At 39.5% G+C, this 71,612-nt stretch overlaps 3 protein-coding genes, 1 long non-coding RNA gene and 4 other non-coding genes across 13 annotated transcripts; 3 read left to right on the top strand and 5 right to left on the bottom strand.

The window, feature by feature from the left end:
* Positions 1 to 15,777: 15,777 nt before the first annotated feature.
* LOC122969955 lies at positions 15,778 to 18,079 on the bottom strand. The gene is made up of 3 exons (XR_006399122.1): positions 16,572 to 18,079; positions 16,366 to 16,493; positions 15,778 to 15,849 (listed from the first exon to the last, which is right to left on the bottom strand). It is a non-coding gene; the product is annotated as an uncharacterized LOC122969955 (long non-coding RNA).
* A 9,488-nt stretch (positions 18,080 to 27,567) lies between these two features.
* gmeb1 (glucocorticoid modulatory element binding protein 1) lies at positions 27,568 to 39,182 on the bottom strand. Of its 3 annotated transcripts, none has more exons than XM_044335961.1 (10): positions 39,081 to 39,182; positions 37,558 to 37,747; positions 37,308 to 37,360; positions 37,078 to 37,193; positions 36,425 to 36,528; positions 34,319 to 34,467; positions 32,959 to 33,084; positions 32,706 to 32,843; positions 32,267 to 32,404; positions 27,568 to 30,137 (listed from the first exon to the last, which is right to left on the bottom strand). In XM_044335961.1, the coding sequence occupies exons 2-10, from the start codon at positions 37,683 to 37,685 to the stop codon at positions 29,293 to 29,295; spliced, it is 1,797 nt and encodes a 598-aa protein (XP_044191896.1). In that variant the 5' UTR covers positions 37,686 to 37,747; positions 39,081 to 39,182; the 3' UTR covers positions 27,568 to 29,292. The 3 variants fall into 3 exon arrangements, with proteins under 3 accessions (XP_044191896.1, XP_044191898.1, XP_044191897.1); XM_044335963.1 differs by having other exon boundaries at positions 32,267 to 32,389; XM_044335962.1 differs by lacking the exon at positions 39,081 to 39,182 and adding an exon at positions 38,895 to 38,965.
* Positions 39,183 to 39,766: 584 nt separating this feature from the next.
* On the bottom strand, positions 39,767 to 39,900 carry LOC122970586. The gene has a single exon (XR_006399266.1). It is a non-coding gene; the product is annotated as a U11 spliceosomal RNA (small nuclear RNA).
* Positions 39,901 to 41,578: 1,678 nt separating this feature from the next.
* Positions 41,579 to 47,528, bottom strand: rab42a (RAB42, member RAS oncogene family a). Its single transcript, XM_044335699.1, has 2 exons — positions 46,648 to 47,528; positions 41,579 to 44,729 (listed from the first exon to the last, which is right to left on the bottom strand). The coding sequence occupies exons 1-2, from the start codon at positions 46,860 to 46,862 to the stop codon at positions 44,288 to 44,290; spliced, it is 657 nt and encodes a 218-aa protein (XP_044191634.1). The 5' UTR covers positions 46,863 to 47,528; the 3' UTR covers positions 41,579 to 44,287.
* A 1,064-nt stretch (positions 47,529 to 48,592) lies between these two features.
* On the top strand, positions 48,593 to 48,729 carry LOC122970591. The gene has a single exon (XR_006399271.1). It is a non-coding gene; the product is annotated as a small nucleolar RNA SNORA16B/SNORA16A family (small nucleolar RNA).
* Positions 48,730 to 49,138: 409 nt separating this feature from the next.
* LOC122970581 lies at positions 49,139 to 49,268 on the top strand. The gene has a single exon (XR_006399261.1). It is a non-coding gene; the product is annotated as a small nucleolar RNA SNORA44 (small nucleolar RNA).
* A 183-nt stretch (positions 49,269 to 49,451) lies between these two features.
* LOC122970588 lies at positions 49,452 to 49,525 on the top strand. The gene has a single exon (XR_006399268.1). It is a non-coding gene; the product is annotated as a small nucleolar RNA SNORD99 (small nucleolar RNA).
* A 738-nt stretch (positions 49,526 to 50,263) lies between these two features.
* Positions 50,264 to 60,181, bottom strand: ctps1a (CTP synthase 1a). 4 transcript variants are annotated; one of them, XM_044335695.1, is made up of 18 exons: positions 59,843 to 60,181; positions 58,181 to 58,362; positions 57,921 to 58,091; positions 57,721 to 57,821; positions 57,489 to 57,605; positions 56,417 to 56,500; positions 55,516 to 55,596; positions 55,282 to 55,433; positions 55,055 to 55,187; positions 53,511 to 53,599; positions 53,327 to 53,421; positions 53,147 to 53,209; positions 51,982 to 52,025; positions 51,800 to 51,896; positions 51,655 to 51,710; positions 50,741 to 50,837; positions 50,466 to 50,610; positions 50,264 to 50,353 (listed from the first exon to the last, which is right to left on the bottom strand). In XM_044335695.1, exons 2-18 carry the CDS (start codon positions 58,347 to 58,349, stop codon positions 50,272 to 50,274), a joined length of 1,776 nt encoding a protein of 591 aa, XP_044191630.1. In that variant the 5' UTR covers positions 58,350 to 58,362; positions 59,843 to 60,181; the 3' UTR covers positions 50,264 to 50,271. The 4 variants fall into 4 exon arrangements, with proteins under 4 accessions (XP_044191630.1, XP_044191631.1, XP_044191633.1 ...); XM_044335696.1 differs by lacking the exon at positions 59,843 to 60,181 and adding an exon at positions 59,420 to 59,503; XM_044335698.1 differs by lacking the exon at positions 59,843 to 60,181 and adding an exon at positions 59,078 to 59,182.
* Positions 60,182 to 71,612: the final 11,431 nt, after the last annotated feature.

Genomic DNA, 71,612 nt, shown 5'->3' with positions numbered 1-71,612 from the left:
AACTGGACTAGCATCTATAATCACATATGTCTCTGCATCTTGGTTGAAATAAGCCATAGCAAATGAGCTGCCTAACAGTCTCTTTGAGAGCTGTTGAAAGTCAACAGACCCTTTGCCCAGACCCTCAAAACATTCTTTGTATTGCTCTTGCAATGTAGACTTCAATGCACTTGTGTCCTCTGTCTGGATTGTGTGTGCTTTGGGTCCTCTGTGGAGGACCCCAATGTCGTTGCTGTCTTCCTCCCTAGCATACACGTCTGTGCATTCTTCATTACTAGCACCTTGGTTAGAACTGACTCAGGTCCTGCTACTGCTTTGATGTTGGCTGTAAAAAGGCATTCAACTGCAAGCGGTGTCTTAGAACCGTATAGGTACACTCTCTTCTCAGTTTGTTTCAGATCTACATTTATGTCTGATTGAGTTTGTATGCAACTGAAAGTTTCTGTGCCCACAACGTTGCATGTGGCCCCAGAGTCTATTAACATCTTAATTGGCTGGCCATTAATTAGCACAGGGCATTCTCATCATCAGAGTTGTTAGTAACTGAGAAAACATACTCGTAATCATTACTGTCACTTATCTCAGTCTGTATGGCAGCGACTGTGAAAACACCATTGTCATTTTCATTTTGCCTATCTTGCCTGTCAGTCATTGCTGTGGGCTTAGAAGTCACTTGATTCACTTTTAGCATTTTTGTTTTGCTTAATTTAGCAAAATGCCAGGCTTTGTGTCCCTCTCGACCGCACCTGTAGCATTTTGCTGTGTGGTCCTTATTTTCTGACTTCTCTTTGGATGTAGAAAACCTTTGTCTTCCTTTGTCTGTTTTGTTCCTTGTGCCTCTATTTGGTCTGCTATCCACTGCGTTGATTGTCAATTTTTCCATCCTGGCCGCTTATTGATCTGCTGTTTCCATTGCCCTCACAATTTCCTAAAGTCCAACAAGGTTCAGAATCTTATTCCGCAGCAGTCGTCTCTGCAGCGTGTTGGAGTGGCACCTGTCAATCACTTTTCTAAGAATTCACAAGATTTGTTTACTTCCCTGTTAAAAAAGTCCATAAAAAGTGTTTTCCATCTGTCATGCTTGTCGCCAAATGTAGTATTCCTATACCAACGTATTCATAGATAAATCCACTTGGAGTCAGGACCTCATTTCACTCACTTTACTGGTGGCTCAGAACATATACAGTGTACAGAACATCTGGCTCCCTCAACTTCCCGCTCAGTAGGTGGCACTGACACTACAGACCCACAAACAGTGAAGTGCGTGTTTTTATGACCGGTGTGGCTAATTGCTCACCCAAAGTCACATTTGATTGGAGGAACTTTTCATCAAACATTTAACACCATTTTACAGGAAGAGGATGTAAAAATACTCTGATACTGATTTTTTTTTCCATATATTTGGCATATAACAAGAGATAAATGAACAATTAACACAGGGACACGGGATTAAAACTGGGAAAAATGGGCCTTTATGGGGGCATCTTCCCCAACCTTACCCTAGTGTTCTGGTCACATTTTTAATCTGTTCTCGTTACTCATCTTGAAGTATCTTTGAAACACATCCAGCCTATGATAAGCAACATCTAGAAAGCTGGTCTAACATTCAGTTTGAATGTCAATTATGTTACCACTCCATTATTTAGTTAGACATTGCCCTTTTGTAAATGGTTTGTTTTCTGTGGGGGAGTATTTTGATGGACATGTTTGGCAGCTCGGCTCATTTTCAGCTAGCAAGTTCAACAAGTTTACAGAGAACCCCAGTTGAAGTTGTTTATACGAGACAATGTGCATGTTATACAAACTATAATGCATGAAAATATGCCATAATGAAAAACTGAGAAGATCTGATGCAAGAGTTCCTAAAATATGTCTATTGTTTTCCCCTATCAAGACACCTGAGACTGCATACTTAACAAAAAGACAATGGAGGCTGTGATTTTAACACAAGGCAAATTATGAAGGAAATCACAAAAATTCATAGACCTATTTCACAGCAGGCATTTTGATATGTCATAAAATAAGCATAAATGTAGATTCACATTCATAACACTCACATTTATAATGGCTGTATTCCATTTAGGGTTGCAGTTTCAGTGCTGTGCTATCAGGCTACTAACTTGGATGGCTTACTATGTGATGGAACACTGTTAATGTTATTAGTTATACCTGTGCTTTTACTGCCATGACAAAAGTCCAAATATCAGCCATAAGATTTTGCCTACCTGCTCAACCTAGCTAACTACAGGCATGGTAACAAGCTGGTTTGCTTATTTTCAGTTGCTAACGTAGCTAATTCATTAGATACTGTTAGCCGTGCTTCCAAAGTACCTGTAGTAGACTACCTTATTTCTGTGATTCAGTAATCATCAGTGCAAAACTTTCAAATATTAAATTTTATATTAGTGATCATGAGAGAAAAACTGGAGTTAAATAAAGACCAGCATTTTACTTTTTTTATGAGCATTCAGATTCATGACAAATGTCCGAAATTTTCAAACCAAAATCATTTTATAATTTTTATTAAATTGAAAAAATAATCTTAACTCAAGGCACACTTTTTCCAGGACAGTGTAATAATAAGCCATAGGCCAATGGTCTGCGGTCTATAAAACTAAGAACAGTACAGTAACAGACTAGCTTGCTAGTGCTAGCTTAAGCCTAATCCAGGAATGTCATAATATATGTGATACATACAATCATTGTACAGTCACTAAAAATCTGTTTCTCCCTCCAAAGAAATCGCATAAGGCAGAGACAGACTGAATGGTGTGGTAATGAAAAAGCCATCAAGTTTGAGTATCAGGTTACAGCCAGCATACGCTGCACTAAACAATGTTACTTTTTTATGATCCAGTTTGGGCAACACACAAGGTTATAAGACATTTTTTTATAACTGTATTTATGCCTTTTAAAATTATGCTTGTTGATGCTCTTGATGTCTGTCATGACTTGTGTTGTTTTCAGTGCTGTGTAGTGAAGCTAAAAGACAATATCTGCATTAAGGACGATGAAGTTAAAAGGCACAAACAGACTAGAATGAAATATTTTTATTAATTTGTGGATAGAAGTTCCATATTGGAGCTTGCAATACCTTACCAAATGGCCATTTGTGTCCAAAACCTCCAGGTAAGTGGGCTTACATCAAAAGGACACAACTCGAAATAGTCAATGTGTAGGAGTCTGCAATGAAGCTGTAAACTTGTTATATAATACAATGCTATATGCTCAACAATATTCCATTTCAATGAGAACTGACCTAGATTTTTAGTGGATGAACATTGATTGAAAGAGAAGCTTGTGTCCACTTTTTGAAGTGTTATGTAACCAAGGGCAAGACATTTTTCAAAAGAGCAGCAGTGTTCAATAGTTGTTGGTATCAGTTATGACACATACATATCATCAAATTCAAGGGGGAGTGCAACCTATTGATTTAAAATGCCTTGACTTAAATGCAAAATAGTTCAATATGTGAGCATCTCTCCTCACAATCTACCTCAATTGTCAGACTCCATGAAATATGTTGAATATTTCCACTGACAGTAGACAAAATCATATGTGACATTTGGAAATTTTATTTCATCCATTCAATCCATATTAATGTTTTCTCATGTAAAGCGCATACAGCTCCAAACACAACTGACATTTCCAAGCTGACCTTTCACTCACAGTCTCCTGTTAAGATGATGAGTAAGTAAATTGTTATATATAGTTGTTGTTTTTTTTTTTAAAGTTTTCTGACTGAGCAGAGTGACACATGATATAAAGCTTACAGGGATTTGTAGCTCAGTTGGTGTGGCAAAAAGCCCACTCAGTAGTCTGTTGTATTGAACCAACACTGTAATTATGGAGCATTTTGTGTACAATGTTTTCATTCCCACACATCAATTTTCCAATAAACCTGAGTAAGGTTTGTTGCAGCATTTAATCAGTGTCACAAAGGAAAAATAAAACTGGTGTGTTAGGGAAGGAAACATATAGTTAGTAATTAAGTGTTAAGAGACCGTGAGTCTAATAAGTGTATTAATGCTTATAGATCCTGCATTGAGTGGTCCAACATGGAAATGTATATGGTAAATTGTTATTTTACTTTTAAAATAATATTATATTTAAGTCTTTGGAAAAAGAAACAGTATTTTAAAATTACTTATTGACTAGTATTGGTCATGCAACAGAGCATTAAATAGAACAAACAGCTTAGTATCTTGTTTCAAAAAATGTAAGGCTTGTGTGATTTTTGGATTTAAATGTATCAAAAACTAAACAAATGATAATTTCACCGAAACATATAAACAGTCTGCCAACAGTAACTCATGGCAAAAGTGTTGAAATGATCCAGACCAAAAAATACTTTGTAACTGTGTTTGATGACAAGGTTCAGCAGAGTCTCTGCTGCTAACGTACAGTAAATTTAACTCTTTTGGAGGTGATCGAATGAATATTGGAGCCTGTCCTCTCAAGAAAAACAACACTATAGGTTGTAAAATCAGTTGACAAAAAACAACCTATAGTTATGTTTGAGTGACGGTCCGCATCTTGCGGTTACAGTAATTATTACCCGGAGAAGGTATAAGGTAACCTCATCATTAGTAGGAGGCGGGTTGGGGGAATGGCTAGATAATTAATTAGATGGCAAAAAGTGGACTGCAGGAGACCATTGTTCGCTTCCCATTTCCCATTTCCAACCACAAGTGTTTTCAACTGTGACATTACAACTGGACATTTTTTAAAAAACTGTGATTGTTGTGGTGTTTACTGTTGCCATGACAAAGAAGGTTTCAAGTAAACATTTTAACGCAAACCATGATCTTTCCCTAACCCTGAGCAAATAGTTTTTGTGCCTAAACCTAACCAGACCTTAACCACAGCGTTGTTACACCATAAAACGTCATTATTTTTTAACAGTGATTTGTAACAGTTTAGGAAAGCGGCATATTATGCTCTATTGGGTTGTTTTGGAGTGCAGGTAATTTGGAGGACTTGTTTGAATATTAACAAGGAATTATACCTCTTTTATTGAAAATGTTTTGGTGGTTTACATCCTGTTGTCAATAAGACGATGTTCCTTGCATAGCTTAAAGGACAGGTTCAGACTTGCTATAATCATTCTTTCTGTTCATACTGACCATTAGAAGATCCCTTCATAATGCACTTACAATGTAAGTGATGGGGGCCAAAATCCACAGTCCTCCATCTTTGCAAAAATGTATTTAAAAGTATATCTGAAGCTAATATGACGCTTCAGCCATCTAAATTAGTTATCCATAGATATCTCTTGTAGATATCTTTAAACATTACGGTCTTTTTAGTGCCAAAGTCCCTCTTTTTGTTACCATACTTAAGCCCATCTGACGTCACCGCAACCCGCTTGGAGCTGGGTTGGGCACACTTTGACCTGACTTGGCAGATGGTCCATCTCGGGTGAATTTAAACTGGTAATGGAAACACAAATCAATGCAGCATGGTTTGCCTTGGCACAGCCAAAGGTTCCAATGGAAAAAGGCTATACTTCCACCACAGCTCAACAGAGAAACACTGTCTGAGGAAACACAAAGAGGGAATTTGATTTGAACATATGAAATGCAAGACATGAAAAGACAAAAATGTGGCAGATATCCACTTAATATGACTCAGACTGCTGAAGCCTCATATAAGCTTCAGATACACTTTTAAATGTATTTTTGCACAAAATGACTGTAGGGACACACTGTGGATTTTGGTCCTCATCACTTACATTGAAAGCACATTTGAAGGGGATCTTTACATAGCCAGTATCAGCTTGTTTACCACAAAAATATTCTAATGCAAACAGAGAGCATGCATCAGACAGTGTTTCTGGGTCCTCTTTCCCCAAGCCAGTCCTGAAATGTAGTGCACAGGCACCACCTGTGCTTCTGTCTTTTTTCATGTTTTCAGATAGTGCACACTGTTGTACAATTCAAATACATCCTGTTGTTTTGGCTGCATCATTCCGACTGTGTGCACTCTGCTGCATGCATATCCACGTCAAGTACAAGCCAGCCCTTATGATGAATGTTCAGGCACAATGCCCCTGAAGAACACTCCACTTGAAAATATTGGCCACGTCGAGAGCCATTTTTAGTTGGTGTGTAATGGATACAGAGACACAGGCTACTGCCGCCTTATATATATCAAGGTGTTTGTCCTAACGTAGCAATATTACACAGCTACTTATCACTTTTAATGGAGTCTAATGACATTAGGCTTTCTCAGCAGTACATTTTTCTGGTGGCAGTGGAGAAAAGCAGCAACACCTGACTGGGATGCAGATCATGCACTGAACTCTTTACAGAATAAATTTAGTTTTGACAAAACTGTACAGTTATGGTAGAAAATGCAAGCCTGTAAAAGTGATTTGAAACTGATTTAATTAGTATAGACAGCATTATGCCTGTGAGCTGTTTGCAATGTGTCGTACCATCTGACTGTGGCAAATGTACATCAGTCAGTTTCAGTGGTGGAATGTAACTAAGTACCTTTACTCAAGTACTGTACTGTACAAATTCAAGGTACTTGTACTTTACTTGAGTATTTCCATTTTATGCAACTTTATACTCCACTACATTTCAGAGGCAAATATATTGTACATTTTACTCCACTACATTTGTCTGACAGCTGTAGTTACTAGTTACTTTTCAGATTACAATTCTTCATACCCTTCCTGTCCAGTGAAAACCATGTATCTCTAAATTTGGTGACTTTGAATTTGAATGTTTGTGATAAACTGAAGGATTAAGTGTTCCTTTATGGGTTGAGACAATTCTTTTACTTCTTAAGCTAAATAAACTATTTAAAAACCCTTTTGGATTAGCTGGAAAATGCATCGTCACAAAGCTGAAAGCAGGGCTGTTTTTCTGAGCTCATGAAAAGTTGACTTTTTAGAGATACGTGTTTCTCACAGGACAGCGACGCTAGAAACATATGATGATCTTATAAAATATGATGCATTAGTGTAGATTAAACTACCCAGTACTATATAAAGTACTTTAACTCAGCTCAACCTTTAACAACTACAGCAGCTGCAACAAACAACAGATGCAAAATGCAACACACACATTAATTCAGCAGTAATATTAATCCAAAAACATCATATATAATAGTCAGTCACTGATTTTTCTGCAGAATGAGTACTTTTACTTTTGATACTTGAGGTAAATATTGCTGATAATACTTACATATTTTTACTTAAGTAAAGGATCTGAATACTTCTTGCACCACTGCTCAGTTTGTATTTTTCATTTCAATGGAGGGAAATAGTTACACATTTATACTTTAAAACTACCAAAGTTTATTGTGATATTTGATGACTGTGACAGACTCCTCTATTACTGGCCGTGATTAGAATCAGCAGAAGCCAGGAAGTATGCTTAGGCTAGTCTAGTGGGTCACACACCTGATCGGTCAACCTCACCTGAGCTGTATATCATTTTCACCAAATAAGAGTCACAAACATGTAACTTGAAGAAATTGATTTATTTTCTTGAACTATTTTCTGTAATTTAATGTTGTAATAGATTATGTTCTAATTAGTTCTTACTCCTGTAGCATTTTCTGCTCTGGCTAAAAACACCAGAGCAGAGGTAAAGGCTGTCTATTAATGTGCCAGAGTGGGACATCCAACTGCAATTTGACCTAATTAAGAATTTTTTGAAATGTTTTTTTTAAATATGTTTTGCATAAATGTGTTGAATGTGTGAAAGTATTTTCATTATGTGTGCAGGACAGCAGTGGTAATATTATAGTTGTTTCAGTGTTAATTGTTAAGTTTGTTGGTATGATCCAGCTGGAAGAAACAACCCTGAGGAGTAGGAGCTGCTGGTTCAAGAAAATTAACTGAAGAAGGAATAATAATAATAATAATGATAATAATAATAATAATAATAATAATAATAATAATAATAATAATAATAATAATAATAATTTCATTTATGGAGCACTTTTCAAGCAATAAAAACAAAATGTTTTCCAAAGTGAGGAAATTCAAACATAAGCAACATTAGGGACAAGAAGAAAGAAAAAGAAATAAAGAAATATATAGATATACACTCACATACATACAGACACATACATATACACACGCACAAACATATAAACATGAAAAACTCTCAATGAAAGAACAAACAGCTCATGACCAAAGACCTGTAGTTTATCAGTTGTTAAGAAAAGTCGTTCTGTAAAAGTGAATTTAACACAAAATGAAGAAGAAGGTTCAAGAAATTTGACTTAAGAAGTAAGAAGAAGTAAGAAGAAGAAGGATGAGGAGGAAGAAAAAGAGAAACAGAAAGACAACTGACAATAAATAGGAGAAATAACAGAAAGACAACATTTAGGAGTATTGGGAGGGAGTAGGGTTATGGAGGATTTTGGTCTATTCTGCACACACATTTGTTGCATGTCTGTCCTGTCATGTGTGAAAGGTAGTTTTTTTCCTTATTGAAATTGAAGGTCTAAGGACAGAGGATGTTTTATTGCTATATAGACTGTAAAGCCCCCTGAGGCACATTTGTGATTTGTGATATTGAGCTATACAAATAAAATTGACTTGACCTGACTTGAGGATCACCCCATCAACTATCTATTCACTTTAGATGAAATGAAAAGAGCTATATGTAAATCGGGCAGTCTGTCTCCAGGGAAACACCAAATATGTAAGGAAACTTTTGGTTTTTTATAACAGAGTGTGGGAGGAAGGAAGGCTGTCAGATGTTTGGAAGGAGGCTATAATAATTCCTATAAGAAAATCTGGGAGGGATCCATCTAAGCCCTCTAATTATTGACCAATAGCCCTCACATCAAATCTTTGTAAGATGATGGAGAGAATGGTTACTGAACAGTTGACAGATGACCATTAACAGATTGTCAAGGTGGGTTAAGGAAAGGAAGAGGAACTCTGGATCCTATGATTTTTTGTAATTCCATGTTTATTGATTTTCTTGGTCAGTCAGTCATTCATCATAAAACTATTCAAATTGCCCACGAACACCCAGTCCCCCCCCAAGATATCTAATGCAGATGATGGGACAACGTGGAAAAGAAGAGGGAATATTTTGCCCACTGTTGGGAAGATTAGAGAAGCAATCAAAAAGGTTGAACAATGGGCGTGTGATTGGAGATTTAAATGTTCAGTTGAGATAGCAAATGCAGTAGTTTTCACTAGAAAAAGAGTTCACCCTGACCTGGAGGTACTGAGCAGACTGCTGGTAAGAGTAGATTCAGTTTTCTGCTGTCTTGTAAATAACCTTTCAACAAATGAACAAATCACCTTTTCTTTTGGAGCACAGTAAATACACCGTTCCACTAATGTCTCAGTTTGCTATACTTTAAGAAACTGTTTGAACTTTGTCCAGTTAATTTTTGGCTAAACTACCCTCACTCAGTGTGGCAGTGACCTCAGTGACCTCTTGACTTTTATAATGGCACCTCAATCACAGCTGCAGTTATGAAGACCAAACTCCTCCAAGTATTTTAACCACAACAAACCTACACGTAGACATAACTATCTCTGGCCTTAAAAGTAAGCATGTGGCAGAGCAAGCATGGGAAGATGACCAAATACAAAGTATTTTCCCAGAAAATAAGATCAGAAAAGTAAGTTCACACTTGAGACAATTGGCACACTGACTTGTTACTGATTGAAAATAGATGTGATCTAGAAGCAAATTAATTTTTATTACAGTCATGAAGGAAAAATGAGACGGAAGTACCTGCTGGGAAAAGCAAACACATAACTAATTACAAAATAAATCCGATGGCGATTTTAATTAGGATAGTAAACTCATTTTTGATTACACGATGAATACAAATTTGCAAGTCTTAAAAATTGTTGTAAAACGTATTTCATTGGTGAAATGTGCAATTTTTCTTACTCAAGGACGAAAAGTCAAATTATGCGTCTCGCTGCAAAAACGACATTTTTCTGCGGTCGGGGGTTGTGTCCTTTCATTTCTGTCATTCTGTGTGCTGCAATAATATACTAATGATGTGAAGCAAATAACATTGTTGACATAACTGATAACTGAGGCAATGTCTGATATTAACAGCCTATTTTATCACTTGTGTGTGAGGTGGATATTAAAAATAAAACAGAGAGGCAAACTCTGGTGCACAAATGTGAAGTGTGGCTGCTGTAGTTTTTCCATAGAGATTGCATGGCAGCTCACCACGGGACGCACTTGGCTGCTCTTTGGTGTGGTTTCAGTGTTAGACTGGCTGAGGCTGGTAATGGTAGATGAGGTAGATGATGCCAGGGTACCACGCTGATCTAATCACAGCTACATTCACAACACACAGTAAACAGGTGTACACTGTTCCATGTGCTGTTAAAAGCTATAATATGTAATTATTCCACATTAAAATGTCTAAAAACAACTAGACCTATGTTATATATTTTGTGTTGTGTGCTTACATTATCCCAAATGTTTCCAACAATTTTCAAACCAAGAGAAATCTGTAATTTAATCAAAGTTAAGGACCGTTTCATTTAGTCGCATGTCAGTGGCGTCATACCTCCTCTACCAAAGAGTAAACACGCACAAGATGCATGACTCAGCGTTTGCATGAGTCAGTTTTTCTTGCTGTAATCATTCCTCCTTCATACTGACCAGAAGATTTCTTCATACGCGCTGTATTTGTCCACTACAATGGCGTCTACCAAAGAGTAACTTACACACATACAAGATAATACATCGGTGTTGTGGTTGTTCCACACAAACTGTTATGAACTTTTATTAACTTTTATTCAGTTTTAAGCCACATTTTCATGATAAATTTAGGTCGCTTTTAACTATATCTTTTAGCCGGAAGAAAGATTTTAGTCGTTGGACGTTTGGATCTTAAGTTATCAGAGAAATAAACTGGGCAAACGTTAGCAGCAGCTCGGCTAACAGCCCCTCCAGGAGGTCCGGTGGTCACCAAACATCGTCGGAGAAATATTGATCTTTTAGATGAAACAGCTTTAATTAGTAATTTTTTAACGATTTCAATCTGCGTGTACATTTGTTCTTGAAGAGGAGGAGACCTCTGCGGATAATTCGGCTCCCGGGAGAAAACGACCGGACGTAAGCCGAACAAGTGTTAGCAGCAGCTCGGCTAACAGCCCGTACCGGACGTCCGGTCGTCGCTGTACATCGTCGGAGAAACACTGATTTTTTTGGTGGGTAAAACAGCTTTAATTAGTATTTTAACGATTTTAATCTGCGTGTACGTTTGTTTTTGGAGTAGACCTCTACGGATAAACCGGCCGAACGTCTGGATCTAAAGTTAAAAGAGAAATAACCCGAACAAGTGTTAGCAGCAGCTCGGCTAACAGCCCGTACCGGACGTCCGGTCGTCGCCGTACATCGTCGGAGAAACACTGATTTTTTATTTATTTTTTTGTAAAACAGCTTTAATTAGTATTTTAACGCTTTTAATCTGCGTGTACGTTTGTTTTTGGAGTAGACCTAATCTAAAGTTAAAAGAGAAATAACCCGAACAAGTGTTAGCAGCAGCTCGGCTAACAGCTCGCACCGGACGTCCGGTGGTCGCCGTATATCGTGGGAGAAATACTGATTTTTTTTAGGTGAAACAGCTTTATTCAGTGTTTTTACCTGTAATCTCCGGGTCCGTTTGTGCTGGAGAAGAGGGTAATTCGGCTCCTGGTAAAAACATCCCGAATGATTAACACTGGAGTAATCCTGTTCCGGTGAAGCTGGTTATTTAACGACAAAGACAACAACTCCCATGATCCCTCGCTACTTCACACCGTCATCACACTCCGTCTTTTGTTATTGTTTTGATTGAGAGACCCCTAGCGGCTGAAATTACATATTGTGCGTTTAAAGCTGCACAAATTATTATTTTTTTGAACAGTGGGTGAAATTACGTTCAAGCAACTTTATTTGCTGTTTTTACAGTCAAAAACCAAGAAATAAGTAGTTATAATAATAATAATAATAATAATAATAATAATAATAATAATTTTATTTGTATAGCACTTGTCAAACCAGGAGCACAAAGTGCTTTTTATGGACAGCACAAAAGAAGTAATCACAAATATAAAAAGAAAACGCAAGAACAGCAAATTACAAGCACATAATTAACCTTTCAGTGGTGTCCAGGTCAAGTTGACCCATTCCAAATTTTTACATAAAGAAAAATTAAACAAGGATACAGTTTTTCAACCTGAAACTTCTTATTATTTTCTTATTTTCTGTGAAGAACATGTAAAAGAAAAAAAAAAATCATTGAGTACAAATGCTACAATCCCCCATACATTTATGTCCTTCATACAGTGTTCAGGTCAATTTGACCTGCATACACACAGAGACACAGATACACAGAAACGTGCACACACACACTATCTCAGTCACTCACTCACAGACACACACACAGATAGAGAGAGAGATGTACACGCTGCTACACTGTTACAATTCAAGCAGCGAGAAACCGTCTTCTCCTGCTTTCCCGCTCTCTTTACCCTCTGCAGAGCGGGAATCTGCACAGTGTTATTCCAAAACACTAAACTTTCTGGCACTAGGCCCCTCACATCTGCACATCAGGGGAGGGACAAAACAGGTAAATAACTCTACATCAACGTGTATAGGTCACTTCAACCACAATCCCCCACCAGCAATATGAGCAACAGATTCTCTGCTCAGAGGACCTCGGAGCTAATATTCAGAGAGAGTGAGCGACATAGTGAAGAAGAGGATGTTTCAGAATATGAGGATCATGTAGAAATAAGTTTTGAGTATGAAAGTGAGTTTGAAGATGATGTACCAGAAGTCCCACAGCACACATCTGAAGCTAATATGAAGCTTCGTCAAATCAAGTAGATATCTTTCAATGTTACAGTCTTTTTAGTGCCAAAGTTCCTCTTTTTGTCACTATACTTTCACCGCAGCTCAACAGAGAAACACTGAGGAAACACAAAGAGAGATTTTGATGCTAATGCCTCATATGAGCTTCAGATACATTTTTAAATGTATTTTTGCATAGAAGGACTGTGGATTTTGTCCCCCATCACTTACATTGAAAGCACATCTGAAGGGGATCTTTTAATATCCAGTATGAACAGGAGGAATGATTACAGCGAGGAAAACCTCTTTCATTGTTCATATGGACACCTGACAGCTGTTTTAAGACAGACTTGAAAAACTATGAACCTATCCTTTAAGTTTTACCACCGAGTAGCCAAAAAATGTATTGATGCTGCTTCAACCACAGTGTGCAGTATAGAGATCATAAGATGAACAAGTTTCAAATAACTAGCTCACGTTCACTAACGATGAGGAGAAAGAACCACATGGGTTAATGTAAAAAAAAAAACAACTGTTGATTCAAATAAGCAAACAAGAAACTAATGGTAAAGCCAGGTAGCAACAGTAAAAGGACCAAAAGAATAAATAAAATAAGCAAACAAGACAATGAAGGCAACAGAGTGAAGTAAGACATAAAAGCTATAAAGCAGAAGGCAGAGAGGAATAGGCAAAAGTAAAACAATAAAACAAAACACAGCAGGTGGAAGCCTAAAGAAATAGGCTGCTTCTCCACCAACACTGTACATAAAAAATCACCCTATTCTAACTTTATAACCTTAACCAGCCTAAAAAATGTTTGTCTAAAATTGTTTTGGCTCTCCACCCCTGCAGCTCAAAAACAATGACTGCTGTTACCCTACTCTGCAGGGGGAAGACAAAAAAAAAAGAAGTCACATGAAAGTGCCATAATGCAGACTGAATAAACCTGCGCAGGAAGGAGAGATATTTTTCCCACAGCAAAAGAAGCAGTCATCACAAACTAAATTTGGGTCAGATAGTCTAATATCAGTCAGCCAGAGGCAGAGAGGTGCTCCCTCACTGTACCTGCTGCCGTTGCCAACCACCTGTAATGTGCCCAAAATATTCCTGCTGTCATTTTAGACTCTTAGTTTTAAATAGATTTTTTGTGCCACAGGTAGAAAGGTTATTTTTATTTAAATTGTCTGCACTGTAGGACCACCACAGGACATTGTTTACCGAGTTTCTTCATCATTACTAGCTATTTATCACTTGCTAGAAACGGGCAGGAAATGTAGCAGAATTGGTGTTGGCGGCTTATGAATTAGTTGTATAATAGGTTTTGTTTGCAGGGAATTTCTCAATATAAGCACAGGTCAACTTATTAAATTTTCAGGGCGCATGGACAAAAGCAGCTTGCAGCGGGCCACTTCAATATTCAGCAACACTCGAATGCTGAGAGTCACAGGGAAAAACATTCACAAAGACAGCCTCAAAGCAAAAGCTGTGGATGTCAGAAGAAAAGTGCAAAGACGGTCCAAAACAAAGACAGGCTGAAGTTTTACAGGGAGGCAAAGCGACAGCAAGGGCAGCATCAGCACTTGTCACAGTGGAATACTGATAGGGGACATGTTGCCATGGCTGTGAGCCTCAGCTGCCCCGATCTCAGCTCCAGCTACAGCCGCCATCCACCTCCCCCACCCTGCAGCAACCGGGGAGGGGTGGGGGGCACAGAGGCTGGATTGGAGGGCTGAGGCGAAGGGCTGCGTCATGCATCTCAATGCAAACCAGGCGCGTCGGCCTGTCAGCCCAAAGAGTCGTCTCTCTTCCCCGGCTGACACCTGCGCACCCCAGCCAGTTCAACACTCGTCAGCATTTATTTTCATAAGCACAGGAGCAGCAAGCTGTCATAGTCTGGGCAAGAGAACCGCTCAGATTTCCCCTTTTGTGTGTCCAACTCATACACACACACACACACACAGGACGTTCCTCTGAAAGTTTACCACCTTTATTGTCTTGGCAAAGCTACATTGCTACAGAACACACACACGTACACACACAGCCGTAAGCTTTGGAAACTTTAACATAAAAGGCTTCAAATGTCAGACGTTCACCTCAATCATCCACAGACTGAGGATTAACAGCTTTAAAAGTCTTTATCCCCAAGGAGATGGCTGACTTTTAGTCCTCTATCAGCCCCGACTCAGTTCAGCAGGAGGAGTTAAGGCCGAACTCTTTCACCTGCCACGCCACACCGGGTAGTTTCTTCATTTTTCCCTGTTTTTTTTCCCCTGAACCTCGATGGGTGTGATTGCGGTATGAGATGGTACTTTGAGCTGGGGCTGTTCTCATCAGCAGCGAGCAACTAGAGGTGCTGATAAAAACACACGCTGAGAATGAACTCTGCAGTGCCAGGTGATGGCTGGGAGGCTACAGCAGGCACATATTAAATAGAAGCGGGCCACAGCGCAGTGGAGATGAATACAGATCATTCCCATACAGGCACACGTAGCCCAGACAGACTCTAGCAAGCAGACAGCTCCCAGGTTCCAGGCTGTGACACTGGGCTTTGTCAGTCCGCTGACCTGTGAAAGGAACCAGCCTCCATCTCCCTCACCTCATTATAGTGGCCAGCCAGGTTGATCGAATAGCATGACTAAAAATATCAGTCCCCTGTGGTTGTGTGTGTGTGAGTGTGTGTTGGGGTGTTTGCTTTTCATTTGCGCTAATCACTTGAAGCCACAGGTTTCACTATCAGCTTATTCTACATTTTTTCATCAAATTAGGCTTACAGCATCAACAGTGATCATGTAAGCCAGTGTAGAGGACCAGTGTTGGGAAAACTACTTGAAAAATGTAATCACACAGCAAAATTAATTAGTTACATTACTCGTTACTTTACTTTTGTCACTCACCAGCAGCACTTTAAACAACTTCAAAGTACCCACACCCACAATGTTACACACTTACCAGTGGGTAACGTTAGCAAGCCGGCTGAGGAGTTACCTGGAGTCACATCTCATCCGCACATCTCCAGTCCTCACACCATGCTAACATGTATCGGACCAGTCTGTCCACGGATGTACAGAGATCAAAGAAATATCAACCCTCCATCAAACTACTAGTAAGACAGAAAACAAGTTGTAATGGAGTGTTATTTTGATAAGTAACTGTTATCTAATCTGTCCAGCATTGCTTATGACCCATAAAATCATGCAGAAATAAGTGGAAACCCTGCCACAAGTGAAGATTTTGTACTTTTAGTCTTCACAAAAAAACAGAGCTATTATCATTTCATATTTTATCTTGACACACACACATTTTTTATGTTCTGTTCATTGGTTGACAAAAAGAGTAACTGCTGAAAGTTCAAATGCTCTATTCAAGCTTTCAACACCTGTGGTATGGCTGCATGATCCCTGATAATATACTGAACCAAACAAATGCCAAATCCTATTCACTAGCTAGCAAACCCCCTAAAACTTACCACAACTACCACTTAACATAAAGTCAGGGTCCCATAACACCTCATATTCTCATTAATTTGCTAGATTATGAGGATAAGTTAATAAAACATGGGACACACCTGTGGTTTAGAGGTTGAGGGGCCATCATTAACCACAATGTCCATGGTTCAAGTCTGGCCAGGGTGTGTTGCAGTTCTCTTCCTCATTTCCTGTCAATGTCTCTAGTGTCTGTATTTAAGGAATAAAACTGCCCAAAAAATGTCTCATTAATGTACAACTCAATGACCATTGCACTCTCATCGTATGAAAAACTGAAAGAGCTTACGTCTGTTGAAATTAGACAGGGTGGATGGTACCATCTGCCACAGGTTGTAGGCTCAGATGTAGCCAGTAGCTGCAGCAGTTAAGTTATGCCCCACTGTTAACTGTCATGGGTGTGGGTATGAGGTAGCTGGGCAAACAGGAAGAGGATGCAAATGCAGACACCAGGGACAGACAGGTTGAAAGAAAAGGGCTTTAATAAATGAATGTTCAAAACCAGGCTTACAGGTCAGCAACAGAAAAGCCATCCAAACAAGACTAAGAGAGCAAGGCAGGTAGGTCACAAACAGGCAGAAGGTCTATATACAACAAAGCAATGTTGATGAACTAGCAAGGAATGGAGGGCAGAGGTCCATTATATAAGCTAGTGGGGCTGATGAGACAATGAGCAGCAGGTGAGGATAATTGGGGAGTTGCAACAGGTGAGCAGCTGGGTGTGGGGAACAATGCAAGAAAGTCTGGGGGCATCTGGTGGACAGGTGGAGAACGGCAAAACCAAGGGAAGACAGTACGGGGCTGAACGCAGGGACAGAGGCACAATGGGCAAAGGAAACAAATAAACCGAGGCTGGAATCATGACAGCCACCCATTCAAAATACACCACTACTGTTTACGAGCAGCTGAAGCAGTAACTTCTCACTGTCTGAAAGACCAGAGCTGGCAGGGTGAAATTTACTTGTTCACTTTGGTGGAAAGCAAGTGGGAAAAGAAGTAATATTGCATACATAAACTACATAAGCTAGTGAGGCTAGCACAATTTTCTCAAATACTTAAATACATTACCAAGTATCCCTGTCCTTGCACCCTCCTGCTCTCCTGCTTACTTCAGTTACAAACAAGTATGTACAGGCAAATGTTCCTTGACCCCTTCCTCATTAAAATGAAAGGTTAGTTTTTCTGTGCTATTATGCTACATTCTCTTGTAAAAAGTCAAAATTTGGTTATGCATCATTACTAACCTCTATGCATTTGAGCTAACAACGTGGGGATACATTAGTTTGGATCCTCACAAGCACCAGAAACTGTGGTCTGTTGGCAGTGTAAGCACATCACATCCTACCTCCCGACTAGGACCTCTTTTTTACTTTATTTTTCATAGTCTGAGAAGCCTGAGTTCTGACTTTGAACACAGCAGTAGGTAGATGGGTGGTGGTAAATAGGTTCAGTAAGTCAAACTTCCCCTAGCAGGAACTTCTACTCGCTGTTCAAGTGACGTTCTGTATTTTATGTGTTTTGATCTGTCACGTTCTGTGTGAAAAGAGGGTTTCCCATTGACAAACATACCAGCACCAAAGTTGAGTGGATGGGATGGGATTTTTGTGATCTACCCATCGTGATCAAATGTCAGACATTCACATCAGGACGTCAGACAGTAAATCATATCTTTTCCACTTGAAACAACACATAATTTCACACCTCTTGCCTCCGTCAGATGGTTGATGCTGACGCTCACTTCAATTGGGCTTTGACGGATGTACCTGTCCCGCTTTTTCATGTGACATGCTAGAAAGTCTGTGGGAATTTATAAAAGCTTAGATGAATGACCATTCCTCATGTAAAAATGTAATCCATCCATTCATTTTCTTTATTGCTTATCCTCTAGAGGGTTGCGGGGGAGCTGGAGCCAGTCTCAGCTGACATTGGGCAAGAGGTGAGGTACACCCTGGACAGGTCACCAGTCAATCACAACATATATAGCATATAACATATATAGAGATAGACAACCATTCACACTCACATTCACACCTACAGGCAATTTAGAGTCACCAATTAACCTAACCTGCATGTTTTTGGTCTGTGGGAGGAAGCCAGAGTACCAGGAGAGAACCCACGCTGGCATGGGGAGAACATGCAAACTCCACACAGAAGGGCCCCCCAGCTGGCCGGTGGGTTCAAACTCAGAACCTTCTTGCTCTGAGGCGATCATGCTAACCACTGCACCACTGTGCCATAAAAAGGTAATGTATGAGCATATTTTATAACATTTTTACATTTGAAGAAGGAGAAAAAAGTTTGGAGGAAAACAGAAGTGGTGCTTATAATCTACAAAGAAAATGGGTTAGGGTAAGTTGTTGCTTTTTGGTGCTTTCTCGAATGTAGTTTTAGAGAGCTGTATGTGTCCCATCTTTTATTAATCATTTCATTTCAGAGGCTTTATGACTTAATTCAGTTCATGAACATACAGAGACAAGAAGAAAAGGAGAGGTGTCTGAAGATGAATAACCGAAAAAATTGGGGTTCCTGGTGGGTTTTGAGATCGGAGACTGAGCTGTCACAGAATTTTGATGTGGTTTTAATGTGCTAAAGTTTGAGTTAATAAAGGCTTAATCAAAAACAACTATTGAATGAATTTCCATAAAATTTTGCACATGCAGTCAGTTGAATCCTATGACATTGGTGATCCCCTTCCCTTTCATCTAGTGTCACCAGCAGGTCAAAGTTTTCACTTATCCAATGATAGCTCAACATTTACTGGATGAATTGGGACAGAAGTTTTTTAAAGTCCCCCTCCAATCAAAAATATGTTTTGTTTCTTGTTCCTTCAGTCGGATGTTTTAGCTTCACTGTGCAGGATGATGTATGTGCAGAGTTTAACACTAGAAGGCTGTTTTCACATTCATCTGCTGAAACTGGAAAGTGTTCATTGAAAATCCAATTTTAAGAAGCGGTCCTAGGAGCATGATTTGTGACATCCCAAATAGTTTGGAAGCCAATTCGTGTCCAATATTAAACTTACAAAAGTCTGATGTGGAAACTTGAAGCCTCCAGTGCACCAACACTGAAAATGGACTTCACAGTGAATTAGGAGACATGTTGTGTCCAGCAGTTTAACTTCTGAAATGAATTATATTTGCATATTCACAGATTCTGGAATTTTTGACGAGGGAGAAAGAGTGGATGTAATTTTAATTATTTTAGATAATTAAACTTTTTTGTGGATGAACCATATAGGACACACATTATTATGGAAAGTAGAGTAATTTATATATATATATATCTTTAAACATGTCTGGAGGGGACCTTTAAGAATTTCACAGAAGAAGTTAGTGATGGTTGCACACCCATAGGGTTGATTGCCAAGAAATTTGACACAGTCCCCTTCAGAATGAATTGTAATAACTTTGGTGATCCCTTAGCTCTTCATCTAGCATCATCATCAGCTCAAAACATTTATTTGTCCAATATTTGGTTTATGTACTTGAGAAACTAATGACATTCTCACCAGCTGTACTTTGTGTTTAGTGCTGATTAGCAAACATGCTAACATGCTAAACTAAAATGAAACAATTGGATGGTAAATATTTCGCCTGCTTAATATCAGCAGGTTAGCTTTGTCATGGTAAGCATGTTAGCATGCTGACCTTCACATTTAGCTCAAAGTACCACCTTTCCTATAAGTACAGTCACTAGTGCCCCTGACTCTTACACTTCGTCACTACCTGATGTTTTTTACTTTAGCATTGTCTTTTGTGTGTAAGCGAACTCTGTATCTCTCTTCTAGTCTTTTTTCGGTATTGTATTCTGAGCTATTTGCTGTTTCAGTGTCCCACTTTTCCTGACAAGAATCAATAGTTTGTCTTCATGCTTTGGATAATATATAAAATTGATTTTTACTGAGGTTTAGAACTACACTGCTGTCTGTTTATCACTCAGTTTGTTGATGCACTGACATTTTTATTTAAGAGACAGCCAACACCTACTGTATGCTGTTAGTAATTTAAGAGCATGCTATGCTTCTGTGCTCGAGCAGTTTCATTGTGACTAAGCTGCACTTATGAAATACAAAAACCATATGTGCACAAAAATACACACACACATACAGACATGTGTCCTCTTACAGGCCTTCATGCATACAGGAATAGAATATTGCAGCCTTCACAGCCCCTCCGATTGGCCACAACACCACAACTTCAACAGCACCTCTGTGTTTCGCAACTTAGACACTCCTCTTGTCCTCTGCTGTCTATCTGGTGTTTGTGTCTTATCTTTCTGACACCACCGTGCACACACACACACACACACACACACACACACATTTGTCTTATTTAATTTTAAATGTGAAGTCCCACTCCGCAGTTGATAATATTTTATCTCCTGTGTTTTAATGAGAGAATAAGAGACAGACAAGCCTTGGCTCTTTTCAAAATCCTCATCTTTCCTGCTCATCAATTTGTTTCTCCACTTAGGCGTCCTACAATAGCAGTCATCAATTTATGAAAATGTTGAGCTCCTGGGACTCTTCTCCTCTCCTCTCTCTGCTGCTCTCGCCCCCTCAGTCCTTGAAATTTATATCCAGAGTAACTGTCCATCACCACAACAGCACATCAACACTGCCTCTTCATGTCCTCAGGCTCTTTAATGTCTTCTTATGCAGTGTGTGCTTCATTTACTCCGGTGTGCTTCCTGCAGAGCTTTATTTTAATTCATTTTAACCTGCCTGGTGTATTTTTGGAGCTGGATGCTTTTCCCCAAGCGCTCATATTGAAGCTAACAAATAACTGCATGCGTTAATTCCAAAATAAAAGACGTTTCTAGTTCTATGTCCTTCAAATCTTCAACATAAAGATAAATATTCAAGATCCACTTTGCAGACATGAGAATTTGCTCCCATTTAAACACTCTTAATGCTTCATACAGATAATCAGGTGGCGCAATTTAAAAGTAAAATGAGATTCACAACATTGTTAAATCGAAAGGCTGCACACCTCTTACTCAAGAAGGACCCCAATGTTCTCATGGTAAGTTTTCATCTCAGTATGTACTTTTTATGGAAATTTATACACTTCAGTTCCTCACGGGTGTATGAGGGCACAGGGTCATTGCATGAGAGGGAAAGTGTGTGAGAGGAAGCTATTTGAGGACAGAGGGGAGGTATATAGTATCTAGAGGAGTGAAGAGAGAAATAACATGAAAATCAACAATGGTATGGCAGAGGAAAATGATTTATGGTGATGTGAAGCTGCAGCAGGTCTCTCCAACAGATGAACTGGCTGTCTTGCAGTGAGATAAGAGGAGGCAGATAGGATGTTTCCCTGACAGACAAGGTGACAATCCGGCCCCAGTGTGTGTAAACAAGAACGCTGCTATCTCTCCCTGCCCGACGATGGGGTTAACACCTCTGTCCATCAGCCCGGCTCCCATCATTGCTCACAGGGCCCTCCCCTCCCTGTCAGCTTGTCAAGGTCCGGGAGAAGGGAAGTCACACCTTCTGCTGCTGGTGTGCGCCAACATGGCTGGCAGAGGGAGGAGATGAGGTGGCACATGGTGGCACAGGCTGCCAGAGTTTTATTAGTTCCCCTAACAGCCCCAGTTGCCCAAAAAAATCAGACAAGGTCGACAATCCTCTTTGTCTGCGCTGTAAACACAGCAGTCCTCAGAGCCAGAAATCCCTTCAAGCAAGACTGAGTGGAGTGTTTGGGATGATACAGTAGCTTGGATTAACAGCCCACCAACAGCTCAGCTTCTTGCGTCAGTAGTTTTAAGTAGTGTGAGACTGATACTGTAGAACATATTTCTAAATTCTTATTTTCGTTAGGGTTTTCTGTCATGTCTTTTTGATTGTCATCATCAGACTTTTACCAAATTTAGTTTGCATATTTATGTCCCCGCAGGATGAATCCTCCTGGTTGCAACACTTTTGTTATGTAACACCATCAGGCCAATCAAATTTCCCCCTGTGGTTCTTGACAACTTACTATATCTTTAAAGGGGACATACCATGCTTTTTGAGATTTTTTTTGTAATTTTATATTGTTATGATGTAGGGTCGCCATGTTAAACATGGTCAAAGGTCCAAAACTTGAGATGCACCTATGTAGAAATGCTCCCTGAAAGTCATCCAAGGAGAATTGAATTAAGGGCAACTGGACTTGGTTGTAGATACTTGAAGATGTTTGGCCTCTTATCCAAGGGGCTTCTTCAGTTCTAACTGACTGGCAGGGAACCCAGGTATTTCCCAGATATTTAAACCTCTGTGGGGTCATTATCAAGGTCATTGAGAGCACTAACAAACCAAGTGGTATTGTTGGTGTTGTCACATAAGGCCAAATATGAATTCTTGTTAAATTTCCTGGGAAGGGATGAGAGGACCGCATTGTAGGTGGGGGGATAAGTGGTGTCGTAGACCTCCTCCTCTGTTGAGGGATGGTTTCTCTACTTTGACATAGATAGCCTCAACTTGGTAAAATATACTGTAAGATGTTTCACCTCTCATCCAAGGGGCTTCTTCAGTCCTAAGTGACTGGTGGGGACTCTAAGGTATTTAAAGGATCAGATTGCAACCAACTGAATAGCCCTCCCCTTACTCTCCCCTTCCAAGCGTGTGGGAGAGCCTTCAGTGGCTGCGAAATGTGCGAAAAACATGGAAGGCCCTCTCTAGAGCCAGTGTTTGGTTTGTCCGTTCTGGGCAACTGTAGAAACATGACGGTCCAACATGGCGGGCCCTGTATGTGGATATAAAGGGCTTGTTCTAAGGTAACACAAACACAACGATTCTTATTTTAATGGAATTATACACTAATTAAAACATACTTATGAATATTATATTCTATCTATGCCAAGTCCGTTCTGCTAGATGCCACTAAGTTGTTGCTAAGGTTTTTCCATGTGATTTTTGCGTTGTCCACTCTCATATTTCGCATCTGATTTCAACTTGAACATGTTGAGAAGTTGACATTTCAAGTAAAGAATGAGAAAAAAAGTGAAATCCTACTACTATAGTTTATTTTACCTAGTCTCCCTGAAGTTTGAAGTCTGCTGAGACGCAGCTTCCAGAAACTAAACAATCATAATAGAGTGATCTAATCAGGAGGGGGGCCTTAAAGAGACAGGTGCTAAAACAGCCTGTTTCAGACAGAGGCTGAACTGAGGGGCTGCATAAAGGGCCAGTATAAGATAAATAAGGAGTCTTTTGAACTGTAAATCACGAAAAGATATTCCAATACAGCCCCAGAATATAAATATGACTTGGAAATGTGCATGATACATCCCTTCAAAACATATGGCTGGATCTCCATGAAATGTTCATTGGTCCCAGAGGACAAATTGTAATGTTTTGGATTTTGAATCTTTCTTCTAACTGGAAATTCATATCAGAAGCAAGACATCAGTGCATAAATGCTACTTCAAACAGTATTCACATAATCACTGAAAAACAGCTCCTTCTCCATGATTGAGTAAGCGGTGTGTACAACAGTCCTGTGCCAATGTATGGTCTGTGTTGAGTGAAGTGGTCGGACAAAGTGTCTTCACCTGGCTCAGTAACATCAGAAATTTACTGGACAAAAATTGTTTTCAGTAAGGCTCCTCATTCAGAGGAGTATACACTAAGGACATGGAAAATATGCCTCCAGTGAAAGCTCAACACAAAACTGGGCACATTAATCATTATAAATGCTGTTAATAAGATTACAACATATAGACAGCGGGAGATTTGTGTGATGTGAACAGCTGCTTGTGGAGATTATGTTTCACTAAGTCCACCAGAGGAAAAAAAAAGTATTATTTTTTGTTATTTTCTCAGAGTCTGTGTGGATTGTTACATTTGATCAAGTGTATCTGTTCTGTAAGACAGATGTCAAAAACACTTTTTAAAAACCCTTTCCATATGGATTGCCCTTAACACCACCATCAGGCCAAAATTTCCACAAGAATCTCAGAGTAGCTAAATTTATTTGGAAGACAAAATGAAGGCCATCAGTAAATGTATTACCCAATCTGTCAGTTGTAAACATCCATCATAGTTTACAGTGTTTTCCTGTGCAATCTGGGATCATTAGCCTATTGACATTTGTTATTTTTACATCTAAATAAATTGGTTTTGATAATCTTGCTAAACTGTGGGTTTGTTTAGAACCTGTCTGGTCATCTGACTACTTGTTTTTCTTGCCCTGCTTCATCAGGCAAGACAGAACTGATAGAATGATGTTCAGAACTACAAAAATATGACCCTAATTGTAATTAACAAGAATCTTTTAACATTTTAGACCTACTATTGGTACAGCTCAAACTGAAAAATCTACTCTTCTCACTTTTTAAATGTGTAAGGAACAATTCATCCTCTTGAGGCCACTAGAGGGACTTCAGGCTTGTGATTTTTACTTGACAGTCCCAAAGGTTTTTACTCTTCAGATTCCAGTGACACCTGCCTCACCCTGCCCTACAGCTGCACCTGACAACCCCAAGAGGCACTGAGGAAATGCTGTCTACATGTTTTAAAATCAGAGATTTTGTTACCCAGAAATCATGTAATGTTACATCACTACTGGGACCAAAAGTAGGGGTGAAGGTGGTTGAGAAAATCATTTGGCAGCAGCTACAGCCTTCACTGCTTCTCTATAATTGGCACTTTAGACTAATGAGAGAGGTTTAAATCCTGCTTAGTAAAGCTCTGAAGAGCTGCTCATTCACTTAATCATTAAGTGAAATTTATGACTTTATAAAATGTCATAAAATAGTGAAAAATGTCCATCGCAAATCTCCAGTGCCCAAGGTGACGTCTTCAAATTGCTTGTTTTGTTGGACCAATAAAACCCCAAAACATTAAATTTACAATAACATAAAACAGGGCAGCTACTCCTGACATTTGAGAGGCTGGATCCAGAAAATATTTGATTTTGCTTGATAAAAGACTTAAAGCTGTTCTAATCAATATTTTATATTAACGATAGGACAAATTACTTTGTGAAATGTGAAAGGTGTCCCTCGAAGTGATGAAACCACAAAGAATTATCATCAAACTCAATGCAGAGCTAGCCTCTATTAGCTGTTGTAAGCATAGCCTATTGTCAGTTGCTTAAGTGGCTGGCTAGTGAACATAGTGGAGTATTTAGCAGCTGAAGAGCTAAATGATATATATTTCCTTCAAGAGTTGGTAAGACCAAAAAAGAGCTACAAGGAGAGGGAATACTGTACTTGTATTTGTCAGGTGATCAGAAACATGACTCCCAATAAATGCTAATGTTACTCCATGTCTGATGGATGAGTAAATAGGCAACTTTTTGCCAACAGCAGTTTGTTTTGCCTGTCCCAAGAGGTCAAAAAATCAATTCTTGCAAATTTAAAGCTGCACTAATCAATATTTTTTCATTAACAGATCAAATTGTTACACATAATGCGACAGTGTTGCTTGTAGTGGCAAACCCAGAGAGAGTTATTACCCAACTCTGCAGTTCTCCTTTTAGCCTCTTTAGCTCATTGTTTTGGTTTTCCAGTCTGCAAACTCTTCTTTGGTCATCAACCTTGTTTCAGCAGAAAAGCTCTAATAAACTGAAATATATACTACCTGCCCAGCACAAAAAGGAAGCACAGTTAGCAACTAGCTGGTGAACATAGTGGGGCATTTAGCAGCTAAAGAGCCAGATATTTTTCTTAGGAACTGAAGACCAAACCGAGCTACAGGTAAAATAAATATTGGACTGCCACTCATTGGGTAGAAAGAAACACGACCCCATATAAATGCTAAAGTTGCTCTGAGTCTGCTGGAAGTGTAAATGAGCAACTGTTTGCTAATGTGCAAGCCATGACAACTTTATTAGGCAATACATAATGTTAGTTGTTGTATTTTCAGCTCATTCCACTGCTTCCCAGTGGCCAAAAAATTAATTAATGCAGCTTTAACTGAGAAATCAATTATCAAAATTGTGCAATTAATTGTCTGGCTGTTTCTGCAGTGGTTTAAATGCTGTTTCAATGGCTTACATCTATATAAGCACACAGTTCTGGAGTTACAGATGAGCACTATTTATTTTGGGGATTTTCCATGAGCAGAGTATAAAAGCTAAATAAATCATCAATCAAAAACATGGGTAGTAGATATTAAACACAGGACTCATGTTGCTTGGCTTCACAGTTCCACTATCTTTCAGTATGTATAGACTAAATGTACAGGCCTAAATGAATGATCCTGAAGTTTTTTAAAGTTGGAACATGAAACCCTTCTCTTACTCAACATACGGTTCATCACTGTGTCCAACACTTAATTTTTTAAAAGTACAGAACTCCCCATGCACAGCCAGTATTTTCAGACAGGTGCTGATCGGTCGCAGGAACATATAAGGTGAATGTCAGAATTCTTCTGAATTATCTACTACTGAATTATTCTGATTTTCACTTAATTTTTTAAATTGTGTGTATTTGCTTGATCTGCTGGTATATTATGACACTTAGTTCATGAGCCTGTTTACCTCCTCCGATGCTATAGATAGAGCTCAAAGCTGTCCTGCCTGTAAGATATACACTGACTACAAGATGTCAAGTCATGTATCTATTCTCAGCTAAACCTGCTGTAGCCAGGGTGATACTGACAAAATGTCAGCCATGCTGGCCTCTCTTTTAACAGCCTTTCAACCCCTCACGGGTCTGAGATATTTCCGGCATGTAACCGATGCTTCTGCCGCTCCAGTTTTCTTTGTCCTGTGCACAACATGTGAGGAAACCCAATCTATAATCTATGGAACGCCTCTGTAATTTACTCAGACAACATATTCCCTTTTCCAACACCACACAATGACCCCTGCGATTCAGTTTCTTTCTCCTAGCCCACACCTGGCCCCCAGCAGCTTCACATTCAGCTACAGATGTCTTGCTTTTGTACCTCACACACACGCCCACAGCTCATCTAGGTCTCCATTTCGGAACCTCTGGTTTGTGTATGTGCCTTTTTTGTGCTTGTATATCCCAAATCCTCATGCCTTTCTCCTCATACAGCCTGTCTGGGAGTGTTAGGGGCTACAAGAAGAGGGGAATGTAATAGCCAGTGAGCCCTGGTGCCCTGTCAGCAGGGCTCAGCCTCAGAGAAGCCTGCCCATCACGGACAGCACCCACGACGGTGCAGATTACACCATTTACTGCAATAAGCCTGACAGATGGAGAAGTCAGAGATTACAGCAGCAGACTATTTCCACCATCTCTTAATGCAGCTGTAACCCTCATCTCAAGTTTCAGCCCGTAGCGGAATGAGCACACAGCGCTCCCTGGTGGTGAAACACTGAAACAACCACTTACACTTGTTTTTTAACGTTTTAATCTGATATTAAAACACATTACAAAGTCAGTATGCAAATACCCTCATTTGTTAAATTAAATTATTGAAATGCACAAATCTTGAACAGGTTTTTGCTGATGTGAGCGACAGCCCAAAGCATAAATTAATCCATGTTTGCACCTTAAATGGAGAGGCCCATCTCTTCAGTTTGGAAACTAATAAATATGACACTACTTTACAACTGTAAAATACAGGCATACCAAGTTTGACATTAAGTGTATATATATGTTTTTTTATATAATGACTTAAACAATCAGCCCAGTAGCTCATACTACATATGATACTGAGAGAAAGCAATAGATGATCAGAATAAAGTAAATAAATGGAGTTTGTGAATGAAATCAGAAAGTATGAAACCACTGAGGGAGTAAGTGCATAAGCAATTCAATTCCAGTGAGAAGGGTTCAGTCTGTTTCCATTTAACTATGCACAGAAAAACACTGCACGCCCAACAGTGTGGCCAAATTCTGAAGAAGTGTTGAGAGAGCAGGCATGGTTGCAAACATCTTTCTGTAGTCCTGAAAGGACGTCACACAGTGCAAAAACAATACAGCTTGGATGCGACACTACGACACAACATACAGTGCAATTAATCTCAGCCTCAAGTGACACCAACACTGTAACTGGTAATGAGTCAGTATAAGAAGATGTGAACTGACGAATCATCAGCACCATTAACTCCCTGCATGTAGACTTTACGGTTACAGTGCATTCTCTTGTCCTTGGGTTGTTCATGGAGGCTTCAAGGATCATTCTGGTTTGTTACAACTCAGGTATTTTTGTAGTCTTGGCCTTCGTTTCTATCTGCTATGATTAAATCACACTCACCAAAGTAATTGCTGAGATCTGGGAACACGGCAACATCGCTGCAATGAAAGATGATCAGACAGGTTGTTTAGCCATATTATCTAAACCAGGGTTGTCAATCTCACATTAAAATACAAGAAAATGTTAGGCTCTAAGTACGTCCAACTTTTGGATATATCATATAATTATTAATATAAATATAATTATAAATTATATAATCAAAGTTATATAATCATTACTCAGCTTTTTTGCCAAATCATATTCTTTCAGACACTCCATAGTCTGGTACTGGTCCAAGGTCTGTGGTTTGTAAACACTCTAAACTATGTAATTTGGTGGAAAAACTGAGAGTGAGTGCACCTGAAATTTTGGTAATAATCCCTAATTACACAAGAAAACTGTGTGAACACACTTCACCTTCTTCTCCTCTTTCAAATAAGATTGGATAACCTGGAAACTTGTTTACAACCCATTAGATCATCTGACCGCTGTGACTTCTTTTTAATGATGTCTCCATCTTCCCAGATCTCAGCGATGAACTTGGTGAGTGCAGTGTTAATATTTACAATAGAAATGATGGCCAGAACTATAAAAATAAGAGTTGTGATAAACCTGAATGATCCTTTAATTACAAAACAAACAGAAGCATACAGTCTAATCTTTGTTGTGATGCGTCTTTGTTTCAATAAAAATCAACAAGAGGTTGAGAGGAGCATGTACAGACACACCAAAAAGGAAAAATGTCTACCCTAGTGCTTGGTCTTAAGCCAAGGCAATTCATGGATTTGGAAATTCTGTGTATTTACAATTTCACAAGTCTGTGATAGTTCAGTCCATATCTGCCTGCTCTGGTGGGTAGAATAGGAGGTGTGTCTCATTTGACCTTGTTTTCTTCCTGAGTATTTTCTTCTATCACCACTATCTGTACACCTGACAACTGTCCGTTGGCGTCAAGCTGCAGCCCCTGAACCCCTTCAGTCTGCACTTCCTGCATTTGGCACTGTGTCTCCTCCCCCTCTGTGGACATCGCCACCTCCATCCCGCTCTGGACCACCATGGTGGCCCCGTCTCTCCCCGACTCCCCGGACAGCTGCAGCTCCATCACTCCCACCGCCTGCTCCACTGGAGCTGGGTTTATCTCAATGACCGTGTGCTCCTGGCCGGCCTCCACCTCGCCCTGCATCACCTCCTGTTGCACCAGCATGGTGCCGTCCACCACCTGGCCTTCTATGGGCACCACCTCTGCACCGCCAGCCTGCTGGCTCAGATGCACCAACTCTACAGGGCTCACCAGCTGGCTTGAGTCCTGCATGGCAGTGGTGCCCAGCAGCGTCAGGCCCGAGGACGGGTGCAAGGTGATGGTGTCGGCTTTTCCGTCTCCGGTCACCATGTAGCGGGTGAAGAGCTGCGAGCCGGCGGGGAGCAGGGTGACTGTGTTAGAGGACTGGGCCAGGGAGGCGATGGGCAGGCCAGCCATAGTGAACGGCTGACCCACAGAGGACAGTGAGATGGGGGACAGAACGGTGAACTGCTGAGGCTGCAAGGTGGTCTGCTGGTTGATGGGGGAGGTCAGGAGGGTGGTGGTGGAGGCGGGCCTCTGCAGACGAGGCCGCTTGGTCTGGCGCTTGGTGGGAGTCTTGTTTTTGGCAGGCTGCGGGCAGGACAGAAGAGCTCGCACCTGCTGCTGCTTCCTCTGTTCTTCCAACTGCACCTCCAAGTCTACACACACCACACAATACAGCACAGTGCTGAGAATGATGGCTGAGTAAATCAAACACTGATTTATAAGCATTACACGTATATTTTCAAGATTACATTTTGCACACCCTGATATTGATATTTGATATCAATATTCATCAGAGATGATGGGAACGTTTAACCCAGCAAATGTCAAGTCTGATCTCAAAGCATAAACAATATAAACTCAATAAAAATGTAATCTGCTCTTTTTCATATTTGTATTTGTATTCAAACACTCACACAAACACCTGACTACACAGTAGCCGGACACTGTCCCTAAAATTTAGGGCACTTTTCTACTTTGTATTATTCAGTTTGCCACAATAAAGCTCCAAAAAGTTGTGCATCTTCACTGTAATTTTTCATAACAGTCATTTCAGGTCACCGCAGCACACAATGACACATAATCACCTTTAATATGACTGATTAGCGGGAATTAAAATATTGAAACAAGTTTCTGTCTAATCCATTTTTTTCTGACCCAAATCCATGTCAGTAATCCACGAGCAGGTGGTACAGCACTAAGATATTTACATTTGTTCATATTCCACAGCAGAATGTGTTCATAAATACTGTACAATACAAACACTTGCAAGCATACATAATTCATATTGTTTCACAGCATTCTTAAAATGATCCGTCCCAGCGATTTCAGTGTGAGTGATGGAGGACAAAATGTACACTCCTTCTTCTGTGAAGTTCAGCTGAAGCTAATATGAGTCGTCAGAGAACACATGCAGTTGTTATCTTCCAAAATTGCAGTCTTTTTAGTATTAAATTCCTGCTTTGTGCTTCCATAGACTGCTGAGCCATGGTGGGATAACAGTAATACAAAGAGGGAATATGATACTAAAAAGACAGTAACTTTGGAGGATACCTACTTAATTTGTCTGACCCAGACCGCTTAAGCCCCATACTAGCTCTTGCTGAGCTTAAGAATTAACTTTTGCACGAAACGAGGACTGTAGATTATGTCCACCAACACTCAGACTGAAATCACTTTAAGAAAGGATTTCTTTGCAGCCAGGAGGCTGGAGGAATATTTATAGAGACCAATAACCATTTCAATGTATGTAGGGGTATGTAAGTTTTAAAACAAACTTGAAAAATGTGAACCTAACCTTCAGGATACAAGACACGCAAAATGTGTATTTGTACTTAAATTTAATGAAATTCCTCTATCATATTTATTATCTGGTTCACACGCTGTGTTTGGCAGTGTTTTAATCACACAGAGAAAAAAGGGGAACACTGCTCTCACCTGGGTATTTCCTTTGAGTTGTGTTTGACAGACATTAGTCTCATTAGTGCAACACTGAACCCAATGGAAACCAAAGCCATATGGATTTGTTGTTGTGTATGGCTTTAAGGTTGTCATCATTATTTATCAAAACTCCCCTACCATCCTCCATTTGGACTTACATGAGAAAGCTCAAAATAAACCATGCTATTTTAGGTGTTATTTTATGTTTAGTTTAACTGTTTGTCACAGTAAATGAGGTGTATACCTGCAGGTAGATACTGTAAAAGCATGGAGATTATGACGCAAAGAGAGCTTTGCTTATAGTGGCAAAAAGGCAAACAGGACATAAAAGACTGGCCTTATCCCAAATTCCTCCCTTGCTTACTGCTAGAGCTGCAACAATAAGTCAATTAGTCCATCAAGAGAAAAATAATTGGCAACTATTCTGACAATCAACTCATTTTTTTCAAGCAAAAATGCAGAAAATGTGCTGGTTTCAGCTTCTCAAATATGATGAATTAATGCTTTTTTGTCATACATGATAGTAAACTGACATATTTAGATTCTGGACTGTGGGTTGGACAAAACAAGACATCTGAAGATATCACGTTTGACTGTGGAAAATTAAAGTAATTTTTTACTATTTTCTAACATTTAATTTGCTAAATGATTCATCAATTAATCGAGAAAATAATTGGTAGATTAATTAAAATATTTCTGCATTTACATTTCGCTTTTGTGAACGTAATTACTGGTGAGTCATGAAACAGCGTCCTTTGTTATCAGTGTTCACTCTTTCCCAAGAACAACAGACTTAAAGAAACATGTGTGTGTGTGTGGAACCCTGTTTTTATCTGCTACTCACTGGAGAGGGTGCTGAGGATCTGCTCCTGGCTGGGATCAGTCTGCTGCCTCCTCTTCTCCAGAGTCTTCTTGACTGAGTCGAGCAGGCCGAACACTTGGGCGAGGTTACTGAGCACCGCCACCTCTACCAGACAGGAATCTGGGATCAGTGCGGCAATCAATCAAAGGGTCACTTGGTCAGTCAGAAAGGAGGAACAAATTCAGCTGTTGTAAACAATGAATCATTAGTCATTCAGTCATTATCGTTACAGAAGCCAACAGTAGCCATTCCCATCTGGTGTTGGTTTTCCATCCATCAGTTTCAAACAGCAGCTGAATTTGTTCTTCCTTTCCATTTGTTTCTCGATCATGCACCTTCGAACTAGCTCTAAGTCTTGCATATGTTCTGTTCTGATTATCAGAATTCCCAGCAGCCAGTGCACGGTAGCGTTGTAACGTACCTGTGTCCTGTAAGGTAGCCGACTCCCTGCGCTGCTGCACGTTGTTCAGCAGCTCCAGCAGCTCCGAGCTGATGTTGGTCACCACTTCACCCAGCAAACCCACGTCAGCGATGCCCTTCCAGAAATTCAGCGTATCCTCTGTGGACATGCAGACATCACACGCAAGTCTCAGTCACAGGTGTACTGTTCATGTTTATGTATGTATCATTTATAAGGGATGTAATGATCTCCGTTGGGGTGTGTGCTCAGTGACCTGAGATCTCGTTACATTCCCTCTTGTCTGCGGACTCCAGTGAGCTTGAGCTCCAGTCCAACTTCCCGCTCAGAACATCTGCTCTGTCCTCGCCGACTGTCCCGCCATTACCCAGAACCACCTGAGCTGCAGTTTACACAAGAGCACATACATTATGTTTACAACAGGGACACACGGACAAAAGAACTCAACAACTCCGCTGTCCAGTGGCTCCAGGATCTAAAACTGAGGGTCAGACTCTCAAGTCTTGGATGTTGGACAGTTTTTAAAACTACTTACCACACAATAAGCTAACTTAGACTTCAACTAACAATTATTTTCTGTCAATTATTTTCTTGATGTTTGGTCTATAAAATGTCAGAAAATGGTGAAAACTGTTGATCATCATTTGCTAAAGCCAAGGACGCAACCACTAATGTCTTTTTTTGTCTCGACCAACAGTCCAATACCCAAAGGTGACCATACCAAAGTGAAATGAATGGAAACCAATGGCTTCCTGTAAGGTAGCAAGTTGCACTGCTGGTTATGCACGCTTATACCACTTCCACTGAGAATTCTCATTTATGTTTTCAGATTGGCAGCTGTTTTTTTAACCAGAGAGTATAAAAGGATACATATGATGCGGGAGTTTGTTTGGCGCTGTGATTTAATGCACCAGTATTAAACTCCAGATAAATACAGCAACGGTGAAGCATAGCTAGAGCTTAGAACCAGGGTTATTTGTGTAACCAATCAAATAAAATAGATAAATAGCTTCTCAGTGAGAACCACATAAATGTACAGTATTTTCTGACATGTTTGATATTTGCATGAATCCTGACACAATTAGCTTTTCATCGGGCTATTCTTTGCCCCAACATCACCAATTACAATCATGGAAACTACAACTTTTCGCTTACATCAATGCGCTTTTATAGGGTTTAAAATACTGTGAAGCAGAGCTGGGGCTTACAAGAAGCTATGCTTAAAAAAAGACAGTAAAGATGCATCACAATGTAAGTTTAATAAGAAGTCATGATACTCCAGAATCAGCTAATGCTTGCATCAACAAGTCAAGCAACAAATAAGCTTTACCCTGCATGATGGAGAATCCTTTTTATATTTCTTATTATTAAGAGAACCACAAAATACAGCATCAGTTATCCAAAAATGGCTTCCACCAGTATTAAAATACTGCATACTTTGTTTTCTTTTCTTATCAAATAATTTGGCAAAAACCAGAAACAGGTTTCAGTGACAACGGGAATCAATAAGCCAAGTTGCAATTGAAAATAAGAACTGCTAACAATCTAAACAATACCCAGCCCTCGTGACTGCCTTTGTCAGCTAACATATCAGCCTAAACCTGACGTGTTCTCACCATGAGAGGATGTGGGTGTGGTAAGTCCGCTGCCATCTGGAGGGAACCGTGTATTGTTGATTAAGAGGTCAAACTTGGTGCTGCGACACGTGTTAGTACACAGTGTGCTGTGCTGGTAGAAGTCAAGCTGGCCTGAATCCATCATTTTTCTGAAGAGGAGAAATTAGAAAGGACATTGAAGAGTTCATAAACTGAAGAAGAAGGAAGAGTTTAGTTTGATTTGAAGCAAAACATGTTGTCATCATCAGTGCTGCCTCAGTCGTTTGAATCATTTATAACTGACAATCAATTTTTTATTCTTACTTCCTGAGCTGCCTCTAAGCATTTTAATGTACATGCATTTTATAGTCTAGAAAGCAAACTGCTTTTCTAACTCTACACTAATGCCTCTTGTCTTGCACTTGTAACTGTGAGGGCAATTGCATGAAGTAGAACAACTGATTCGTATGCAGGCCTTGCCCACACAAACAGCCTGTGGAGAAGAAATAAGCTCTTAGTAGAAAAAAATAGTAAGAGGCACATACAATCATCCCACAATGCACGCAGTGAAGTTAGATAGAATATTTAAAGCAACAGAGCCCCATTTAAACCAACAGAAACCTATGTCTGATATCAGGTAAATGAATCATAACTAATGAGTGAGATAAGAAATCTTTCCTACAGTGACAGTTGAGCAGTGAGTGAGCACTCACCTCAAATGTGTTGCTTAAATATTTAAAGGACTGGTTGACAATTTTTCAAGTTCAAGTACAGTCAGGAGCCCAAATGAATATTGAAACGGGTTTTTCTTGCTGTAATCATTAGAAGATCCCTTTATAATGCACTTACAATGTAAGGGATGGGGGCCAAAATCCACATTCTTCCTTCGGTGCAAATCAAGTAGATATCTTTCAATAGTCTTTTTAGTGCCAAAATTCCTCTTTTTGTTATTATACTTCCACTGCAGCTTCAGATACACTTTTAAATGCATTTTTACTCAAAAGGAGGACTGTGGATTTTGTCTCCCATCACTTACATTGAAAGCACATCTGAAGGAGATCTTTTAATAGCCAGCATGAACAGGAGGAATGGTTACAGAGAGGAAAAGCTCTTTCACTGTTCATATGGACACTTGGCTGTTGTTTTAAGACAGACTTGAAAAAATGTAACCCTTTCCTTTAAAGCTGCATTCATAGATATTTTATGGCCACTTGTGGCAGCAGAAGATGCTGGAAAGCTTATGTGGTTAAAATTGGCAAGCAATTACTAATTTACACATCCAGCTAACACAAAGCAACATTAGCATTTGTTCTTTAGGTGCTAAATGCTCCACTTTCTTCACCAGCTAGCGGCTAGCTTTGTCTGTTGTTTGGTGCTGGGAAGGTAGAGTACAATCGGTCTATTAAAGCTTTTTTTCCTGAAAACATCTGCATGTTGCTGCTGGAAACAAGGTTGATGAGAACAGTTTGTGGTGCAATAAACCAAAGAAATAAGCTAAAAGAGGCTAAATAACTCAGTAGAACTGAGGGGAACAGAAAAGTTTGGTGCAAATTCATCACTACAAGCGACACCTTTCACATTGCACATGGTCATTTGATCATCTGTCACTATAAAAAATGTATTAGTGCAGTTTTGAACTGATTTAGTGAAACCAGATTAGCACAGCTGGGATACACCACTGATTTTTGATGTCTTTAATTATCCACCTCCATTTCTAAAACAGTCTGCTCAAGTATTTGTTTTATCCCTGATATGGACACTTTTTTTCCCCTAAATATTCAATTTGTATCAGACACTGAACAGTATCATCAGTCAAACAGACTTTAGAGGTTTAATGAAAAGCCTAGAGTTGTTAATATAATCTAATTTACAGCTCAACAGTAATGGAATAATGCCAAGTTCACTCATGTGAAGCTACAAAGAATATTTCATCTTGTCATTGTTTTACATATTTATTCAAGGGGTCTGAGTCAGAAATTTCTCTTTTCATTAGTAGTAATACATATGCATGAGCTAGAGCACAGACTGTGATGATTACTAATTACAATGTTGTGTAGTGCAGCAAATCATCAATCAGAATATGGACATTTGAATTTGGACACTAATCCAAATGTAGTTCCCCCTCACCTTAGCATGACTCCACTCATCCTGATGGCTCTCTTCCAGTCTTTCAGAGTGGCTTTTCCAGAAATGTGCACAAACTGCTTTGGACTGATCAGCTGGTCTTCGTACTAGTGAAGAGAGTATTGGTTAAGTAACCTTGCTGAGTTTACTTGTACTGTAGATGTGAACACAAAGAAGGTTAACACCAGAGAACACTAAAAGCAAAATGAGAATCATATATCAGGGTTGGACTGATGTTGGTTTGCTTATATTGGCCTTTTATTTAAAATAAGATTCCTGCTCTTCAAATGTAGTTTAACTAATCCAGGCTAACATGCGATCAGGCTAAAATAATACTGTAATTTCTCATGCAATAATTTTGATTCTTCGAAAGACATTTGTGGATTGATTTGTTAATCAGATGAATTTATTTTATTTTATTTTGAAATAAAGACAACAGGAGTCGAGAGTTAAAACTGGGATCAGCATGTATAATTGGACAGACTTTTGGAGATACAATTTGTTCTGTATTTGGTTTTTAACAATTGTAAAATGTGACACATCTTCACTCAAAATATACATATGGATAAGCCTTTGAAAACCAATATCAGCAGAACCTTGGTGCAGTTGCCATTTTACTACTATATGGATATAAAAAAACCATGAGAAATACCAACCTTCACACATTTTACATTGATTCCCGGGCACACAAATTTCTTCACTAGCAACACAGCTTTACTGTCACCACATGTTATGGGAATGCCGATTTCAACGTCGTCTCCCTCGGTATGTTCTTAAAGAATGAAAAGATACAAACACCCCTTAAACATGAGTATACTGGGGGGACTTTGCACAATCTATGCATCTCTCAAGATGTAAAAACATCATTCGGACTCTCTTACTATACCTGGATGTGCTTCAACAGCCATGACAGCTGCATCTGTTTCAGCAGATTCATCTCTGAAAAGAAAAGTTTGTATTTTTTTTTAATCATAATGTCTACTAGGTAGTTTAGAGGATGGTGTAACACCACTTGAACCAAAAAAAAAATCTATTTTGCAGTACTCTTTGACCCACTGTAATTAAAATATAATATAATAAACTGTACTCTCAGTCTAGGTCTTAGCCAAAACCTCAGTCTCCAGTAGGTTACATACCCGGCGGTGATGGGCTGGAGCTGGAGGATGACCTGGGTCTTATTGGGGTCATCAGAGTCACCTTCACCATCAGCCTTCACCATCACCACCTCCCCCATGGACACTGTGACCTCGTCAGTGGTCGCCATCACGCTCAGAGTAGACTAGAATGGGGGCCCACTTTTATATAGCTATCCGGGAGTTTGTTCATCTGAAAATGGATGGATATATAATATTAAAACATGCAATGAAAGATGGATTAAAGTCAAATTTACCCTCACAATTCAACTGAGGCAAAATTAAGTGAGCCTGAAAACTGAGAAATACATTACACAAAGAAACAGGTGGATTCACAACCCAAATCTGGTTTTAATAGCCTTCGTACCTTTAGATGGCTAGTTAAGTAGCTAATGTTACCTAATTAAACTGACAGTTTTAACCAAAGTGTAAAAATATACGTTAAATGCAAGCATTTTGGTTGAATTAAAAAAAATAAAAAGTAATACAATTAGCGTTAAGAGTTGTTAGCCAAATTCTAACGTGGACAGAGCCATAAAACAAATTTCATTTAGAAATGTGTCATTTTATCGTTAACGTTGTCTTGCCAGCTGAGAAACACTTTACACCAACACTTAACTTACAATATGACATAACGTTAATGCAATGTCCACTGTGGGTTAATTGTTTCAGTAAAATTTCATTTTTCAAGAAAATGGTTCGCATTGCTCTTTTTCCATACCCAAGAACCAACTAATGCGAGCATTATTATTTAGGTTAATATACAAAAATATTACTTTTAACGGTTCCGCAGTGTGCATATAGGGTTACATTTATCATGAGATCATAATGATCGGGAATTGTTTCTATGGCAGTGCAGCCTCACTTTTTAAACTGTCACATTTCAGAGCAGAGTGTAACATTAGCATATTGGGGAATATAAACTGCGCTTTTGCGCGCTTTATGGGGGATGCTAACTGACATGGTTTGAGTAGACCATTCACAGTTACACTGGAGCTAAATCCATCCGTACAGTTGCAGCTAAATTACTCTATTTGACAAAGTTAGGTGGGTATCAGGACCGCGGCGGGCAGCTGACTGCTTTTCGCCGTTGAGATCCTCACAGCTACTCAGGCTAGGCTCGACGGTAGCCATTATGGCTAACGCAAAAGGGCGTAACTTGACGTGTGGGAATCTGGACAATATTGTGAACTATACTGTCCGAGAGACGGGTAAAGCTGTGCATTTACAGTGTGACGATTACGTGCCGCTTGTCTATGAACCGTACGTCCCTTCGTAACTCTGCATTTTAACTCTCCGCTCCCCCTCAAAATGACGTCTCCCTGTGCGGCGGCACGTACAGCAAACAACGGCACGGCGGCGGCGGCGCTGCCCCTCCATTCTGTACGAGCCTGGCCGGGCTGAACCCCCTCCGAAACATACCCGCATCCCACCGGCTCAAACTGCCGTTCATGTCGTAAGAGGCGCTCGCATTTTACGACCAAATATATTGAAAATCACATAGTGAGAAATTAGCTCGTCCTTACCGTTTTATGAAGAGAAACGCATCCCTAGATTGTGAAGAGCTGTAGCGCATGCGCAGTTGGCTGATATATAGCTTGACTTCCTGCTGAACAGCGCTCGCCTTGTTTTCAAACTGTGACAAAAAATCAACTGGAATACACTTAAACGACGGTGAATTAAGTAACTTTCTTACCAATATGATGGCGAAGACTTACTTCACGTTTGGTTACACTTTCTGTATAATATACTTTATTTATTTATTAAGCTACATGTCGTAGTTTGTGCATGTCAGAGCTTGTATCTTCATTTGTGTTTTCGTCGTCGAAATGATGTTAAATTTGAATACATTATAACGCAGTTTGAATACTGACACATAAGGCAATAGCTTTGACATTTATCCTAAAACTCAGGCTCCTGAGCAAGTGTACATGTGAATGACTTGTTTTCAACTTTTAAAGCAGGCGGTTTTTACCTACTTCACTCCTAAAATAAGTTACCTACCAGTTAAACATTTTGAAAATCAATGAAAGTTCGTCATGGAAATAAATATCCGAAGCTATAACGTGCGTTTATTTTGAGTCTTTACTGAAGCTTTGCCCAAATGTAGTGGGAATTTTGATTTCTGAACCACCAACGTTCTTCTCATATCCGTATTTCAGATTTTTAAATCGTTATTCCTATGGTAATTTCCTTTCAAACATATTGAAGACGGGGCGCCAGGACAAGTGATCACTAGCAGCCCCTGGGTTAAAAATTGTGCTTCCGAAATCTCTTGATGTCGATTCCGCAGGAGGAGTAGATTTCTCCACCCCTCCTGTGCTAAGTACAGCAGAAGCCCTTTTTAACGAAGTACTTGAACACCTCACTTCCTGACCAACAGTAACATGTCCCTCACTCAGAGGTGCTTGAATATCAAAATTACCTCTGATTAGTGGTGTTTTATGATACAGTGTATAATATCAATACAGCACAACAACTAGTATTTCACATAATGACTCATTAGTCAATAACCGTCTAAATTTGAGCGTATTTGGATGTGCGGGTTTACTGTCTAAGAGCATGATGGGTAAAAAAAGGCGGAGTCACCTCATCAGGTTGGCTCTCATTGGTTGCTACTACTGCTGCGTTCAGGTAATGTAGGCAGAATGATGAGGTCCTAGAAAAACAATTTACTGTTGGTTGACAGGTTTCGTTCAAAATGAATATGAAGTTACCATGACAAACGTTTTCGTCTATCATTCATTCATTACATCTGGCTGCTCTCTCTCAGTCCGCCTCACATAGTTAATTCATATCAAAGATCATGAAAAAGAAAAACAGACACAGGGCCATAGCCAAGAGCTTAAAAATTACTTTTAAAGAAGAAATAGAAAAGATGTAAATTTATGAGAAGAAATACCAAATTCCTTCATCACATTTGAATTAAATTGTACATTTGTAGTCGAATTTAAAGACATGTAGTCTAAATTATTATTTATTCTAAATGTCAGAATTAGCCTTCAAAGCCAACAATATGTAATATGAGTTTAAACCCTGAATTCTCAGACAATACTGACGACATGCATGACCACAATGTCCTAAATGGTGGCTTTATGACCCTGTACGTATGCTGTGGAAACACAAAGCAGCAAGGAATTCATGTTAAAAACTTTTATTTTTTAAACTGTTAATCGCATGTTATATTAAAATATTATAAACATATTACTGTTAAGTGATAACAGTGTAATTTATTGTGAAATATTAAAGTTAATGTGAAATCCTGGAGTCTACTGTGTTGATATAGGCTACTGTCATTACAAATATAAAACACTTTTCATTTCTATGACATACTTTTTTACCTCCTCCTCCATTGCACCTGATTGTCTCACTATCTATATGCTACATCTAACATTTATATCTATATTTACATCTATGTACTACATCTAACATCTATACACTACATCTAACATCTATACACCACATCTGACATCTCTATACTACATCTAACATCTATATCTACATCCAACCTGGCTAATGTAACATGTTTTGATTTATATATATATGGCACACCTGGTATGGTCCCTGTAATAACAGGACTATTTCCAAATCTTTAACTTATTCACCTTAAATAAATCAAAACAACCAATCTAGGTCATAATGATCCTCCTTCAATCTGTCAGAAGAGGGCGCCAAACTCTCGTTAAAAAAAATACAGCCAATCCAAACACTTTTCAATGGACATCTATTTATTTTTTTAACCAATCAATAAAATCACATCAAATAAAAGGCGAATCCCTTATACACAATATATAAAATAAATAACATTTATTTCATAAAGCTGTGGAATGTGACCATGGGGCTTAGAAGCTGTACAGTTTTGTGCTAAGCACCGTCTTGCAGGCCTTACAGCTGCTGATGTATAGAAGCCCTATCAGCAGGTTGGTTTGATCATTATAGAGCTGTATACACCAGTGGACAACATGAAACATACCATTAAAGGCATAGTTCAACATTTTGGGGGACGTTTGCTTCTTCATTTTCATTCTGAGAGAGTGGTGTCAATCTTCTCATCTCACTATCAGAAAGAAAGTTCATTAACAAATTCACCAAAATGTTGAACTACTCCTTTAAGATTAGAACAAGCGAGAGGCTGGAATTGGACTGAAGGTTGGTTATGGTCACCATCATTATAATCATCATTACTCAGGATGGTCACTGTTTATGCATCTACACAGTCTTAAAGATTATATATGCTGTTGTAAATGTTGTATTTTAATTTTTTTTTTTTTTATCATAGTTGGATATAGAGGCGTCTACTAATGGTTGATGAAAAATAAGCTTATTTCTTCCCATTGAGTCCGTCTTTCAAAATGCGATTTCTTCTTCTCGTCTTTCCAGCGTTGTCCTTTCAACTAAAGCAGTGCTCTCCAATGCTGTGAGGCTGCCATCTTCACGCCGAGCAGTGCAACGGTCCCTTCTAATGTGCAGTGCTCAGGAATGGAAATCATGCTCACTGGAGAACAGTTTTCTAACAACACAATATTAACATACAAATTCAAACAATATAGAATATAACCCTGTTCAGATGAGAGACAAAAGTGAGAAAGGAAGTTGCGGTAACACAGTCAGACTGGCTGTCGAACAGTAATTTGGGATGTTTCTCAATTCCGAGCAACAACGTTAAGCTAGATTTCAAGGCCTAGCAACTCTATGATGAAGCCCTCATCTGCACAAAGAACATGAAATGCTAATATCTGATTGTCAAACAAACAAAAACGTATAGTGTATAAAGTAAACTGTATTTAAACCTGGCTATATGAGGAAGAATACCATTTTTTCTGAATCTGTAGCGAAAAATAAAAAATAAAGGGATGGTGCATGTGTTTTAATATACATTCCTTCCCAAATACAAAGCTGCATTTGCCTTTGTCAACTCAAAGAACAATGACAGTTCAGTCTCATAGGAACTGAAATGAAAAACGTAAAAATGCATAATCTCCAGGTTGCTGTTTGCAGTGTGTGAACAGATGTTCTGGTGAGATGCTGGTGAAAGGTGAGTGAGCAGTGGGAGGACAGGTGAGTTCCCAGGCTAAATGTAAACAACAGATTATGAATGTCTGCAATCAAAAGCCTCTGAAGACTTGAAAGCACACATCATCATCTGTGTTAAAGGTACTTACTGCTTGGAAGTCATGTGTGCAGACATGCATGCATCATAAACGCAGCTCACTGCTCAGAACCATAAGCTGACCGTCACAGGCTCCGTTGCAGCTGCTTATATTGGTGTCACAAGTCGCTAAATCCAAAATACTCTTACTCAAGTAAAAACTAAAGTTACGTTCATGGTATGTCAACATAACTTAACAGAGAATTTCAGCAACCTGAAGTTGAGTTAGCTCTGTACCGATCTTCTCATCTCACTCTTGGAAAGAAAGAAATAGTATTTATTTTCCAAAATGTTTGATTATTCTTTCAAGGCCTTGAATTTTGTTGTCTATATAATTGCTATAGAAGGAAATATGTAAACTGGAAATATGGGTGTGCAATTGTTTCATATCTAGTTCCTTGAACTGACTGTAATAACCATGTTAAAAATAATGCTACTTAATGTTTGCAGTGTATGCTGCCATGTTGATGTGACATCAGGAACCAGTGTCTAAGAAATCTCAGGGGTGACAAATGTTCTTCTTGGAAGTCAGAGTTGGCATCCATCATCAGCTCAGGCCTGAATGGAATATTATTTTTATGGTTTGAGATATGAACAAAAAGAAATAGCTGTTTGATTAAGCTACAAACAGCTTTTTTGTTCAAATCAAACTCAAACTCCTCTTTGCTGTTAATCAAACACATCTTCACTAACACTGATGATGTCATTAAAGGTCTGATAACCAAGAGGTGAATTTCTGACACACTTGATGTCTTGATCCTGTCGATGCTATAAAACAAATACCTAAATGGGACCACCTACCCTAATTACAATGGCCTATCTTTATGTATACACCTTAACTAGAAATAATCTATATCTTTTTACAAAAAACATTAATCATCTCTTCACAGAATGATCAGAAAGTCAGTTTGGCGAGAGTGCACATACAGCTTACAGTAGCAGGAGGAGCACATTGATTTCATATGGTGACACTTATTGTAGAGTGCACTGTGTCTGTTCACACTATCAATTAAGTAGCTTTCAGTGACCTTTTAGCTTTCATCTATAGATTTCACTATTATTTACAATATTACAGTCACAAAAAAATTTCAGGCAAAGCATCACACAAACTTTGACAGGTAGAGACCCACAACAGTGCCATATGAAATGGAAGTGATGCCAGACCACAGCAAGTTATAGTCCATGTACCTTCAGTATATTCGGTAGTCCATTAACTCCACAGCTGTGAAAAGGAGTATTGGCTACACTCTATGCATCAAAGCCTGATCACCTCTGCATGCTTTCTGTGTTTCCTGAACCTAACAAGGCCCAAAACAGCTCGGCTCATGCTACACCACATGGATTTAGAGATACAATTTGCTTATAAGATACACATGGGGATGTACACTGGCCCCCTTGTTAGAAAAGAATCCCAGTTGTCAGTAGAAGCCACACAGAGAGAGGGCATGAAGCACGGGGTGAGGAAGTGATGGGTGGTGATATCATGGGTGCTGAGCCTGAGTGACTTGGTTTCGACGGACGGCTGTGAGACGAGGTGAGCTGTTGGTGGGACAGGACAGTGTTTCGGACAGAGAGCGTTCTCAGTCAGCAGTGGCAGCTCTTTTCAGCGGTCGCAGCAGCTAGTTCCTCTTCGTCCTCAGCCGGGTAAAGGACCTTGGCGGTGAGGCCGCTCTTCACCCCATCCCAGCCGTCGCGGGTGACGATCTCCCCCATCTTCATCAGCTCGTAGATGTCTCTGGTCAGCAGCTCGAAGGCCCGGTCCACATTGCTGTTGCACTTGGCTGACGTCTCCACATAGCGGATGCCCAGCTCGGCTGCGAGCTGTTCCGCCTCGTCCCGGCTCACCTTACGATCCTTGTTGAGATCGCTCTTGTGGCCGATGAGGATGTAGACCATGTGATGAGGCAGGATGTGCTCACTCACCTCCTTGTGCCATTCCCTCACATGGTCAAAGGTCTTGCGATTGGTGAGATCAAAGACTAGCAGCCCCCCCACAGAGTTACGGTAGTATGATGTTGTGATGGACCTGGTGGGTAGACAGATTGATGACATGTTAGTAATTCAAGGCAAAACGATCTTGACTTAGCATTTCTGAACATCTTGGAAAGTTTAATGAACACATGACTTGTTATCAAAGGCTTTCCACTATCCTGAAACCACTGTAATTAAGCTTTAGACCTGCTTTTCTCTAGTCTCAAGTCAGTTGAGACAAAGCAAGTTTCAAGTCAAGTCCTTATCCAACCTCAAGTGATACAAGAAAAGCCCGAGTCAAGTCTCACATCAGTTAAGACAAGTCCAAGTCAAGTCTCAAGTCTTGTCGAGATAAGTCTCTAGTCTGTTCTGAAGTCAGTCGAGACAAGTGTTAGTCAAGTATCAAATCAGTAGAGGCAAGTCCAAATACAGTCTAAGGTTTTGTCAAAGGAAATCAATTTTCACGTCATTCAGGACAGGTCACAAGACAAGTCAAGTCACAAGGCTTCATAAGCAGCTTGCTGGTCAAGCAGCAAGTCTGACAACTAAGCTGGCGACTAAAAAGTCCCTTCAATGCATAGGTATAATAATTAAATATTCCGTGTGTGGCCATGCAAGTCTAATCTGCCTTGTGTCTTACCTATTTATTTTGTTCTGGGAGGTCAAAACCTGAGACTTGAATGTTTCTGAGTTGAAGTCTCAAGTCATGTCTTTAAAGAGCAAAGTCTCAAAGTAAAATAATGTGCAAGTTGAGTCATATGACCTCATTTTTGTGACTCAAATCTGTCTCAACACAGCTCTGATAAGATCCATATTCTCCTTCACCATACTCATAAGCAACCAGAACTTACTCAAAATGACACACGCTGCCAGGATGATTGCACTGTTTTCAATAGATTTAATGTTTGGCTGTCCACATAGGAAAGTAGACCAACGCTTTGTGAATTGTGTATGTCTTCTGTGTCCCACCTTCTTTAAGCACTGACCATGTACAGTACAAGACATTGCCTCAAAATGTCAAAAATGCAGGAGCTGCCTTTAGGTCTTCATCCCTTCAGTTAATATAGTGGTTTGGTGGTGTATATTACATTGCCTTGTTGGGGATGAATTATGGCACTGCATTGAAATGATTTCAATTACCACAAACCAGATCGTAAACACTGGGTCCTCTGGGGCCCCTAAACATCTAGGGCCCCAGAGTTGTTGCCTGCTTTGGCCTAGCCTTTACACACATACAGTACATACACATGCCCTGATCCGTGCAAATGGTGGCTTTAAAAATTGCTGATTGATTTCACAAATGCTTGTCATAGTCAGATCCATTAAGGCAGAAGTGAAAGACTCGAGTGTGGTGAAGCCTGAAGGAAAACACCCTCTGAAGCTCACACTTCAAAAGGGAAAGCAGATCTAAAAGCGGAGCTGCTTCTCCAGACAGAGAAATGCTTTATAGGAAATAATCCATGACAGCAGAAACACATGAGACAGAACAAGCAACAGGGCAAATGAATGAAAAAAAAACAAAACAAGATTTAGATTTAGAGTTGTCATCCTAGTGTTGCCCTGAGCCTGTGGAGTCTGTGAGTATCTCAGGGAATCAAACTGGGGCCTAAATATGAGGAGGCTGCCCATCATCCATGAATGAATGCAATGATGCAACTCGATATATAGGCTACTGTTTTTACACGGGCCAGGGCATCATACAGTAAGATCGAGGCCTTTGTAGCCTAATCTTCCCCTGACCCTTTTCTCCACTGTCTGCACTAACTTCATTACATCACAATGAGGGCGGAAATGGCTTGCATTTAATTCAGAGGTTTATATATTCAAAAAGCAGCCAAACACGACAGCGATGTGAGGCCTCTCCATTATTTAACGTCAAATCCACTCGGTTGAGAATGATCGTCATATTCTAATTCAGAAACAGTTTGTTTTTTTGTTTTTTTAATAAAAGCAACATTTCTTCTGTTTCATACCTGAATCGTTCCTGGCCAGCAGTGTCCCAGAGCTGAAGCTTGATTTTCACCCCGGGCTCGATATCAAGCGAGCGGGCATAAAAATCCACCCCGACCGTCGGATCCGCCACATCGCTGTAAATTCCGTCCGTGAAGCGCTTCAGCAACGACGACTTCCCCACTGTTGAATCCCCGAGTAAAATGATTCTGAACTGGTATTGCCACAAAATATCCATGGCATGACTAGAGGGGGATACCAGCGGAGTGTGTGTGTGTGTGTGTGTGTCAAACAAAGCCCTGTGCGCGGCGTGTTTACATGAAGCCCGGCTGCTGCTGCTGCTGCTGCTGCTGGAGCACAGAGCGACCGCAGCACTCGTGATAGATTTACCTATGCTATGCTACACGGGTTATCACTACTATAAAACCTGCTGCAGCAGTGAATGAAGCAATTGTATGTTGTGAAAGAGTCAGAGATAAGCCTTAGCGGGATAGTATGAGCCGTAAGAAAACAGAATTAAGCTTTTCGTAGCTGTATAAGCTCTATTACATATAAGTCAGCTGCTTATTTTTCCAGTAGGAATGTCAACGTTAATTGGTAGCTTTAAAACAGGCACATGTATACAGGGAGGCTTTTCTCAACCTTGTGTGAAATTCTAGCACTACTTGAATAGTGTCGCCATGGCCATGCAAGAGCAATATTTCGCAACTGTTTATTTTAAGTATGACACTGCACTGTTATCTCAAAGCCACAAAGCGTCAGGAAGTAGGTTGCTGTCCGTGGTTCTGAAGTAGGTTAAAGGCTTCAGTTAAACTACAGCAATGGCATATTGAATGTACAGTATATTTAAGTCTGTATACATTAAATTCTGCTTTGTATTTCGCCATGAAAACTGGGCGTTAAGTGAAATATCAAAATCTCTATATTTGTTTTAACCTATGAGTGAATAAACCAACGTGGCTTTCTAAAACTCCTTTCGAACTACACATCCCGTCATGCAAGTGGACCATGTGAGCTCTGCAGGCCAATCAGCAGGCTGCTGCTCGGCGCTAGCGTATATAACAGCACGAGACTCTCTTTTCCGCCTCTTCGCTCTAAAGTCTTCGATGAGGAGGGAGTGGAGCAGACAGAGAGTTTCGGTGAGGCCTCAGCTTCTCTTGTGTTTTGACTCGAAAGTAACATTTACATTTATATTAGTTTGTTACACTTTGCTTTTATGGCTTTTTAAGACTGGGAGTTATGAATGTTTTCGCGAAATTGTTGGTTAGTCGGGACAATACAAGCTAACGTTTGCTAATTTATGCTACAGTAGTCATGAGGGCTCATGTACGTTAATGCTTTAATATAATTAACACCAGCATTACATTTTATGAAACAAGCCTGCATTGCGCGGGCTTGTTTTGCATTAAAGTTAATGTTTGATATGTTTAAGTTGGGTTGAACGCGCCATGTAACGTTAGCTTCATATTAGCTGAATGCGTATGAACCACGTGGCGTGGTCTCTGTCAACCCTTCCATGAGGAAAATACTTAGCAAATGCACCTTCAGGAAGACTAATTTTAATTCAACACTAATGAGTTTTGAAGCTGAAGTATCTCCTCCCGGAGAACTTAACTAGGCGATGCCCTCAAGTTCTTCATTATTTTTTGGACTCCGTAGAATTGCAATAATGTGGAGCACTAAAACGTTAATTTCGTGTAAGTTAGTTGACCTGGTGACATTACTTTTTGGGAAGCTTTAGTTTGTAATATGTTCTACCCTTTTCTTAAAAGTACACTTTATAACACGTTTATTTTCATCTAATGACATATGAGCCTTGTAAAGCATTCATTGACTAACGTTACCTTAATTTTCTCTTTCAGAAGCAAACAGTAATCGGGAGTGCAGTCTGTCGTCTTTGCCATGGACATCAGTATAGCGCACAAGTAAGTGTTTTCCTGGACCTTTATAACCGCTGATTTTTCTACAATAGGCACCTATCGAAGCCGTTCATGCTCTCATGTAGCAGTGAACGGTCAACAGGATGCCGAGATGAACACTTTCACCGACGGTCGCTGTTCAGTTTGAAAATAACTGCTCCAGCAACATTTAGGGGAAGGACATTTGGACAAAATCATTGGGTTAATGACTGACCAAGCCTATAAGAATGATCAATGTCTTAACAGTTTACTCCTGTCTTTCTGCAGGTTTTGGATAATGTTGAAGCTGGAGTGTCAAAAGATGAAATGGACCACATCACATGCAGGTAACTTCACCATCCACATCTTAAATACAACATTCCTGGCTGTGATGACAAACTTGCCCTCACTGAGATCAGTCTTGATTGAGACATTTATTTTACTGAGCCACACTTGCTAAAATGAAGTTTTTAAGGATGTAACAACAGATTTTTAAAACCTGACATTTCTGCTCCCTTTTTAGGTGATCCTCATGGCTGAAATGGCAAAAATGGACTGGATGAGGATGCCTCATGTCAAGGTAGATTTTTATTCAGATTAACTTGAGTCCACATTGCAGCATGCTATCCTAAGGACCGGAGCTTATTCATAGCTCTAGGTTCTCCAAGTGCATGCCAGATAATGGGGTGGTCTTTGACTGTTGTGGCCCCTTCTGCCATAAGCAGCCACTCAACTGTCCTACAGTCCTGTTAGTACAGCAGTCAAAAGTAATTGATATGCAACAAATGTGTTTAGTGAATCTAATAGAATTTATTTCTTCTAGGTATAAATCTGCCCAGGTTCTTCAGGCTGACCTTGGGGCTGCATGGGTTCTCCATATTCCTGGTCTGACGGTATGTAAACACAATTATCACAAATGGCTTTATAAAACTGATCCATGATGATCACTTACTATAATGAGGACTGTTGGATGAAGCTTGCGGATATGGGACTGAGATCAGCCTTACACTTAATGTGTTCTGAGAATGCTCTTGAATTGCACTTAATGGGTTTTTTGTTTTTCCAGGTCCAGTGGTGTGTTGGCGTCAAAGACTGGGTGAACTGCTGCATGTGGTCTACAGTAAAGTGGCTGTGCATATGCCAACATCAGAGTTCTTCACTTAACTCTAAAGCATAAGCATGTTGTGATGTGGGAGTAACAAGTTTCTCAATCTTTCCAGTCAGTAACTGCAGATGCAGTCATTGTCAAATGTATAGTGTTTCACTGTCATTGAATGTAATAAACTGACAAAACAACTTATTGGAATCCCTCGTTTTATTCCATCTTACACTTTTTCAAGGAAAATTAAACATGTTTTTTGCATAAGCTGAAAGTTTTAACTCCATGTAACAGTAATTACAATAAGGCCACATAGTACAGCTGTCAATGTGTACAAAGTTTTTGATAGTGGTACTAGCATATCACAGAGGCAGTCAAATACCAATTCCTGAGCCTCAGTATGAAGATTCAGACTACATGTAAAGGCAACAATTCTCCAAGTTCATCCAGGACTGGAACTCCAAAAACAGCTTGTTATAGTCAGTACTGTATCACAGAAATTTGCCTTGATCAGTGGTCCAACATCATTTCAACTCCAGTTTTGTCTGCAACATAAGGGAGAGGGGAAAGTGGTACTAACTTATTTTGCAAAGGACACTTTAAAGTGATCATTAAGTGAAACAATTGTGTAAAACTTTGTACCTCTGAAGTCATTCACTAGAGATGGAAGGCAACTTTAATTCTATCTCAGAGTCTGGGGTACTGCTGCCACTCCGATCGCTGTATGTGTCCCTGTGTAAAGACAATATCACATCCATCATCTGTTCTGTTTTCAAATAAGGTTGAAGTGAGTGTGATAATAAATAAACAGACAGTATACAATGATCTGATGCTGCCTGCTTACCGTGGAGACAGACGGCAGCCCTTTTGTAAGTAACTATGGAGCTTCCCGGCAGCAGCCAGCAGTAAACCAAGATAGGGGGGTGATGGCTTGATGGGGCGAGAGGTGAACTCAGGGTGGTACTGCACTCCAACAAAATATGGATGATCTGAGAACAGAATTCAATTTTAAAAATGAGTACCAAACAGGTTCTCGTGAAATTGTTGACCTTGAAGACCTTGTGAAGAAAAACATGATCAAAATGCATAAAAAGCATTACAGTGGTGTATTTCCCTTACCGTCCAGCTCTATGACCTCCATTCTTTCCCCTTCGACATCTTGACCTACGAAGCGGAAGCCCTTCTCTTCAAAGTGACTCTTCAGCTCAGGATTGACCTGGACACAGATGACATACAAAATCAAACGAGAAATCCCGCTTCGTGGTTGTATACTTCCACCAATAGGTCAGGTTTTAGTTTACATCTGTGTCTGTCCACACTCATATTTGTAGCTGAGACTTTGAAGGATTTTAATAAAAAGTATTAAGTGTATTTTCCTTGTATGTGTTCACATGTCTGGCCAGTAAAGCTGATTCTGATAGACAACAAAGTTGTAGCCATGACAGCAGACGATGCTTCAGATATGATGTTGCTACAAAGAAGCTACAGATTCTAAAACATGGAGGCTTCACACACATCTTCAACCCTGCAGCACAGAAGATCTAAACAATCACCACAGTTTCAAGGTGGGAACCAAGATTAGTGAACAAATATGAAATATGGTCACAATCTCCCCTTCTGTTCCTGAGTTATGACGTTACAGTGAAGGTGACCTTTGACTTTTTGGATATAAAATGTCATCACTTCATCATTTTATCCTATTAGACATTTGTGTGAAACTTTGTCATAATTAGTGTATGAATTCTTGAGTTATGGCCAAAAATGTGTTTTGTGAGGTCACAGTGACCTTGACCTTTGACCACCAAGTTCTAATCAGTTCATGCTTCAGTCCAATTGGATGTTTGTGCCAAATTTGAAGAAATTCCCTCAAGGCGTTCCTAAAGATATCGTGTTCAGGAGAATGGGATGTATAGACAGACTACTTGAGAACATTATGCCTCTGGCCACAGCTGTCGCCGGCACAGAGGCATAAAGAATTACTTCCACTCTGCAGTTGTGGTTTATGCTGCTGATAAAGTGAGAGGTTAACGTACCTCAAAGCGATGTCTGTGTCTTTCATCCACATACTCTGCATCTCCATAAAGCCTGCCTGGAATACAGAACAGCTGTGAGCACAGGAAGGAAGGACGCAACACATCAACGGCCGGTTGAAAGGGAATTTGTTTTGGAAGTTCTTACGCAGTACACTGTTGTCAGTCTTGAAAATGGTCCGTCTCTTCCCTAGCCTCATAGTCCCACCCATCTGCCCGGGGTTGTGTTCTGGCATATCGATCACCTGCGAAGGTTAAATGACACAATTTGAATTGAATACACTTTGTGGTTCATGTAACCAAATCATTCCTGTATTTTAGCAAGCTTACCACAGGATGCTTTGACTCTGGGTGGAATTCAGTTGAGTTGGCATCTGAGTGCAAAAAAAGGCAAAAGACATGCCATCGGTTATGTTAGCATGTAATCAAAAACTGCTGCTACCCACCTTTTGGAAGGCAAACAGGTATACTACACCAATATGAGTGTCTTGATTTATTTCTCAAGGGAAGGTGGGGTGATTTTAGCATTACCTTCCCGAGTGAATGAGTTTAATCCAGTTCAGAGCGTGAATGCGTGTAATTTCTCACTCCCACTCCAGTAATAATTACTGCTGCAATTAACTACTGTTGAGCAAACATGCTTGCCCTCCTGTAATTTAAATTCAGAGCGATGTCCTTATAGCTTTTACCTTCTACCACATTTTATCAACTTAGTGTGAAATTTGTGTGAAAATGAAGTCAGAAATGTTTTTTACTAATCTAATAGATGGAAACATGCAAACACCAACGTATAGGCCCATTTGGGAACCAATACGACAACAGAAAAAAACACAACTATTAAGAGATCAAGACCCCATAAAAGCTCTTCCAATAGGCTGTTGTAATGTGAGCTACAGGTAGGTATTACTATCCTCTTCTGTTTTTAGACTATATGTGTACACTTTGGCAAACTGGTGCCATTAAAAGTATGCTGAATTAGTTATAAGCAGTTCCTGTTTACAATGTACCCATGGATGTACTGTCTTTTTCTATGACCTCTCAGCAGTTTTATGGAGGTTTATTAGCGATGGACATCAGGGGTAATGATGTCCTCTGGAAGTGTGAGTCACACTGAATGATATCGATATGTGTTTCTGTCTGTGTGTTAAGATTTGACTGAGTTATGACTTTGGTGTCCTCAGATGGTTTCAATTCAGATTCAGAGACAAACTAATTTAATTAATGAGGTTGACGAAATGTTAACTCAAGGTCTACTTGTTAGTTTTTTTCTGCATCTCACAGCATTGATCAGAAACGCTAGCAAATAGACCTAGAGTCAAGATACTGTCTATAATTCCCAAGGTCAAGAATGAACTTTTCTGCTCAATTTCTTTTCCTTTCGGGGGATTGTTATAAAGAGACTATCAAAATTTAAGAATATTAAGAATGTTCAGCAGCTGTAATTCAACAAAATATCAGTATAAGTCTAATTACTACACGGGAGAATTAATATTACCTCTCCAGCCGAGCGTGTTCCTGGCAAATTCACATACGGCTAACTGCATTCCAAGACACACACCTGCAGAAACATGACAACCAATCAACTGATGCTGCCATTCATATTAATATACAAGAACAGTTAAGTGACAATGTTAAATACAGTGTGATAATGATTATCACGACACTACTTCTGTACCTAGAAAAGGTTTTTTCTGTTTCCTCGCCCAGTTGATGGCGTGAATCTTTCCTTCGGTTCCTCGGACGCCGAAACCTCCTGGTACCAGGATGCCGCTGAGGACAGAGGAAACGCATGTTGATCAAAATGCTCCTTTAATATCCAGACTATGTTAAGCTGTTCTCTGTAGCCCTGTAGAACTCACTCAGCACTGCAGAGCTTCTGCCAGGCCTCGTGATATTTCACCGGTTCCTCCTGCAGAGTGCTTGGCTCCAAATCTGCTGAGTCTATATACTGAAGAGCAGAGAGAAAACGTTTAGACGGCAGGTATTACAACACAGACATGAGGTTTGTTATATTGGTTCCATCACACAAACACCAAAGCTAATTTTTCTGAACTGATACAGGAGAACTAATTATGTGTTTAATTGGGCCCATTGACCCAATACTGGCCCAGTGTGAAACAAGGCCTCAATCAAATGCATTAGTCTTGGTACACTGGACTGCTGAGTAACTGTGGTGAAACAGTGTATTGATTGGCTCCCTAACAGCTTATTTAAAACAGATGAACAGACAAAAAAAGAAAACATTTTTTGGCTCATGTAGCTGAAGCTCCTTCATGCAGTAGCTACTGTATCGTTTGCCATCCTGGTTATTATAGCCCTCTCTAATGGTCAGTTATTATCTAGTAACACATTTATTCCTGCCATTTACTAAATGCATGATGGGATAAGTTCTAGTTCACATGGGCTTTAGTAAATGAACTAGTGGAATTCATATTTTAATGGTAAAGCAATGAGTAAAAGGGTTTGTGTCAATTCCTAACTGACACAATTGGGTGTGGTGATGTGTAGGCTGCTGTTCATGTAACTTACTGTGCTGCGTAGGGTGGAGACAGAGCATGGAGCAACCACTAGATGGCAGCTAAATGGCTCTTTAAATTATTTATCAATCAATAAAAATCACTACATTATTTATAATATTTAGCTCGACACAGCAGAGACTCCATACAAAAGGATCAGAGTGGTACACGTTTAGAAATAACATGTTTCTTCCTGTCACTCCCCAGGCTGAATATAAGTGCTTGGCTGCTGCATCAACAGTAAAAGTGTCAGTATGCTTCAAACTAAGCGCTGAACCCCATCTGAACCCTTTCTGAACGGTGGAATTGAGAGAGGGCTGTGTGTAACTTTCCAACACAAGCAATCAGACAGTCATGCACGATTTGCTTTGTTTGGTGTGTCACAGTGAGAAAGTAGGTAGGATCTGAACTTCTCCCTCAAGCTCTTTTTTTTTTTTATTCTTCACACGAGTGATTTTGGCACTTTTTGTGTGTACACACAACTGCAACACCATAAATGCGTAAGAGGAGAGACAGTTTGAAAGTGTCGAGACCGTCTGCCCTATAGACTCACTGAGTCTAGTTTACGTTATTTATTTCTAATTGACATCGTAGGTGTATGTGATGTGCTGTTGTGTGTGGCTTTGTATTTTGTATGGTGTGTTCTGTGTGGGGTTTTTTTTTGTTTAGGTTTTTTTGTTTGTTTGGGATGCTACGGATGCAAATTAGCTTCGAGCTAACTCCAGTGCAGTGCGCCTTTAATGTTTAAAACTGCACACTGTCCCAATCAATAAATCAAATCAAAAATATCATCATGATCGCTCATATTTGACTAGTCAACAAAATTAAGACATTAATAAAGAATGAGCTCATGGGTGCTGTGTGGGTTAACAACACTGTATACATACCTTAACCTCCAATTTGTGACTAATAGCCAGGGCCGAATGCTCCAGTGCCTTGATGACAGAAGCATAGGAGTCTGAGAACTTGGTGTATTTCCCCACCAGTGCTATAGAGCAGTGTTCTAGCAGTCTGTCAGACCTGTGGAGACAGCGTGTATGTTAGTGCACTATTTGAAACCTTCTCCGGAGTACAATCTCTCCATCCCTATTTGACTCAGTGTTGACTGACGCACCTGTCAGACATCTCCTTCCATTTAGTCAGCATCTTCCTGGGTCTGGTCTCTATGGGCATATTCAGTCTCTTGCTCAGGTAGCCCACCACGCCCTGATCCTCCAGCAGTAACGGCACTCTGTAGATGGACGACACGTCGTGGACGCAGATGACCTGGAACAAGACAGGTGAATGAGTTTAGAACTGCTGAGAGAGTCACAGCTCTGTTTCCGTGGCTCGTGTGTCAGTGATGTACCTGTTCGGGTTCTACGTGGCAGAACATTGAGATCTTTTCTTTGACAGAGTTCTCCAGAGCGGTGGAACAGCGACACATGATCTGTCGGCAAAGATGAGATGGAACCGGGTCATTGAAGCAGCAGTACAGTGATTTCACACAGCAAAACATAAAGAAAAGATAATTATGGATATGATGAGCTGTGGCAGTGGTGTGTTAGTAGTTAAAATATCGCAATTACACTGATTTCAGGCAGTGAGAGGTGAATATGACGTCCTGTTTAGTGCTCATTCTGTCAGCTATGTGTAGATTTAGTCCTGAGAGTTTTAGTCATATTTAGTCAACTTGTAGTTTCATCTTAATTTTTTACACATTTAAGCAAAAATATATTGAGATTTATTGAAAGTTTTTGATGTTTAATTTTCATTTTAGTAAACCTTTTTTTGTTAACATTATTTAGAAACATAGTGGCAGTTTTTGTTTCATTAACTCTCATGTCTTCACATCTTTGTAATGAATGTAATGGAATCATCATTGACGATTATATTTTGTCAGTTTTTCTTAACAAAATTCATGCTAGTACTGTTGCACAGTGAGTATGGTTTTCTTTTTTTTTGTTGCAAGAACGTGTTTTGCTTTTCCACTGAGCTGTTGCACAGTATTTTGGGCCTGTCAGTGTTCATTTAAGAAAGGCACACTAACTCTGACTATGATGTCAAAACTCGTTCACTCAGTGATATGTTTTGTTATTTTCACATGAAGACATGTTCACCCATTGTTAACAACAGTGTCATTCTTCAAACTTTTGTGGATAAACAGAATGAGCACCACAGAGTTTAACCATTTACATTCTGAAGTCTCATTTTGTAAGAAATAAATAAAAGCTCCTATGTGTAGGATTTGAATATTGATGATGACTCACCAGATCAGGGGACAGACCCAGTCCTCTGAGCTCTCTGACGCTGTTCTGTGTAGGTTTGGTCTTCTGCTCTCCTGTTGCACTGGGCTGGATGGAGATAACACATACATTAAACTGACTGAACTACTGTCTGTACATCTGCAACATCTAACATGTGACAAAAGGAGACAAAAACAGATGCTTAGATCTAAATACAAGAAACAAACTGTGAATGTGTCTTGTTCCCCTGAATCTTAAAATCACAGTCAGGGTGTATGGTATTATTGTCACAAAACTTGACTGCTGAAATGATCTAATCAATTCAAATTTGAAGGGAAGTCAAGCAGCACAGCTCTAATGTGATTATCAATCTTTAAACAATTACATTACTTTTTGTTCCTGACAATTCAAAACACAGTTTGCTGCAAAAACTCTTATTTATGAAGTTATTTCCTAGAGCTAGACTGATCATTCAGCCAGGCAGACATATCTGCTGATACTAGCTTACTGCAGACATATTAGCATCAGCATATATGTCAGCTGTTGAATAACAAGAAATTACACTATATATCATCTTCTTCCTTTTTCTTAATGAGGTATTTCTTTTATCACCTCTTTATAACCGTCATAAATTCACTTTGGATTTGATTAATTCAATGTTGGCAGGCTACTAGAACAAACTAACTCTACTCTCTAAACGTAAAATAGAAGTGTAAAAAAATCTAGTGCTAATTAACCAAAACCACCTACTAGTTTACCAAGACTTCCTGTAGACACACCAAGCACACAAAGCAAGAGATAATGTTTTTATATTTTCTGGCACTGACAGCTGAGGGAACCTCTGGAAGCTTTTGTCCATAACAGAACAAGTTGTTGCTACAATAAGATTTTTCTTCTAATTGCTTGTGTCTTGTGCACTGTGTCTTGTGATTTTTTCTGAGTGCAATGTGCAACAAATGCACATTGTTACAGTAGTAATCCTCCAGTGGGTATATAAGTGTGTGTATTTGCAGTCAATCAGAACGGGAGCGAACATGTTGCAACAAATATTTCCTCAAATAAAAACCTGGGAGGCCTGAAGGCATCGCTCTCTTACCTGTGGTATCAAGCTGACGTGAATGTTGCAGAAGTTCTCTCTCTTCACCTTAAACTGGAACTGCCTGAAGGCCTCGATGAAAGGCATGCTCTCTATGTCTCCGACGGTGCCTCCTAACTGCAAGCATGTCGCAAATATTATCAGTGACGTTCAAAGCAGCTTTTGTCTCAGCAGAGAATCCAGGACGATACAGAATCAAATCTGAACCATTCTTGGAAAATCTCAGGCTCACCTCTATGACACAAACTTGAGGTTCCACGAAATCGTCATCAACAGGTACTCTGGCCTGTTTCACCACCCATTCCTGAATGGCATCTGTGATGTGTGGCACCACTGGAATAAAAAAAAAAAAAAACAGACAAAATTATTCTTGGTTAATGATTATGTCTTTAGCGTGAAACTTTCTTCCAACTTTAAGCAGTTATTGTTTACCCTGCACGGTCTTGCCCAGGTAGTCTCCCCTCCTCTCCTTGTTGATGACTGACTGGTAGATCTTGCCGGTGGTCAGGTTGTTGTCTCTGGTCAGCCGGATGTCGAGGAAGCGCTCGTAGTTCCCCAGATCCAAGTCCACCTCGCCCCCGTCGTCTAGCACGAACACTTCACCTGGATAGAGCAGACAGGACACAATCATGACATGTAACTGTTTCATTATAAATGTGTCAAATCATAACTGATTATTTCCACTCACGTACCATGCTCATATGGGGAAAATGTGCCGGCATCTATGTTGATGTAAGGGTCGATCTTGATGGCAGTCACATGTAAGCCGCATGACTTCAGGATTGTGCCCACACTGCTAGCAATGATACCTTTGCCAATACCGGATATGACTCCTCCAGTTACAAGGATGTACTTCATCATTGTGCTCTGGTGTCTGGAGAAAGATGATGGATTCAAATCAAACAGGAGACCATGCAAAACTGTTCTTTCAGAGGATAAAAGGCATCGTTGTACTGTGCAAACAAACTACACATTCAAAAGTGAATGTGAAGCTGACACATTCTCAACAGAAACTAACAATTACATTTTACCTACGGAGCTTTCATCCACATCTTGTGGTCCTCATCAGTAGTTACAATCTACCCACCCCATACATGACCACACTGAACAGACCAAACTCCATCTGCTAGGCCACATAATGTGGCTGAAAGCCCCGATAATAATCCAGTGGTTGTGCCTTGAGTTAAGGAATTTTTTTGTCAAATAATTTATCATTTACAAATACATTATCTTGTATTGTACATTAAAATATTATCTAAAAAACAAATGCATTATCTTGTTGGGCTATTGTCCTAGATTACATGTTCCTTGGTACAAAAGGTATATTGAATATGGAATATATAAAGAAAATACGCTTGTGAATGAAACATAATACTTAATACATACATACACATACATACATGACAGCAACTAATTAAACTGGGCTATGGCTTAAATTAAGGGCAGAGAATATTTCTGTAAAGACAATTTACATTTGTATTACTACTACTATTTAATTAACCACAACAATGGCTAAACCTCCATGTCCTCCTTGTTCCACAACGTGGACCCCATGAATTGTTAGACCCAATTATACAATGAAGGTTTACCTCCTAAAACCACTGGTCTATTAACCCAATAAAACCTCGAAGGTCACCAGATTTAACAAGTTTTTGCAAAAGTCTGTTGAACGTTTTCCATCCTTCCCGCAACTCATTACAAAGCATGGCACATGTAGCGCGCTTGGTTACACACACAGCACGGCCCGGGCGGATGGGAAATTCTAACTTCGTTTATGCACGGACATCACAAATTAGCACACCGCCAGCCCGGGTTACCGTCGTGATTAAAGTAAACGGGACAAAAGTAACATGGCCAGTACAATTAGCTTCAGGCTAACTATTCGGGAAAATATTGGTGTACGACAGTAATTATCAGACTGTCCCTCTTACCGGCCGCGGTGGAAAACAGACACATGTTACGCTGGCTGAACCAAGTGATACTGCTGTGTTTAAATATAAAGGTGCTAACATGCTCCCCATTTTTAACAAACAGGTCAAGCTAGCGGGCTTAAAGATGGCATTCAAAATAAAAGCCAAGTTAACTACTCACTATATTTAATGTGAAGCAAACGCGTAACAAAACTATCCTTAAGTTGCAGACAGTATTATCTGCTCCTCTTAAAGTTACCAGAGCATTGCTGAAATATAATCAGTTATTGTAATATACTGCTACTTTCCAGCGCATGAATTTTATTTAGACTTTCTTTGCCGGAAGTTATACTTATTCATTGTTTTCTAGCTTGTAGCGAAAATAACTGTCTTTGCTAGCTCGACAACTACCCCCTCTTATAACAGAATTACATTTCAACTCACCAAAATATTCCTTCCTCTCCAAACAAATTCTGAACGACTGAAACGGCTCACAGGGCCCTTTTCTGAGACGAGATTTCTATCCAAACAGCTTTAGCTCCTGTGTTTCTCCTGAGCTATCCATCCACACATTGACTCCGCACGTGTATGTAGCACGACTCAGCTGCAGCAGCACATCATTCACTACACAGTGCTACCCTCAGGACTTCCGCAGTACTGGCAACCTCGTTACTTTTTATGGGTTTAGTATTATTTCCATAGTGATGCCACTAACACCATACATATAAGACAAAACAAAATTATATTGACAAAAACACATAACAATAACAATCGCATCAACCCAGACAACACCTACAGCACCATAGATAATAACAAATAACCTGCCCAGTCAATGCTTTGCGACAAATGCAGATGCAAGACGATAAACCAATACAAAGCTATAATAAATAAATAAATAAATAAATAAAATTAGCTAGTAGCCCCAAAAGAATACAACACCATGCTACAAAAGAAGGGAAGAAAATAACAAAATAAAGAAGAAGTCAATTGCCTCCACAACAAATCCTTATATTTTATATTAATCAATTGAGCTTCTTTCATATATAATTAAGAATCTGATACATATAAAGGAAAATTTGACAGACAGTTGGTCAATCCTGCAGGCAAGGTATTTTCAATCCCCTGTGGTACATAATTTAAGAAAGAAAAAAAAATCAACAGCCTCTCAAGAGGAGGAATCCTAATTATTATTATCCCACATATTAACTGCAGGAGGTTCAGACTCAATCCATTTAAGTCATATACATTTCCTCGCAAGTAACAGAAATTTCCCCAAAAGTTTAAATTCAGTTTTATTTAGGTCTAATGTCCCATTATTAACATGAAGGAGAAGAAGGGATGGAAGAGCCACTTTAAAAAAAAAATTTCTCTGTATTTGGAATTTGGTTGCCATCACCAAACCCTGTTGTGGAAAGATATTTTTCTAGCAGTATTTAACTGAGGTTAAGGTGAACTGTTGTATGTGGTGATCTTAAATTACTGCTGTTTATATGAAACATGAAGCTGCAGAATTTATGCTACTATACATACGGACGAGTGACCAAATGGTGTTCATCCCTCCAGAAGAGTTCCTGAGGCTTGTAGAATCAATGCCAAGGCTGAGAAACACCACTCTACAAAAAGATATTCCCTCATTTGGTGTTTTGATGATGGTGATGGAGAGCGTTGTCTAACACGTCAGTCCAAAATCTCCCATAGGTGTTCAGTAGGGTTGAGATCTGGTGACTGTGAAAGTCATAGCATATGATTCACATCATTTTCATACTCATCAAACCACTCAGTGACTCCTCGTGCTCTGTGAATTGGGACATTGTCATCCTGGAAGAGACTACTCCCATCAGGATAGAAATGATTCATCATAGGATAAAGGTGATCACTCAGAACAACTTTGTACTGATTTGCAGTGACCTTCCCTCTGAGGGAACAAGTGGACCCAAACCATACCAGCAAAATGCCCCCCAAAGCATAACACAACCACCAGATCCCCTCACTGTAGGGGTCAAGCATTCAGACCTGGACCAGTTCTTCCTTGAATTTGTCACCTGTCTGTATATGCACCATATGTCAAAAATAACATTAAAAAATATTAAAGAAAAAAGTTATTTATTTAGTTATTTAAAAGTTATCATATATATTTTTTTGATGATAGTGATTTTATCATCATTTGTTTATACTGATTCCATGCTCTGCACCACCTACATGCAGTGAGTGGTGGAAGTAGTCAGATCTTTTTTTAGAGGTAAAAGCAGCAACACAATGTAAAAATACTCCATTAAAAGGAAAAGCCCTGCATTCAAAACTTAACTTACAACAGTACATAAAAGTCCAGAAGTAATGAAAGTAAAAGCAAAATTATTCATTAGAACAGCCCCTTTCAGAGTGTGATTACTAATGCATTAACATGTAAGCAGTATTTAATGATGCAGTCGAGGGAGATTCATTTTATTTTCTTGAATTACTGTTTGTTGATTACTATCTATGACAATTCATCATATTTCATAAACTGATCATATGTTTTTCATGTAAAGTCTTCATATCTCATAACTACAGCAGTAAAAACGTGTTGGGAAGCAAAAGTACAGTGTTTGCTTCTGAAATGTAGTGGAAAATATTAACTATCTTAAAGTGCATATACTTCAGTAAAGTACAATTACCTCAAAACTGTACTACATTTAAGTTTACATTTAAAACTTTACTTAAATAAAAGTCTAGGAGTGTCAGCAGCAAGTTGTTCGAGTATCAAAAGTCAAGTTACTCATTGGAACGGCTCCTTTCAGAGTGATATATTATTATATATGTAATATGATTGGATTATTATTAAGTGCCTTGAAACTGTTACACTACACTACAATACTTGAATACATGTACTTAAATAAATTCCTCACATCTACTACTTCTTTCCCTGGTCCATTTACTATAATGAGCACTTGAAGGCAGCACACCAGTGATGTTTTCCATCTTTGTAACAGCAGGGGGAGCTCACGTTTCATCATGACTATAGAAGAGAGGAAAAGTAGCATTTTCCTCATGTGTAAATGCTTTTAGCCGGTTGATAAAGAAGAATAAATGTTTGGTTTAGCTTCACACACTGTACCAGGCTTTTATCAGCATCAGACTGTTTTAGCATAGAGCACCTTGCATTGTTCATATCTTATTTCCACATGGCAGAGAATCAAAATGTCACAAGTCTTGCAAAAATGATCTGTGTGAAAATGAATTTGTTCACATCTTTCATTTTCTTAAATCCAGGAGGAATAACTGGCATGCTAGAATAAGCTTAAATGCAAGTGTCAGAGCCACTGTATCCTGACAATAGATGTAACAATGTGTTTAGTGTGAGTCCAGTGATAATGAAAGCTACTGCTCAGAAGCGACATAGAGAGGCTGAATTGGTCCTGCAGCAGAAACACTTTAGTGGTCAGAGGCACAGAGATGTTTTCCTGTGGGGTTACAACACACAGGTTCCTCTTCCTCTCCCTCGCACAAAACAACACTTTCTGCTGCTGTGCTCCATATAATAAATGGCCACAGTCCAAAGTGGTTAGTTACAGTGTACTGTGGAAAGGTCAATGGCCCTGTGATGCGGATCGCAGTGTATTATCCTCATTGTGCTCAGTGAGATATGAAGTCTAAGCAGGGAGCACTGCTGTCTCAATTTTGTCAAACTAGGACTCGCTCAGATTAAACAACAACACGACGTCCACATACTGCTGTTTGGATCATCTGCAAGCGGGTTCATTGAGCTCACTGTGTGGGTGAGCGCAAGCACTGCAAATTAAAATAACAAAATGATGGAGTTAGTGACTGATGGATGACTCACACACAGATAACTGCAGAGCTGACTGATGCTTCTATGTAACACCCCGATCTCTACTTGTGAGTCTTACCAGCCAGCTTAGTTTCTGGAACACAGGGGGGGCTTAATGAGAGTTTTAATTCATTTTTGACCGGAGCTGTGATTGAATTAAACTCCCACAGAAGGGCTGGATCCTCTCCTCACCACAAGCCATTTCCTCCTATTAGAGATTTAACAGAAGCAGCAGGCAGGGAGGCAGGTCAGTCTGAGATGAAACTGACTGTTCTTCCTACATTTTATGGAAACATACTGTATATTCTTACAGACTGTATGTGTCTGCTCTCCTGCTGGTGCAACTTGTGTTCTCAGCTAATATTTTGATGTAGCTGCAATGCTCCCTGTTGCACATTTTTAAAGACACACTTCAATATTTTGAGAAATATGCTACTATTTACTGTCTTATTTACATTGTGTCTCATAGAACAGAGTTGGAGTCAGGAAATAATTTGACCAGCTTAGCATAAAGACTGTGGAGAAAACAGCAGACCGGTTATGTGCTGTGCTCAGCTAACTGATGGCTTGTCATCACAGTGAGGTTGCCAGATTTGGTACTGTCATGCCTATACAGCACCGACTGGAACCCACACTGTAGACAGAGACACTGGTGGATAGATAAACCTTTACTGCTCGTCAATAGTTATAGCATGTAGCAACTATGTAAAAAAAACACATTGTCATTTTTACATTTCTCTTTTTGTATGAGTTAAAGAAACAAGACACAGTGGGTTAATTAGTGTCCTTTAAAGGTGTTGGTAGGCATGTGTTTTCATTTTGGACACAGTCAGGCTAACGGTTACCTTGTTTTCACATCTTTATGCTAAGCTAGGCTAAACACATCCTGACTCCAACTCTGTATCTATTGCACAGATGAGATCTTCCCATCTCATTCCTCTCACAGAAAGTGAATAAGTAAATTTCACATTCCTTAAAAATATTATACCTTACACAGTGTGCCAGAGGGGTTTTGTCTAAACATAGTGTCCTTCCAAGACATCTTAACTCCAATTTCATGCCCTAATTTTAGTTTAAGGATTAATTGCTGTGTGAGTTGAAGAACCCCTTGGGCTTTCACAATTAGGGAACCTCAAAAGTTTCTCAAGGTTTTAGTGATAATAAGCGTAATACACATGTTGTCACATTTACAATGATGGTGATGGTTGCTGTCATTTGGTGGCCATTTACCCACAACGGACATTTCATGTAAATGAATTTCCATTTTGCATTTGTGACTAATATACTAACCAGTTATTCCAACAATTGTTACATGGGTTACTTATTGCTCTCTTTCCTTTGAACCAATTTTCTTGCTCAAAGGAAATAATGCATTGTGCGGGCAGGTATGTGCAGACCATGTAAGACATTTGTTTGTCATGTTTGTTAACTTCTGCTTCAGCTCCCTGTGAAAGGCATGGGTAGTATTAGCATAAATAGCCAGCATGGCTAAACAGGAAAAGAAAATAAACTCACATTGCATGAACAGAAGCCTATAGTGCCCACAGTCATTAAGAAATATGGCAAAAAAGTAGAGATAATATTATAATAGTTAAGGAGTGTGCCTGGTAAAGTATAAAGCTCCTACTGCCCTGTGGTTCCTCACCTTTATTCTTCATGTCAGTAGCTGAGGGAGAGTTGGTTGCTGTTGCAATAAGAGATAGCAGGAGATGGATGGATAGAAAACTAGACACACAGCCATGATATTCAGTTATTGAAAGCTGATACGGACTCCAATACATTTGTACTGTACTGGATAACCTGTACATATTTAATGTCTTTAAATTTGACATTTTTTAAGTCATACAAATCCATATAATCCATCCAAAATAAACGCAGTATCGGTTTCGAAATTAGGCAGCTTTTACAAAGTATTGAAATCACATAAGTGGCTAAGCATCTCAAGGAATGAGAAGATAACACCAATCTTATGCCTTTGTTTCTGGAGTCAGGAAATGATTAGCTTAGCTTAGCATGAAGACCAGAAGCTAGGAGAAACAGTTAGCCTGGTTAATAGACAAAAATACCTACCAACACCTCTAAAGCTCACTAATTAACATTGTATCTCATTTGTTTAACTCATACATAAAAAATTGAACTATTTCTTGGCCAACAACAGCTTCCCCAATTCTTGTCGTCACAGTGAGGTTGTCAGGTTTGGTGCATTTTGCCTGTATAGACCAACTGCAGCTGACCATATCTGGCAACACTTTTTGTCAAAAAATAGTTCCAATAGCTCTGTTCAACAGGAAAAGTCAAGAGCTGTCTCCTCCTACTTCTAGTCATTATGCTAAGCTAGGCTAAATGCATCCTGATTCAAGGTCTGTAATTAACGCAGACGTGACTTCGATATCGATCTTCTCATCAAGCTCTCGGTAAGAAAGTGAAATAGCAAATTTCCCCCAAATTTTAACTGTTCCTTTAAAGCAAAGCAAAGAGTTTTCAATGATGATTTCATTTGTTAAAGTCAAGTTGAAACATGAAAAGTCTAAACAATATCAATTTATACTGGCAATCTTAGATCAGCCCAATCCTGCTGTCTAATCCATCACATTTCATGTGCGTGGTACAAGCCTTATCCCAGTCATCCACCGTGAAAAATGTAGATCTGTCTTACTGAAGCTTTAGTAAAAACATGGGGGTTAAATACCATGCTGAAGCTGTTTAGTGCTGAGGACTGCCTTAACATGCGAGTGTGTGAGCCCACAGCAGAGTAGAGCAGAGCTGTGAAGGGGGATGGGCAGATTACTTACACCATAGTGATGATGTCTCTCTCTCATGTTCATGGTCTCCTTTCCTGCTCTACACCTCTCTTCCTCATTATGGAACAAGAATTTCATGAATTCTAAATTTATTCATTCTTCATTTACACCTGAAAACAGAACAGCTTTAATTAAGATGTAAGGAATTGTGTTTGAAAAGGTGGAAACCAAACTCCTTTGAAAGAACTTAATTTGAAAAGTCTAAATTAACACAGTAATTACAATCTAGGGCTTTTCAGGTGAAAATTAATGATATTTTAAAGAATTGGTATTCCATGGTGTTCATGTCTTTAGGTGGCCTACACCATAAATTTGGCCATAATTAATAGGGAAAACTAATGGATTATAGGGATTTTAATGGAGTATTTGCACAGTTTTTATCCCTTTGTACATTGTACTTGTCCTTAATGAAAGTATAAGTGCAGGCTTCACCCCAAATCTGGAGTTAATTAATGGATAAAATAATGGATTATAATATATTCAGGAGCTTTAATGGCGTTTCTGCATGTTTTAAGAGTTTTTTAAGGGGTGACACATTACTGAACTTTACCAAATAACATGAAATTCATTGTTAAATTTTTCAGCTTAATTGAAAAATTAAGATCATTTAAGGTATAAATTAAAAGCCCTGCACACATTAGCAACACACACGTGTTGTTAGATAATCTGTCTGATTAGACCTCTGATCAGGTTGAGGAGTTATGCTGGAATTACATAAGCTTACTAGACTCTGTGTTCAAATAAAAATGGTGAATCTGTATTTTTTTTAATTTTGTTCTTTGTCCCGTCTTAACAATTGCAAAAAGCTAACAGGGGAGCCTGTGAGATGGCAAACAGTCTGTAAACTCCCACACAGTCCTGAGAAGAGGTCTAATCAGGCAAAATAATTAAAATCACCTGTGTGGGTTAATCATGAGGGTGCAGGGCCTTTGGTTATTAATGGGTATAGTAATGGCATTTGAATGTCAAAATTTAAGGAATACAGTTTCATAGTGCCTTTATTAGTGAAGTTTGTCTGTCCACCCTCAAAAGCCACTAATCCACCTACAAGAATTGTATTTTTCTGGGTTTATGCCAGTTAACATCAAATTTGGCATGGATGTATGAGTCTGTCAAATTACTGTCAAAACCGCAACGCTGTGTGCAAATACCATCACTCACTGATTTCATTTGATGATGTCCACTTTGGGCTGAGGAGCTTGAGCGCAGCACTGTGAGGAAACATTGATTACATGACATCATTAACCACATCATTAATGCAACAGCATTTTGAGGGGTGGTGAGGAGGCTTGCAAGCGCAGACCCTGCCTGCCCACACTGTAGTCATCAAAGCTAAATGTTGTTGCTTTTCTTTAGTCACAAACCTCTCATTTTGCTAACTGGAACATGCAGAATTCAAGTCTGTTTGATGTTTTCTGCCAAATTTAATGTCTCATGATGGTCTAACCGCTGTTTCTCAGACTTTTAGACACTAACAAGGAGACATTTAAATTGGCAGTAGTCATGCCAATTTTAAATCTGATATATAATATTTTAATATTAACCAGTACAGTAAAACATCTTGAAACATGTACTGTGGTTGGAGACACTGGACACTTGGAGGCAATGGTTCACTGGTTTTGTTGGGATGCTCTGTATTGGTTGCAACACTAGTGCATCAATCAATCATTAAATAATATATCTGCATTTATGTTTTCTGGTTAGTGGATGACAGTTTAAGAGCAGACCAACAACAACTAGGTCAAACAACATAGAACAAAGTGGTGGACCAACAGACAGACTTATAGTCAGACATTGCTATCTCCAGTTTTAGCCATGCTAAAAGGGGAATTCAAGCCTGCAGGCAGTGATGATTTGATACTCAGTTTTTTGGTGGAGTATTCCTTTAATTTAGAAAATTAATCACAAACATAAGTATTGACAGCTCTCAAGTCGGTCGAACCTTACGCTTCATACTCACTCCCCATCTGTTGATTCTCCAGCATGTGCACGAGCTGTTGAGCTGCCCAGCAAAGATGTAACTGAGCATGTTTATATCACAGAAATATGAACCGACACTATAGAGCGCCACACTGGAACAGTCATCAGGCTTTAAGGCTCACTCCTCCACTGCGACTTTTATCTCATTTAATTATGCTGAGAGGATGACATCGGAGCAGGGCTTTTGTACACGCTGAGATATCGCTCTGTCATATGGGAACATCAGTGGGCAACTGTACCCCCATGCCTCACAGACCGATCTCTCCATCTTCCTCCATTCATTCAGTGGTTAATTACATTACTCGTCTCCCCCCCTGGCCTCAGCAGTGTCAATGGAACAGCTGGGGTTGTTCCTGGAGCACAGATCCTGGGAAACATAAATCAAAACTCCTCCTGCTGCCATTGATTGAGACAGAGGGAAGGGAAGGGCAAACCCTCCTCTTGTCCTCTTCTTTATTCTTTAGGACCACATTCATATTCATATAAATATTAGCTGCTGTAGGGGATATGGGGTTTAAATGTCACACACACTGTCCTTGGTTGGGTTATACACTTGGCCCTGAGAAGTCTGTGTTTGTATCGTTCTTGGTAACATATGTTTTTTCCCCCCATTTGGACTGTCCTGACCATGACCACCCTGCATATCCAGAGCTTGTCGTCCCCTTGTTGTGCAGCTGGTGAGGGGGAGGCTCCAAACACATCAGTTAAACCTGAAAAACCAGTCCTCCAAACCACAGCCGCAGCCACAGAGGACCAACTGAAGGATATATTTAGCAATACAGGATTTTGAAGGTATTATTAGATTTATTTTACCATTAGTTTATATCTTGTGCCAGTATTCAATATTTTCAACTGTGTTTGAACTGAAATATTCCAAAAAAGTGTAGTAAATGCTTAAACCATCTGTATCAGTTTTAAATTGTTTATACCAGCATGGGACACTCTGAAGACTCATGGCAGACTGATTAAGGTGGGTTGACACCTTGTTTAAGGTGTCAACCGGCTGTGGCTCAGGAGGTAGAGCAGGTCGTCCACTAACCGGAAGATCAGCACTTCGATTCCCGGCTCCTCCAGTTTGCATGTCGATGTGTCCTTGAGCAAGATACTTAACCCCTAATTGCTCCTGATGACTGTGAGTGTGAGAATGTGTGTGACCTTGCATGGTAGCCCCTGTACCCATTCAGCGTATGAATGAGTGTGAATGGGTGAATGTGACTAGAAAGGCGCTATACAAGTACAGTCCATTTACCATTTAACGCCCTAAAAATGTATTTTCAGATTCTTATTATTAGCAATGGGGTCTTACATGAACACACAATTTCTTGCCAAGGTTGGAACAGTTTTGGTTATTTCACATAGACTATCTTATGTTTCAGACCACATATGTATCAAATCTCTCTATATAAGGCAAGGAATCTCTGTCTGTCTGTATATATGTGTGTCCTTCACATATCTTGAGAGCCATTCATCCGATCTACTTCATACTTGATGGATGAATTGCTGGGGACCCAAGAAGTGCAGTGTCGAGAGTGAAGTTCTTTGGATTTCCTTCTTTTTCTGCCTGTGGAGTCAAGGAGAGGAAATACGGACAGAGCCACTCTGCGATTGTAACCCACATTGTGGTTGGAGGTGGGATACTCCATAGTTTTGATGACTTGTGTATGAGGTTAGTCCTCATACAGAAAGCTTTTTCTCTTGTAAAATACTAATAATAAATCAGAAACCTAACCTTTATGTTGTTTGTCAAAGTATGTTTTTCAACAGTAAGCATCCAAACAGGTTTATGTTAGAACTGAATAACAGTCTAATCTTTTCCTTTTCCTTATAATAATATTCTATAATACTAAGGGCTTAGCTACCCTGCAATACACACTCTATTTTTTAAATATATATACAGTATATATTTTTGGGTGCATTTTTAAGCCCTTATTACAGCGACAGTAGAGAGTAGACAGGAAACAGTGGGGAAAGAGAGACTAGGAGGTGACATGCAACATGGGTCTGCTGTTGGAATTGAACCATGGACATTGCGGTTATTTGGCATGTGTATTAGCCAGTTGGCTACCAGGGTCTACCATACACTCTATTTTTATGTCTTTGTTACAACGCCCGAGTGGTCAAAGGAGGCAAATGAGGAGAAGCACGACTCCAGGGTGATGTTTCAGCATGAAGCATTTATTTTACATAGCACTGTGAACAACAGATCTGCCCAACACCTTCCAGCATCACCTACACACACAAACTGACTCATAGATATAGAAACGTAGATACCACCTTTTGCGATTTGACGTGCATCTGCATGGTTGCCATACTGTGGCGGTCAACAGTCAAGAGTCAGAGAGAGTAGACCACTTGGAAAAATGCTGCAGGTGTGTGCTGCATTTGACTGTACAAACAGACAAAACATTCAAAAACAGGTATTGCAGGATAACTTTTCACAAGTAAGTTATGTAAGTTAGTGAATGTGAAATATCGCTTTAGGCTATCCTGAAAATGACCTGACATTGTTGTGATGATGTTACTGAATAATTATTAAAGCACTACATGACATCGTTATTTGTATAATTTACTTTCTAGAAAGTTATCAACTGGAATGTGTTTGTGCTCATGAGGTCATGCACGCTAGATCTAGTAAGCCAAATTTATGCTGCTAGCTTAAATGAATGCACTGGTTGTACTATTCAGCTACATGCTAGAAGTAATTTTGAGATGGCCTTGTTTTTGTCAAAGGTTCCCCAAAGCTTCTGGACTAAGGAAAGCTTGGACCATAGCTGTCAGATGGAAGGATTTTGAGCCTAATGACACTACAGTTCTCTCTGTGAATATTGTTTGAACTATCTCTTTTTGGTGTTACACTTGTCTCACAGCCAGCTGTACATAGAGACCAATGTGATTTGTCCAGCTTGGAGGACGGCTCTTTTGGTGAAATTAGGTTGTAGCTCGTTGTCTAGCTTACTACGGTAGGAAAGCAGCGTCATTTGTGTTCTAATGTTTCTGTAATGTGTTGTGTTGTGGTATTTGCAGCACGTTTTCTAAATGCTGCACGTGTTGAAGATGTTTTCTTAATTTGCTTGTGTTTTGTCTATTTGCATGTGTTTTCTTAAGTTGCAGCACATTTGCCCTTGTCGGCCACCGTATAAGCGTGTACGATATGTATGATAGAACTGAAAGCTTGACGGGCGTAGCAACAGTAACTTAGGAGGGCAGGGGTCAGTTAATACAATGTTCAAAATATTTGCCCAAATCAGGTTTGTCATCAGACAGTTTTCCCACCCACAGGAAGTGTTGTATGTAATCTGAAGAGTGAAATGTGAAGTGTCTCATTAACATCTAATTATACATCCTGAAAAAGCTTTTTCCTTTCTCTTCCATTTTGGGATATTAAGGTTAACATTTTCAAACTTTTGCAGTCAATGCCATTTGGAGCCATCAAGATAAAAAAAAAACTGACAGATTGTAACTGAGAACTGTAAAAACCAAGGACAATATCATATTAAAATATAGTTAAGCGCCAATCCAACTAAATCTGTTACTACCTTAAGAACAAACACTGGAAAATATTTGTGGCTGTTAAATTGTGTGTTGTCTTGCTCCACAAAACCTATTCAACCTTGACTTGTGTTGC

Source organism: Thunnus albacares, chromosome 19 (genome assembly GCF_914725855.1).
Source record: "Thunnus albacares chromosome 19, fThuAlb1.1, whole genome shotgun sequence".
NCBI classification, from domain to species: Eukaryota; Metazoa; Chordata; class Actinopteri; order Scombriformes; family Scombridae; genus Thunnus; species Thunnus albacares.
The sequence above is the reverse complement of the archived record's forward strand: the minus strand, read 5'-3'. Positions and strand labels throughout refer to the sequence as shown.

Bases quoted from the DNA above. Each gene is read 5' to 3' on its own strand.
- gmeb1 (XM_044335961.1), bottom strand. From the start codon at position 37,685: ATGGCGACCACTGACGAGGTCACAGTGTCCATGGGGGAGGTGGTGATG. The intron at 32,844-32,958 runs GTCACTGAGCAC...GCATGTCCACAG, and splicing joins GGAATGTAACGAGATCTCAG to AGGATACGCTGAATTTCTGG. The intron at 30,138-32,266 runs GTGAGTAGCAGA...TGGTGTGTGTAG, and splicing joins GATCCTCAGCACCCTCTCCA to ACTTGGAGGTGCAGTTGGAA.
- rab42a (XM_044335699.1), bottom strand. From the start codon at position 46,862: ATGGATATTTTGTGGCAATACCAGTTCAGAATCATTTTACTCGGGGAT. The intron at 44,730-46,647 runs GTATGAAACAGA...TCTACCCACCAG, and splicing joins GCTGGCCAGGAACGATTCAG to GTCCATCACAACATCATACT.
- ctps1a (XM_044335695.1), bottom strand. From the start codon at position 58,349: ATGATGAAGTACATCCTTGTAACTGGAGGAGTCATATCCGGTATTGGC. The intron at 58,092-58,180 runs GTACGTGAGTGG...TGCTCTATCCAG, and splicing joins ATTTTCCCCATATGAGCATG to GTGAAGTGTTCGTGCTAGAC. The intron at 53,210-53,326 runs GTACAGAAGTAG...ATGTTTCTGCAG, and splicing joins ACAGAAAAAACCTTTTCTAG to GTGTGTGTCTTGGAATGCAG.